The 72089-nt window shown below is 39.4% G+C and overlaps 1 protein-coding gene and 1 long non-coding RNA gene across 6 annotated transcripts; both read right to left on the bottom strand.

Annotated features, from left to right (window-relative positions):
- Positions 1-34593: 34593 nt before the first annotated feature.
- LOC117279164 (uncharacterized) lies at positions 34594-40430 on the bottom strand. 2 transcript variants are annotated; one of them, XR_011409378.1, is made up of 4 exons: positions 40101-40430; positions 39654-39714; positions 38534-38645; positions 34594-34932 (listed from the first exon to the last, which is right to left on the bottom strand). It is a non-coding gene; the product is annotated as an uncharacterized lncRNA (long non-coding RNA). The 2 variants fall into 2 exon arrangements; XR_004509577.2 differs by lacking the exon at positions 39654-39714 and having other exon boundaries at positions 40101-40425.
- A 12677-nt stretch (positions 40431-53107) lies between these two features.
- LOC104106086 (uncharacterized) lies at positions 53108-58541 on the bottom strand. 4 transcript variants are annotated; one of them, XM_070181728.1, is made up of 7 exons: positions 58368-58541; positions 55433-55486; positions 55023-55350; positions 54678-54922; positions 53627-53719; positions 53410-53526; positions 53108-53306 (listed from the first exon to the last, which is right to left on the bottom strand). In XM_070181728.1, exons 4-7 carry the CDS (start codon positions 54876-54878, stop codon positions 53163-53165), a joined length of 555 nt encoding a protein of 184 aa, XP_070037829.1. In that variant the 5' UTR covers positions 54879-54922; positions 55023-55350; positions 55433-55486; positions 58368-58541; the 3' UTR covers positions 53108-53162. The 4 variants fall into 4 exon arrangements, with proteins under 4 accessions (XP_070037829.1, XP_070037828.1, XP_070037831.1 ...); XM_070181727.1 differs by having other exon boundaries at positions 54678-54916; positions 58368-58539; XM_070181730.1 differs by having other exon boundaries at positions 53418-53526; positions 54678-54916; positions 58368-58539.
- Positions 58542-72089: the final 13548 nt, after the last annotated feature.

Below are 72089 nucleotides of genomic sequence, written 5' to 3'. Positions count from 1 at the left end.
AAGCTGAAACTAAACTGATAATATAATAACTGAAAGTAACTAGGAGTCAAAGATGATCTGGAGATATACTTACCTGCTGATACTGACTCAACTCTCTCAATATAGTAAGTAAAATAGTTTTCCGACCCAATAAGGCTTGGAACATGTAACTGCTCTGTCATAGTAGGCTCGCTCATAGGCGTTCGACCACACTAGGCTTTGTATCTCGGCCATTCTCGGCTCTCTCATAGGCGCTCGGCCATAGTAGGCTCGGTATATAACTTACCATCTGATCAGAGGTTGCCCAATAAGGGCCTGCCCACCGATTATAGCTCGGTGGTGGTGAAAATACTGTAGTACTGCCCAATAGGGGCCTGACCACCTATAATGCTCGATTATGGTGAAAGTACTGTAATATTGTATATATATATATTTTTTTTTTATATATATATATATACACCCTCTTCTCTCTTTAATGGAAGGAAATAATACTTAACTGAATATAAAGTCCTGATAAGGGAGAATTCTGTAACTTATGAGACTAGGATAATGTACATAAATTCAGGAACACGAACTTCTCTTTATGTCTTGTTATCAAACCAGTATAGTTACGAGATCATGCGAAAATGAAGGAAAGGTTTAGCCTTAACATACCTTATCACAATCATTCCAATCACCAAGTTGAACTTGCCTCTTCGCACCTTAATCTACAATGATAATAATACTATCATTAAGTTACGAAGGGTACAACTATCGCACAATGAACGACAAGCTTATTTTGTATTAAAACGGGCAGCATCTCCCGTATAACCCTTACTCTCTCCAAATTCAAGATAATACCAACAACACAAGAATACAACAATAACAACATATATACATTATTTTTCAACCTTATATACACCACAAAATACTACGAAACAGTCCAAAACACACCAATCTCTTCATACACAAAACGACCACCGTAGTAGTTAGTGCCAAACATCCCGAAAATGTTACGACGAATGACCAGCCCACCACCCTGAATTTATGTATCAAAACACGCAGTCCAAAAGCAATACGAAACAGTCCACAAAATAGTCCGCTACTAGTGAATAACTCGAACTCACGGCTTCCAATCACCGTCCCGTGAATTCTTACAATTATAGAACAACTTTCCATACATATCTAGCAGAAAAAATGGATGAAAGAGAGCAGTAAACTTACCTTAATTGTTGAATAACCCAGCTCTTATGTTGGTTCTTCAAACTCTAGGTTTTACCTCCAACTAGATCTTGAAAAGGAGAAAAAATCAATTAGGGTTCGTGTGCAATTTTTGGGAGGATTTTTGTAGGACCTTATGTCTGGTTATTATGCCCCATTATCAGTGTAATATATGAAGGTAATAGGCCTTTAAAATGTCTCTTTGGACGACCCGAACTGGCCCATTTTTGGACATATATAATCCTCTCATTTAAGCAAGTAGGTGACACACCTACTTGTCACCTAGGAGTCTGCGCAGTCTCGCAAAAATATATATATATCTCTACTCTGATGTCATATTGACAAATGATTTAATGCGTTAGCAAATAGACTCATATATATTCAATTTGATGGTGGAACACCCTACCACTCTAAGTATATTAGGAGACAATCGCAGTTACATTTGACCCCAAATTGCAGTAAAACTTATAAACGTAACTTGTGATGACTTCCATCGACTTTTGTTCCACAACTCCCTTGACCTCAAAACATAACACACGACTATCATACAACTAACATAACTCATAACATAACCTTCTTATAATGTTAAGAACCCTAGTCTCACCCCAAAGGTACAGGTTTTAATATTCCTAACTTGTCGACTTTCGACGAAACATTATTTTCTTCAATTTCTTAGCTTCTGAACCTTCCAACCCTCTTTATACTTATTGTTCATGATCTTCAATATTTGTAACCTCTTAGGTAACATGATAAATTACTTTATATACTTCCAAAGATGATCTCATTTTTTGTCTTACATTAGTTTGCTTACGACGCACTTTTAATACGAAAAATCTGTAGTGTAACATCATTCCCCCGTTAGGAACATTCGTCCTCGAATGTCTACTCTTAGAGACTTGGGAAAATTTGGCCAGAGTCTACTCCGTACTCTAGACTAAAACCAACCTGCACGCAGCCAGAAAACATACTATACATGCCACACATGGCCAATGTGTATAAATAGCAACACTTGGCCTCACACAACCGTCAATTATAAATACTGAAAGTCAAAAATAAGAGCTTACCTGATGGCCTACTGGCCTGAATAGAGTTGTGCTGATGTATCCCATCTCGCGCCATATCTTCAGTTTGAAATAGGTGGGGATATTTAGACTCCATTTCATCCTCCGCTTCCCACGCCATCTCTTCCACGTTCTTGCTTCTCCATAAAACTTTCATGGAGGAAACATCCTTATTTCGTTATTTGCAGATTTGTTGGTCTAGGATGGCAACCGGAACTTCCTCATACGATAAGTCCTCTGTGATCTATACAACATCAGTGGGCACCACTCTGGTTGGATCCCCAATGCACTTCCATAACATAGATACGTGAAAAATCGGATGGACAGGCTCTAATTCCGAGGGAAAATCTAACTCATAAGCTACTCGACCTACTCTTCCAATAATCCTATAAGGCCCAATATACTGTGGGCTAAGCTTGCCTTTCTTGTCAAACCTCATCACGCCCTTCATAGGCGAAACCTTTAAGAATACCCAGTCATCAACCCCAAACTCTAAGTCTCGTCGCCGCATGTCATAATATGACTTCTGACGACTCTGAGATGTCAACAGTCACTCCTGGATAAGATTTACTTTCTCTACAGCCTGCTGAACCAGGTCTGGCCCATGTAACCCAGATTCTCCAACATCAAACCACCCTATAGGAGATCTGAACTTACGCCCATACAAAGCCTCGTACGGAGCCATCTGGATACTGGAGTTGTAACTGTTATTATATGCAAACTCGATAAGAGGTAGATGTTCATCCCAACTTCTTTTAAAATCCAACACATATGCTTATAACATATCCTCGAGCATCTGAATTGTGCGCTCGGCTTATCCATCAGTCTGTAGATGAAAAGTTGTGCTGAGATTCACCTGAGTCCCTAGACCTCTAGAAATGTGCTGTAAATTGGGCCATACGGTCCGATATAATAGATACTAGTACGCCGTATAGCCGCACTATCTCCTTAATATATAACTTCGCATAATCTTTGGCTGTATATGTAGATCTGACTGGTAGGAAATGGGCTGATTTAGTGAGCCTATTGACTATCACCCATATAGAATTGAACTTACGATGAGAACGAGGCAAACCCGTGACAAAGTCCATGTTTATCACCTCCCATAGTCTGCATTAGCCCTCCGGGCTTCTGGTGCTCTACCTTCACCTGGTGGCAACTAGGACACTAGGCGACAAATGCAACAATATTCTTCATCATATCGTTCCACCAGTACACATCCTTAATGTCATGGTACATCTTCGTCGACCCAGGATGAATGGAGTACCACGAATAATGTGCCTCTGACATTATCATGTCTTGTAGCCCTACTACATCTGGGACACACAAACGACCCATGTATCTAAGAACCCCATCTTCCATGAGATCTAACAATGACTTCTTCTATTGTGGAACTCGCTCTCTTAAGTCGACCAGCTCTGGGTCCTCGTACTACATTTCCTTGACTTCAGCTATGAGAGATGATTTTGCAGTGTTTTGGAGTACAACTCCACCATCGTCAGAATCTACTAACCGAACCCCCAAACAAGCGAATTGATGAATCTCTCTAGCTAATTCTATTTTCTCAGCCTCTACATGTGCTAAGCTACCCATAGATCGGCGACTTAAGGCATCTGCTACAACATTAGTTTTCCCTGGATGGTAGAGAATGTTAACGTCATAATCTTTCAATAACTCTAGCCATCGCCTCTATCACAAATTCAACTCTTTTTGCTTGAAGATATATTGCAGGCTTTTATGATCTGTAAATACATCAACATGAACACCATATAAATAATGCCACCATATCTTAAGTGCATGGACAACCAAAGCTAACTCGAGGCCGTGGGTCATATAATTCCTCTTGTGCTTCCTCAACTGCCTTGAAACATACACAATTACCTTCCCATGTTGCATCAGGACACATCCTAACCCGACACCTGAGGCATCACAATACACGGCATAACCCTCAAGACTCTCTGGAAGTGTTAGAACTGGTGGTGAGGTCAACATGTTTTTAAGCTCTTGGAAACTCCGCTCGCAAGACTCTGTCCACTGAAACTTAGTTGCTTTCTGCATCAACTTCGTCAATGGTGCAGAAAGGGAAGAAAAACACTCTACGAACCTCTGGTAGTATCCTGCTAAGCCTAGAAAGCTACGAACCTCTGCCAGAGTGGGAGGTCTAGGCCAAGATTCATGACCTCAATCTTCTGAATGTCTACCTTTATACCTTCATCAGATACACTATGCCCCAAGAATGCTGCAGATTTCAACCAAAACTCACATTTAGAAAACTTAGCATATAACTTACGATCACAAAGGATTTGGAGTACCTATCGCAGGTGGTCCGCATGCTCCTGCTCTGAACGTGAATAAACCAGAATATCATCAATAAATACTATCATGAACAGATCTAAAAATGGACGGAATAGGATATTCATCAAGTCCATAAATAAGGCGGGTGTATTTGTCAACCTGAAGGACATGACAAGGAACTCGAAGTGGCCATATTGGGTCCTAAAGGCCGTCTTCGGAATATCTTTCTCCCAAACTCTGACCTGGTCCTACGCCGACCTCAAATCTATCTTTGAAAAGCATCTAGCCCCCCTACAACTGATCAAACAAGTCATCGATCCTTGGAAGTGGATATTTATTCAGTTATTCTTAATAGTTACCTTGTTCAGATGCCTATAATCGATACACATCCTCAGCGAGCCATCTTTCTTCCGCACAAACAGTACTGGTGCACCTCAAGGTGAGGTATTGGGTCTGATAGAACCTTTCTCTAGCAAATCTTTTAACTGCTCCTTCAATTCGGCAGGTGCCATTCTATACGGAGGGATGGATATTGGCTGAGTTCTCGAAAGCAAATCAATGCTTCAATTTTTAGCTCTAAAGGAATACCTGGAAGCTCATCTGGAAACACATCTGGGTACTCTTTGACTACTGGAATAGACTGAAGTGTAGGTATCTCAGCATCTGCATCTCTAACTCGCATAATATGATAAATGCACCCTTTTGCGATCATTTTCCTCGCCTTCAGATAGGAAAGAAACCCACATCTAGGTGTCGCTGTATTACATACCCATTCAAGGACTGGCTCACCCAGAAAATAAAATCTGGTTGCCTTTGCTCGGCAATCAACTGTGGCATAGCAAGCTGCCAACCAGTCCATGCCCATGATAGCATCAAAATCTATCATCTCTAGCTCAACTAGGTCGGCTGAGGTCTGACGACTAAAAACTATCACCGTACAACCTCGATAAACTCGTCTAGCAAAAATCGGTTCTCCGAGTAGTGTAGATACCGCAAAAGGATCACTTAGTATATCAGGCACTATACCAAACTTCCCTGCGACAAATGGGGTAATATACGATAAAGTAGATCCTGGATCTATCAAGGCATAAGCATCGTGAGAGCAAATGGTCAATATACCTGTCACAATGTCTAGTGAAGACTCCTGGTCCTGTCGACCCGCTAAAGCATAGATACGGTTCTGATTACCACCTGAACTAGAACATTTACTCTGCCTCGACCTCTACCAGCCGAAGACTGAGACTCACACCCTAAAGGATGCACGGACATATATGATCCTACTATTGAACTTGTTGGTTGTGCCATACCCCCCAGAATCTTTATTTGGGCAATCTCGTATCATATGCCTCGGACGCCCACATGTATAACAAGCGTCGAAACCTGCTCGGCATTAGCCCAAGTGTCTCTACCACAGATGTCACACCGCAGTGAGAATGACCATGTCTATCCTGCACATCACTGTCACTAGAAACCCGATACCCGTGAGCTCTCACTTGGTCCTGACTGAGTATAGAGGTCATACTTGTAACCCTGTAACTAAGGCGGTGGAGGCCTAGGTGGTTGTCCAAAGTACTGGGGCCTATAACTACCCTAAGACTGCTCTTGAGACCTGGCAAATATCATCCTCTTACGCTGCCCTTGTTCAGTCCTCTCTGTACCCTACTGCTGATGCCTACCCTTTTCTATATTCTGGGCGAATTCCTGAATCCGGGAGATATCCATACTATCCTGCAATGCAGTAGTGGAACATGCCTCGGTCAACTTTGGGGCCAACCCTACTATAAACCTTTGGATCCTGTCTCGTATAGTAGCAACTATTGATGGAGCATATCTAGACAATGAGTCAAAATGGAGACTATACTATCGAACACTCACATTGCCCTGCTTGAGGGCTAGAAACTGATCGACTCGAGCCTGTCGGATCTCCCGCGGTAAGTACTGCTCAAGGAAGGCATCTAAAAAATTCTCCCAAATAGCTGGAGGTGCATCACGTCCCCTGGACCTCTCCCATCCCTTGTACCAAAGGACGGCTATATCTCGGAGCTGCCAGCTCAACTGCCTCTTTCTCCGTGGCATGCATAACCCGAAAAATCTTGTGAAGTTGATCTATGAAATCCTGTGGGTCCTCCCTCCGATCTGTCCCCGTGAACTCTGGGAGACTCAAAGCAATAAACTCCCAGACCCCACAGAAGATCCTGCACTAGCTGATACCCTAGCCTCTTGCTGGGTAGGTACCAACTGTGTCAACAAATGCACCGCACTCCTCAAGTCCTGATCTGATGGAAGTGGAGGGGGAACTGAAGGTGCGGTATCCCTAGGAATCTCCTCAGGTGGTGGAGGAGCCGGTAATGGCTGGGTAGGGGTCTCGCCCTGGGTCTCAGACTGGGCCCCATCTACCGGGGGTACCCTGCTGGTCCCCTCACCTACTGCTATATCTCTCCTCTGGCTAGTCGTAGTCTTCCTAGTCATCGTCATATGTGTATGCAACCACCAACATGTAAGTTTAACTCAAATTTCCTATAACTAAGTTCTATAGCACGATTTAGATTTGAAAGAAGGGTAACCAACTTCTAAATGCCTTGTAGTTCCCTGCTTATATAATGTGGTGCACAACGCATCTATAAACAAGACCCTACTAGACACGGCTTGTAGACTCCCTAGGATAGAACTAGTCTGATACCAAGTTTGTCACGCCCCGAACCTGGGGAGGGGGGGAGATACCGGCACAAGGTGCCTCACTTAACCTAGCGTACCAACTTGCGACTGAGGGACTCTGAACATACAATGTCATACTCTGGCCATGGTTCCACATTGCAAGACCATTTGTGAAACAAAAAATAAAACTGAACGGAAACTAGCTTTTACTAAACCTCAATATAAAGCTAGGCCGACAAGGCCGTCATAACTACTACAGCCGACAAATCAACAAAATATACATACAAGGCCTACAAGCCCAACATACTGCACTAACTAACAGGATATGTCTATATGCCTCTATTGATGGATGTACTGTGGTCGGAACAGATCCCCGACCTACCCATAATATATATACATATATACATAATGTGTACTCAAAACCCTAGACCCGGCAACTCCAAAGGACGTGGAGCTTACCGATCAAGCGGATCATGAACAACACCTACAGAGGAGGTCTACCAGGCTGTCTATCCGAACCTGTATGCATGAAATGCAGCGTCCCCAGGAAAGGGACATCAATACGAAATAATGTACCGAGTATGTAAGGCAATAGAATAACTGAAAGCTGAAACTAAACTGATTAATTGAAAGTGACTGGGAGTCAAAGATGATCTAGAGATATACTTACCTGTTGATACTGACTCAACTCTCTCAATATAGCAAGTAAAATAGTTGTCCAGCCCTATAAGGCTCCGAACGTGTAACTGCTCTGCCGTAGTAGGCTCGCTCATAGGCGCTCGGCCATACTAGGCTCTGTATCTCGGCCATTTTAGGCTCGCTCATAGGTGCTCGGCCACAGTAGGCTCGGTATATAACTTACCATCTGATCAGAGGTTTCCCAATAAGGGTCTGCCCACCGATTATAGCTCGGTGGTGGTGAAAATACTGTAGTACTGCCCAATAGGGGCCTGCCCACCGATTATAGCCTGATGGTGGTGAAAATACTGTAATACTCTGTATATATATATATATATATATATATATATATATATATATATATATATATATACCCTCTTCTCTCTTGACCAGAAGGAAATAATACTTAACTGAATATAAAGCCCCGATAAGGGAGAATTCTATAACTTATGAGACTAGGATAATGTACATAAATTCAGGAACACGAACTTCTTTTTATCCCTTGTTATCAAACCAGTGTAGTTATGAGATCATGCCAAAATGAAGGAAATGTTTAGCCTTAACATACCTTATCACAATCTTTCCAATCACCAAGTTGAACTCGCCTCTTCGCACCTTAATCTACAACAACGATAATAATACTACCATTAAGTTACAAAAGGTACAACTATCGCATAATGAACGATAAGTTTATTTTGTATTAAAACGGGCAGCATATCCCCTATAATCCTTACTCCCTCCAAATTCAAAATAACACCAATAACACAAGAACACAAAAATAACAACATATATACATTATTTTTCAACCTTATATATACCACAAAATACTACAAAACAGCCCAAAGCACCCCAATCTCTCCATACAAAAAATGACCACCGTAGTAGTGTCAAACATCCCGAAAATGTTACGACAAACGACCAGCCCACCACCCTGAATTTATGTGGTGTTTCTCCATACCCTTTCTCCTCCAAAAATCCATAAAACAGTTGAAAAACATGCAGTCCAACAACAACACGAAACAGTCTACAAAACAGTCTGCTACAAGTGAATAACTCGAACTCACGGCTTCCAATCACCGTCCCGTGAGTTCTTACAATTATGGAACGACTTCCCATACATCGCCAACAGAAAAAATGGATGAAAGAGAGCAGTAAACGTACCTTATTTGTTGAATAACTCAGTTCCTATATTGGTTCTTCAAACTCTAGATTTTAACCTCCAATTAGAACTTGAAAAGGAGAGAAAATCAATTAGGGTTTGTGTGCAATATTTGGGAGGATTTTTGCAGGATCTTATGTCTGGTTATTATGCCCTATTATCAGTGTAATATATGAAGGAAATAGGCCTTTAAAATTTCTCTTTGTACGACCCAAACTGGCCCATTTTCGGACATATATAATCCATTCATTTAAGCAAGTAGGTGACACACCTACTTGTTACCTAGCAGTCTGCGCAGTCTGGAAAAAATGTATATATCTCTCTACTCCGATGTCGTATTGACAAACAGTTTAATGCGTTAGAAAATAGACTCATGGTTATTTAATTTTATGGGTGTAACACCCTGTAACTCTAAGTATATTGGGAGACAATTGCAGTTACATTTAACCCTTAATTGCAGTAAAACTTATGAACGTAACTTGTGATGACTTCCATCGACTTTTGTTCCACAACTCGCTTGTCCTCAAAACATAACACACGACTATCATACAACTAACATAAATCATAAAATAACCTTCTTATCATGTTAAGAACCCTAGTCTCACCCCAAAGGTATGGGTTATAACATTCCTAACTTGTCGACTTTCGACGAAACATTATTTTCTTCAATTCCTTAGCTTCTGAACCTTCCAGCCCTCTTTATACTTGTTGTTCGTGATCTTCAATATTTGTAACCTCAGAGGTAACATGATAACTTACTTTATATAATTCCAAAGATGATCTCATTTTTGGTCTTACATTAGTTTGCTTACGACACACTTTTACATACGAAAATATGGGGTGTAATACGTTTGCGAAGGGTGGCCTCATTGTTCATCGCGTTCGCGAGGTATGTGCCGCGAATGCATAGCTTATATTCTCTGGGCAGTGAAGTTGTATTTCACAATCGCGAAGCTTGTCCCGTGATCGTGAAGAGGAACCCTTGGTCAGACTATATAGTACTCTATTTCGAGGGTTTTTATTTTTTTATTTCATTTTTGATTTAGAGAGCTCGGCTTTGGGTGATTGTGGAGGAAATTTTCACGATCTAGATTGGGGTAAGTATTCTTGACCCGGATATGATTATATTTCGTGATTCCATCTTTATTTTTATCATTTAATTAGTGATTTGAATTGCAGAAATTGGAGATTTTAGTAAAAACTTTTCTAAGTGAACAATGATGATTTTAAGGTCGATTTGAGGTTGGAATTGGATGATTTTTGTATGGCTGAACTCGTATCAGAATGTGTTATAACAGTTTTGTATGTTAAGAACCCTAGTCTCACCCCAAAGGTACGGATTATAACATTCCTAACTTGTCGATGATGATTTTTGTACATTAATACCCCTAGTCTAAGTGAACAATGATGATTTTTATATGTTAAGAACCCTAGTCTCACCAAAAGGTACGGGTTATAACATTCCTAACTTGTCGACTTTCGACGAAACATTATTTTCTTTAATTTCTTAGCTTCTGAACCTTCAATCCCTCTTTATACTTGTTACAAATATCTTCAATATTTGTAACCTCCGAGGTAACATGATAACTTACTTTTTATACTTCCAAAGATGATCTCATTTTTAGTCTTACATTAGTTTGCTTACGACACACTTTTACATACAAAAATATGGGGTGTAACACGTTCGCGAAGGGTGGGCTCATTGTTCATCGCGTTCGCGAGGTATGTGCCGCGAATGCGTAGCTTATATTCTCTGGGTAGTGAAGTTATGCTTCGCGATCGCAAAGCTTGTCCCGTGATCGCGAAGGGGAACCCTTGGTAAGACTATATAGTACTCTATTTCGAGGGTTTTTTTTTTTTATTTCATTTTTTATTTAGAGAGCTCGGCTTTAGGCAATTATGGAGGGAATTTTCTCAATCTAGATTGGGATAAGTATTCTTGACCCGGATATGATTATATTTCGTGATTCCATCTTTATTTTTATCATTTAATTAGTGATTTGAATTGCAGAAATTGGAGATTTTAGTAAAAACTTTTCTAAGTGAACAATGATGATTTTAAGGTCAATTTGAGGTTGGAATTGGATGATTTTTGTATGGCTGAACTCGTATCAAAATGGGTTATAACAGTTTTGTATGTTAAGAACCCTAGTCTCACCCCAAAGGTACGGATTATAACATTCCTAACTGGTCGATGATGATTTTTGTACGTTAATACCCCTAGTCTAAGTGAACAATGATGATTTTTATATGTTAAGAACCTTAGTCTCACCCAAAGGTTCGGGTTATAACATTCCTAACTTGTCGACTTTCGTCGAAACATTATTTTCTTCAATTCCTTAGCTTCTTAACCTTCCAGTCCTCTTTATACTTGTTACAAATATCTTCAATATTTGTAACCTCCGAGGTAACATGATAACTTACTTTATATACTTCCAAAGATGATCTCATTTTTGGTCTTACATTAGTTTGCTTACGACACACTTTTACATACGAAAATATGGGGTGTAACACGTTCGCGAAGGGTGGCCTCATTGTTCATCGCGTTCGCGAGGTATGTGCCGCGAATGCATAGCTTATATTCTCTGGGCAGTGAAGTTGTGCTTCGCGATCGCGAAGCTTGTCCCGTGATCGCGAAGAGGAACCCTTGGTAAGACTATATAGTACTCTATTTCGAGGGTTTTTATTTTTTTATTTCATTTTTTATTTAGAGAGCTCGGCTTTAGGCAATTATGGAGGGAATTTTCACAATCTAGATTGGGGTAAGTATTCTTGACCCGGATATGATTATATTTCGTGATTCCATCTTTATTTTTATCATTTAATTAGTGATTTGAATTGCAGAAATTGGAGATTTTAGTAAAAACTTTTCTAAGTGAACAATGATGATTTTAAGGTCAATTTGAGGTTGGAATTGGATGATTTTTGTATGGCTGAACTCGTATCAAAATGGGCTATAACAGTTTTGTATGCTAAGAACCCTAGTCTCACCCCAAAGGTACGGATTATAACATTCCTAACTTGTCGATGATGATTTTTGTACGTTAATACCCCTAGTCTAAGTGAACAATGATGATTTTTATATGTTAAGAACCCTAGTCTCACCCAAAGGTTCGGGTTATAACATTCCTAACTTGTCGACTTTCGTCGAAACATTATTTTCTTCAATTCCTTAGCTTCTTAACCTTCCAGTCCTCTTTATACTTGTTACAAATATCTTCAATATTTGTAACCTCCGAGGTAACATGATAACTTACTTTATATACTTCCAAAGATTATCTCATTTTTGGTCTTACATTAGTTTGCTTACGACACACTTTTACATACGAAAATATGGGGTGTAACACGTTCGCGAAGGGTGGCCTCATTGTTCATCGCGTTCGCGAGGTATGTGCCGCGAATGCGTAGCTTAAATTCTCTGGGCAGTGAAGTTATGCTTCGCGATCGCGAAGCTTGTCCCGTGATCGCGAAGAGGAACCCTTGATTAGACTATATAGTACTCTATTTCGAGGGTTTTTATTTTTTTATTTCATTTTTTATTTAGAGAGCTCAGCTTTGGGCGATTTTGGAGAAAATTTTCACGATCTGGATTGGGGTAAGTATTCTTGACCCGGATATGATTATATTTCGTGATTCCATCTTTATTTTTATCATTTAATTAGTGATTTGAATTGCATAAATTGGAGATTTTAGTAAAAACCTTTCTAAGTGAACGATGATGATTTGAAGGTCGATTTGAGGTTGGAATTGGATGATTTTTGTATGGCTGAACTCGTATCAGAATGGGTTATAACAGTTTTGTATGTTAAGAACCCTAGTCTCATCCCAAATATACGGGTTATAACATTCCTAACTTGTCGATGATGATTTTTGTATGTTAAGAACCCTAGTCTAAGTGAACAATGATGATTTTTGTATGTTAAGAACCCTAGTCTCACCCAAAGGTACGGGTTATAACATTCCTCACTTGTCGACTTTCGACGAAATATTATTTTCTTCAATTCCTTAGCTTCTGAACCTTCCCGCCCTCTTTATACTTGTTACAAATATCTTCAATATTTGTAACCTCCGAGGTAACACGATAACGTACTTTATATACTTCCAAAGTTGTCCAGCCTTTGATGTTGTTGTAGTATTTCGACCATCAGCAGTAGTAACAGCTGAATTGTTTAGTTTATGTTGTTGCTGCTGCACAATAGATGTAGGTGTTACTGCATTTTGGCTTGTAGTACCACATGGAGAATTTCTGGGAATGAATGTTGGATCATTCAAGTTGAGCTTGCTTTTGCTACTGGAAATCGAATATGTTTTTGGCAGTGTTGGTGAGCCTACTGAAAGCACATCTTCATCTTCACTCTCTTGAACAACATAATCAGTAGATTCCCCAGCTTCCACATCCCCCCAGTCCTCTTCTTCATCTTCCTCACCTTGGTCAGCCCAAGTTTTGGATTTACTAACCATCTCTCTCAAATTGTCTTGTACCATTTCATTGTTATTTCCAGTGGACATCATCAACTACCCAGACTCGCTTCCCTACTCACCAAAAGACTCAGCTGACCATGAAGGAACTTCAAACACATATGTGTTCAACGTGACCAATGGTTGTTTAACCATAGTAGTATACAACATCATTGCATTCTGGGCATGTTTGATAATTTGTTCCATGTGAGGACATGAGAAATGCAATGTCGGAGTATTGGAGCTGTGTGCTTGATTGCCCGTTAGCTCCTCCACAACTGGAACAATGTCTTTTGATGCATTTACCGAAACACCAGAATTCTGCTGGTTTTTTGCACTGCCTGAAGACCTTTCTTGCCAATTTTTTGAACTTGCTCTTATCTCCTTCTGTTGCAAAATGCCCACAGCATCTTCTTGCTCATTGTTCAAAGTTTCAAACGTGTTTGAGCATCTTATTTTCTTTGAATCATCACATCGTGTAGCTGCCGAACTTGCTGCAACAATCTGCTTTCTATTCCCTGAAGATTTTACTGTGCTAGGTGATGTGTGAGATCGATTAACCACTGTCCAATCTCGACCTTTAAGTTGTTTCACAGGCTGGGATATTGATTCTACTGTGTCAGTTGCCCCCATATCAACAAAATTCCCAGTAGCAGCTTCCAAACCATCTGTTCGTACACTAGGATCATCAAGTTCCAAACCATCAGTTCTTGCACCAGCCTCATGAGCAGCAGATACTTTAATCAGTGCACCTGCTTCAATAACTTTTGCTTCCTTAGTAACCTGAACCACCTTCTTAAGCCCTGCTGATTTCTCCACTGGTTCAATAGGTGCAACAGCTCGATCACCAGTTGCTTTCAATGCAGCAGTAGCCTCCAAATTTGCACCTACACCAGTTGGTTCAATTATAACTCCTTCCCATGCTTTGTGCTCTGTTCGTGCACCCCCTGTAACCTTTGCCGAATGTTGATCCAACCCAAGACCTCTATCAGTCTGCAAGTCATAAGACATCCTTGTAAGAGCTACTGCAACTAGGACTGAACCATTAGAGCTTCCATCAGCAACTCGATCACCCACAGTATTACGACCCTTGCACACATCACTGCATGTTGTAATGCTGAATCCACAGCTGTTATCTTTTCTTGAAAATAGGTGACACAAGGATCATTAGCAGGGACCTTTTCAATTGGAATTGCAGCAGCTGGAACACCAATATCAACACATGGAATAATCATAGTCTGGTTTGCACCAACAGTTGCACCTCGAACAGTTACAACACCAGTAACAATTGGTATATGTTGAGCCTTAATTGTATTCAATCCTCGACCTTTAGCATGTGATGTTTATATCGAAACCACTTCTTTGGCATCAGTTAACTGCTTCAATGTTTTAGCATCTAATAGTTGCCTCCCATCACCTTGATATTTTTCAAGATCCATGCACATTAGTTCTGCATCTTCCTATTATTTTGCATCATTGTTTCTAACAATTAACCGACGACATTCATCTTTGGCATGCCCTTGATGCTTACAAAACGTGCAGTATGGCGAAAAATTATCATATACAAATCTTTGGACATGCTCAATAATCTTTTTAGTTTTTTCATCCACAAATTGAACCTTCAAGTGTTGCGGAAGCTTTCCCAGGAGATCAAATTCCACCTTAACCCTTGCAGTGCTAGGCCTAGATTTTTCTTGTGTCGCTTTATCGATTACAATTGGTCTGCCCACTACATATGCAATAGACAGCAGCGGTTTCTTTGCAAACAACATAGGAGGCAGACTAGGTAATGAAATCCACACAAAGGCTTTTTAAATCTCCTCCTTAGGATTAAAACCTAAAGTCCATGGAAATATTCTAAACTGAAGTTCTCTGCTATTGATCGTTACATAGTTAACAGCCCTAGTAGCAACAATAACATAGTCATCATACCTATCAAACCTAACCAGAACATGTCTTCTTGCAAGCCATCCAACAAGGCAATGCCCATGAGTTCCAAATTGAACAGGCAGCAACTTACAAATTTGTTGCATATCATATTGCTCCTGTGAAAATTTGACAATCAAGGCTTGATGTAATCCTTCCTCCTTTGAAAAGTGGTTTATCTCCTCCATTGTAAATTTAATCGTAGCTTCTCCATGGTCGAAAGTCACAGGTTTGAGTTCGAGTTTTGCCAGAATTTCTCCAGATTGTTTTGTATGTAGTTGCTCTGCATATGAACAGTTTAGAATATTGGTTTTGTTTGTGTTTCCCGTAACCATATGCTGTGGAGAGAGCTACTCGTCCATGGTAGCCTTGAGATGGCTCAAATCGGCATTCTTTGAACTCACAAATCCGGTGGTGAAATCACTTGATTTTTGTCGAGGAGGTAGTTCTTGATGTGGAGAACAAACCCCATGGCTTCGATTTGCAAAATCTAAACAAGAATCATGCTGGAAAATTCCAGAAGCTTCATTGCGATTTCGAGCTACAGTAATCGCATCACCAAAATGGAGATGTGAAGCATCTGGGTTTGAATTTGAAGGAGTGCCCAGTTGGGGTTTGTACGCCATTGGACTGCGCATATGTTGGGACTGGTCCAGTGGCTTTTCACCACCGGACGACGGCATAGTGGACGTTGCTGCGCTGCTGGTTACTGTTCACCGAAATCGCATGAGAGAGAAGAGAGCATAGTCGTCTCCAGTGACAATCCAGTTTTTTATTATTTTTTTGGTCAGACTATATAGTACTCTATTTCGAGGGTTTTTATTTTTTTATTTCTTTTTTGATTTAGAGAGCTCGGCTTTGGGCAATTTTGGAGGGAATTTTCACGATCTGGATTGGGGTAAGTATTCTTGACCCGGACATGGTTATATTTCGTGATTCCATCTTTATTTTTATCATTTAATTAGTGATTTGAATTGCAGAAATTGGAGATTTTAGTAAAAACTTTTCTAAGTGAACAATGATGGTTTGAAGGTCAATTTGAGGTTGGAATTGGATGATTTTTATATGGCTGAACTCGTATCAGAATGGGTGATCGGATTTTGGGAGTTTTGTTGGGTTATGAGGTGTGGGTCCGGGGTTGACTTTTTGGGTTGACCTTTTGGTTTTCATTAAAGATCGAAGCTTTTTTATCCGGAATTATTTCTTATGGTTTTTATTTATGATATTAAGTTATTTTGGCTAGATTCGAGCCGTCCGGTGGTTATTTGATATGGGAAGGGCTTCTAAGAGTATTGATTTAGCTTCTTTGAGGTAAGTATCTTGCCTAACTTCGTGCGGAGGCACTACGCCTTAGGATAGGGTTGATTGCACTATTTGAAGTATGTGAAAGACGTGTACATGAGGACACGAGTGTATACACGGCCTTATATGTGAAAATTAACCATTTTAGACTCTTAGGTTACTTGTAAGCATTTAATGGAAGTTGTTATTAATTGTTCTATCTTTCGTTGTCAAGTTTATTCTTACATGCTTTAATTGAAATTGTTATTTCATGTTCTAGTTTCCATTGTCGAGGTTTCCCTTATATGCATTTATTGGAAGTTGTTGTTACATGCTATTCTTTCCATTGTTGAGTTATTCTCATGCATTTAGTCGTACTTGCTAATTCATGCTACCTCTTTTATTGTTAAGCTTATGTTATGCACTAGAATTTGAAGATGCCATTTCACGGAAATACCTTTCCTTGTTGAGTTATTTCTCGTTCATTTTGTTGTTCCTTGAGATTCTTGTACACATTGTGGTTGAGCCATGGAAAATGGGTTATGGTAACATTAGTTTTGTTGCTTTTGGCATTGTTGTGGCCTATGGGCACATGTGGTGCGAGTTGATTTGTCGTGTTATGCAGAGCAAAAGGGTGGCATTTCATTGTTGTTGATTGTGCGGAGTGATACATGTGGCTATTGATATATTGTCTGGGCGGAGTGATAAGGGTGGTTATTGATATATATTTTCTATTGCGGAGTGATATAGGTGGCTATTGATATATATTGTCTAGGCAGAGTGATACGGGTGGCTATTGATATATTGTCTGAACAGAGAGATACAGGTGGATACTGTGTTTATTGTTTGGCAGAGCAATACGATTGGCTAATGTGGTATTGTCAGTGAGGGTAGGATAAGGGTGGCTATGTCGGGGATAATATGTGATGGACTAGGGGCATATTATTGATGATATTCATGTGATGGTGTGATTTTTCCTTATGTGTATCATGCACATTACGTGATTTGTTGTGTTATTTCCAATGGGCTACTCATTGTCTTTGATATTACTTGTTAAGTTGGGCTGTAATAGTACCCTTGACATTCATTGATCATGCACAAATATTCTTGTATATCTTCTTTCATTGTTATATTGAGCTTGTGACCATGCTGGGCAGATTGTGATATTGAGCCTGTGGCCACACCGGGCGAACTGTGATAGCGAGCCAGTGACCATGTCGGGTGGCTTGAGATATTGGCACGTGAGTTGTCCGTGTAGTTGTGATTGATAATGTGGGCATGGGGTGCCATGTGTATATGAGTTGTGATTTGGGGGTTGTGGCTTGTGGTTATGAGGAGTGGTACCTCATATTAAATTTTGTTGTGAACCTTGTGTTAGAACGAGTTGATTATTTGGTTGTCAGTTGTTTTCCTTAATTGGTTTCACTAGTACTTTAACTGTGTTCGGATTACTTTACTATTTTACTACATGTTAATTCCTTGATGCTTTAGCCTCATACTGATATACTGTACAGGTTACTATGTCTTGTAGGTGTCTTGACTTGTACCGCGTCACTACTCCGCCGAGATTAGTCTTGATACTTACTGGGTATCGATTTGTGGTGTACTCATGCTACGCTTATGCACATTTTTGTGCAGATCCAGGTGTTGGAGGTTGTGGACCTAGGCAATGTTAGCTTCCTGATCGTGAGGATTCAAAGTAGAGCTGCTCGATCTTCGCAGTCCCTTGAAGTCCTATCCTTACATTATTACTGTCAATTCTCTATCCGAACAATATTGTATCTTGAGTTATTTTTATGTATTCAGTAGAGTTCGTGATTCTATACTACCTAGTATTGGGAGGATTGTTGTGATTATTATTGCGTAGGCATGTATCACCTTTATTTCAGTATTTATATTAAACTCTGCTTTAAAAATATTTTGTTAATTGGTTTAACTGTTGTATGTGACCGGCTTACCTAATTTTGGAGACTAGGTGCCATCACGATCCTTAATGTGGGACTTTAGGTCGTGACAAGTTGGTATCAAAGCTCTAGGTTCATAGTTTCTAAGAGTCACGAGCATGTCTAGTAGATTTTTGTGGATCTGTACGAAAACATTTGTACTTATCTTCGAGAGGCTACAGAACTATTAGAAAAAATTCCACTTCTTTCATTCCTATCGTGTATATTTATTGATTTTAGAGTTTGAGCCTTTGTATTTCTATTCTCTCACAAATGGTGAGGACACCCACTACCGGATCAGCCTAAGCAGACACCTGCGCCCCCTGCTAGAGCCTCCAGAGGCCAGGGCTGGGGTATAGTCTGAAAGGGGCACGTGCCGCTGCTAGAGCAGCAACTGAGGAGCCACCAGTAGCTTCTGCTGGGGGATAGGCACTAGAGGCGCATGTTGCTACCCCTGGGCTTCAGGAGACTTTAGCGCAGTTCTTGAGCATGTTTGGTAAATTAGCTCAGGTGGGATTGATCCCGGTTGCACCAGCCACTTCACAGACTGGGGGAGGAGCTCAGACTCCCGCCGCCTGTACTGCAGAGCAGTAGGCTCATGTTGGTCATACTCCGGGTATAGTATCAGTGCAGCCCGTTATCACAGTTCAGCCTGAGGTCAGGCCAGAGGCATCAGAGGAGGAACAGAAGAGGCTTGAGAGGTTCAAGAAATATGATCCTCCTACTTTCAATGGCACTGTTACTGAGGATACACAGGGTTTTCTGGAAAAGTGCCACAATATTATCTGCACCATGGGCATTGTGGAGGTGAGCGGAGTAGCCTTTACTACATTTTAGCGGCCAGGGGCGGCGTATTGGTGGTGGCAGGCTTATGAGAAGGGTAGGCTAGCTGATGCAGCGCCACTCACTTGGGCTCAATTTTCAGATATGCTTTTGAGGGAGTTTGATCTCTAGACCCTCCGGGATGTGTGGCGCACAGAGTTCGAGCAGCTGCGTTAGGGCACTATGATGGTGTCAGAGTATATCATCAGGTTCAATGAGTTATCCCGTCATGTACCTATTTTAGTTTCTACCGTTAGATAGAGAGAGTCCACAGATCTATCGAGGGACTTTGTTATCGTCTTAAGTTCAGCATGCCTCGAGAGTTGGAGACCGATACTCCATTTCAGTAGGTTATGGAGATTGCCAGGATATTAGAGAGTGTGTAGGGTTAGGAGAGTGAGGATAGGGAGGCCAATAGGCCTCGAGGTCCTGGAGGATTTAGTGGATTTTACTCTTCATTTCTGACCCATCATGGCGGAGGCTCTGTCAGCGGGCCAGTCCAGTCCGCACTTCAGACTACTCGTGGTGCTCCAACTAGTCAAGGACCTTAGGTTACTCATATGGGGCAGTCATGTTTTAGTGCACCTCCTACACAGAGTTCCTACAATAGTTATTCTATTTATCCAGCATAGACTCAGAACCAGCAACCATGCCCACAGAGGGGTTGTTATGAGTATAGCAATACTAGGCACATCATGGGAGATTGCTCCATACTCCAGAGGGGTGGACTTTATCAAAGCACTCAGGCTATGGGCTCCACTCTAGTTGCAACTCCCTGGTAGGGCGGAGGATGATGCACCAGATGATATCGCTACAGGTATGGTTTCAATTTGTCATAGAGGAGCATCCGTCTTATTTTGATCTGGTCCTATTTATCGATATGCGTCCTCCTATCTTGCTTCATACGTGGATGTGTTTCGTGAACCTTATACTCTGTTTATATGTTTGCACCTATTATGAGATTCTACTATGGTAGATCGTGTCTGTCGTTCTAGATTGTTTACCATTGAGAGTTATGAGACTAGGGTGAACTTTCTATTATATAATACTATAGGTTTTCATGTGATTTTTAGATGGTTTGGCTACGACTTGTGATTTGGGTGCTCTACCGGTATGGGAAGTACGTTACATGTTGTGATTTTGTTCCGCAGAATTGAGTTAGTGAAAGGTTTTCGGTTTGTGTGATGTCTATTCTACTTGTGATTCAGAGCTGAGGATGGGATTCTTGTGTTTTCGTGTGGATTGGTATGTTTGGACAGGGCTACGTGCCCCAATGGAATTATATTAGGATGAGATCCTTGTGATTAGATTATATGTTTTGTTTCTCCCTTGTGGAATGGATTCATAGTATGATACCGATGGGGAGTTGTACCTATTGGACTTGTTCGATAGTTCTCTCATATGTTTCTCGTTCCATATTCAGTCATATTCGAGTTATGCTTGTTGAGTTTAGATTGCGAGGTATATGCCCAGGTGGCTATTGAGCCAGTGATCACGCCTGGTGGATTGTGATAGCGAGCTTGTGACCATGCCGAGCGGATTGAGACATTGGCACATGAGTGGTCCGTGCGGTTGTGATTGATAATGTGGGCATGGGGTGACATGCGTATATGAGTTGTGATTTGGGGGTTGTGGCTTGTGGTTATGAGGAGCGGTACCTCGGAGTAAATTTTGTCGTGAACCTTGTGTTAGAACGGGTTGATTATTTGGTTATCATTTGTTTTCCTTGATTGGTTTCACTAGTACTTTAATCATGTTTGGATTACTTTACTGTTTTACTACATGTTAATTCCTTGATGCTATTTACTATTTCTTGTTTCCATTATTAGCCTCATACTGATATACTGTACAGGTTATTATGTCTAGTAGGTGTCTTGACTTGTACCTCATCACTACTCCACCGAGGTTAGTCTGGATACTTATTGGGTACCGATTGTGGTGTACTCATGCTACGCTTCTGTACATTTTGTGCAAATCCAGGTGTTGGAGGCTGTGGACCTAGGCAGTGTTAGCTTCCTGATCACGAGAATTCAAGGTAGAGCTGCTCGATCGTCGTAGTCCCTTGGAGTCCTATCCTTACATTATTAGTGTCAATTCTCTATCCGAATAGTATTGTATCTTGAGGTTTTTTTATGTATTCAGTAGAGTTCTTGACTCTGTACTACTTAGTCTTGGGAGGATTGTTGTGATTATTTCCGCGTAGGCTTGTATCACCTTTATTTCAGTATTTATATTAAACTTGGCTTTAAAAATATTATGTTTATTGGTTTAATTGCTGTAAGTGATCGGCTTACCTAGTTTTGGAGACTAGGTGTCATCACGATCCTTAAGGTGGGACTTTGGGTTGTGAAACAAATGACCAATGCCAATCCAGACTCCTCTTCACATCTGCAAACCCACTTCTCATAGGTGAGTCTCCTCTTCACTCTGCAGGTGCGATGCACCAGCACTAGACCTGCCAAAACAATATCAAAATGGTCTTACCCATCCGAAACATATCCAAGCCTTCTGGGACCCATCCAATCATACCAACTAGTCCAAATACCTAACCCCAACTTATTCCAAGGCTATAAACATCACAATAACATCCAAAATCATGAACCATGTATCAAAACTCAAGTTGCATAACTCTTAGGTTCAAGAACTTCCGAACTTAAAACCAAGCGTATGATTCAAGTCTAACCAATCCGAATTATATCCAAACTTTTCACACAAGTTCCAAATGACAAAATGAACTTATTCCAAGGCTTGGAACTACAATCCAAATTTGATATCATTAAAATCAACTCTTGGTCAAACTTATGTACTTTCTAAACCTTCAAATTGCAACTTTCGGCAAGTAGAGCCAAAACATCCTAGGAACCTCCTAATACAAATACAGACATACACCTATGTCCAAAATCACTATATGAACCTATTGGAACCATCACATTGTCAATCCGAGGTCATCTACTCAAAAGTCAAACCTTGATTAACTCTTACAACTTAAGCTTCCAAAACTAAAACTACCTTGATTAACCTTTACAACTTAAGCTTCCAAAAGTGAAACTAAGTGTTCAAATTACTCTCAAACCTTCATGAAGCCCAACTAACCAATCCCGTAACTCAAAATATGAAAAACACACATATGGGAAGAATCAAACAGGGAAAACGAGGCTCAAATACACAAAATGATCGACTGGGTCGTTACATTCTCCTCCTTTTAAGCAGATGTTCATCCTCGAACGAGTTTAGAATCATACTTGGAATGCCAAAATGATAAGGATATCTACTCCGCATATTATGCTTGGTCTCCAAAGTCGCCTCCTCGACCGGTTGACCTCTCTAATGAACCTCACTGATGCAATACCTTTCGACCCCGGCTTTCGAACCTGCCTATCCGAAATGTCCACTGACTTTTTTTCATAAGCTTGATACTTATCCAACTGCACCAAGCTGAAATCCAGCATATGTGACTGATCTTATTGATACTTCCAAAGCATAGAAACATGAAATACTGGATGAACGCCCGACAAAATGGATGGCACGACAAGTTTGTAAGTCGTCTCACTAATTCTCTTCAAGATAATGGACCGATATACCGAGGACTCAACTTTCCCTTCCTCCCGAATCTCATCACAGCCTTCATAGGAAAATCTCTAAGAGGAACCTTCTCACCCTCCATAAATACCACATTACAAACCTTCCTATCAACAAAACTCTTCTGCCTGGACATCGTTGTATGAAACCTCTCCTGAATCAAATTCACCTTCTCCAAAGCATCACGAACCAAATCTATGCCCAATAACCTAGCCTCACTAGGCTCAAACCGACCAAATAGAGAACGGCATCGCCTCCCATATAATGCCTCATATGGAGTCATATGGATACTAGAGTGGTAGCTTTTGTTGTAAGCAAACTTCGCTAAAGGTAGAAAATGATCCCATTGACCCTCGAAATCAATAACACAGGCCCTCAACATATCCTCCAAGATTTGAATGGTCCGCTCAGACTGCCCATCCATCTGAAGGTGAATTATAGTACTCAACTCAACCTGCGTACCCAGCTCATGCTGAATAGCTCTCCAGAAGTACAATGTAAACGGAATCCCACGATCTAAAATTATAGAAACATGTACACCATGGAAGCGAACAATCTCTCTTATGTAGATCTGAGCCAACTTATCTGAAGTGTTTGAAGTCACAATCGGAATGAAATGCGGCGCCTTGGTCAACTGATCCACAATAACCCAAACAACATCAAACTTCCTCAAGATCCATGGCAACCCTACCACAAAGTCCATAGTAATTCGCTCCCACTTCCACTACGGTATGTCAATATTCTGAAGCAAACCACCCGGTCTTTGATGCTCATAATTGACATGCTGAAAATTCAAAACCTGTGAAACATGCCCGATAATGTCCTTCTTCATCCTTATCCGCCAATAATGCTGCTTCAAGTCACAATACATCTTTGTAGCACTTAGGTGAATAGAATACATTGAACTGTGAGCCTCCTCAAGAATCAACTCTCTCATGCCATAAACATTAGATATACAAATCCGAACTTGAAGTCGCAATACACCATCATCAGCAATATCCACCTCCTTAGCACCACCTCATTGCACCGTGTAATTTAGGACAAGCAAATGGGGATCATCATATTAATGAGCCTTAATGCGCTCAAACAAGGAAGACTGTGCAACAACACAAGCAACAACTATAGTAGGCTCAGAAATATCCAATCTCACCAATCTATTGGCCAATTCCTGAACATCCATAGCTAAGTGCTTCTCCACAGCTGGAACAAATGCCAAACTCCCCATACTCTCTGCATTTCTACTCAAGGCGTCTGCTACCACACTATCCTTCCTCGGATGATACATAATAGAGATATCATAATCTTTAATAACTCCAACCATCTCCGTTGCGTCAAATTCAAATCCTTCTATTTGAACAAATTCTAGAGACTCTGGTGATCAGTGTAAACCTCACAAGACATGCCATTTAAGTAATGCCTCCAAATCTTGAGCGCGTGCACAATAGTTGCCAACTCCAAATCATGGACCAGATACTTATTCTCATAGGGCTTCAACTGGCATGGTGCATAGGAAATCACCTTACCATCCTTCATAAACACACAACCAAGATCAACACGCAAAGCATCGCAATAAATAGTATACATTCCTGACCTTGAGGGCAATGTTAACATTGGAGCCGTACTCAGAGTAGTCTTGAGCTTTCTATAGCTCTTCTCATACTTGTCCGACCATTTAAATAAAGAACCCTTCTTTGTTAATTTAGTCAATGGAGCTGCTATAGATGAAAATCCTTCCACAAACCGACGATAGTAACCAGCCAAACCTAAGAAACTTCTGATCTCCGTAGCAATAGAAGGTTTGTGCTAACTATGAACTGTCTCAATCTTCTTCGGATCCACCTTGATCCCATCACTGGACACCACATGGCACAAGAATGCCAATAAATCCAACCAAAACTTGCACTTAGAGAACTTTTTCTTCTCTCTTAAAATCTAAAGAACAATCAATGAACACAATAACAAAGGAATCCAAATAAGGTCGGAACACATTTTTCATCAAATGCATGAAAGTTGATGGGGCATTGGTCAAAAGAGATCACCATGAACTCGTAGTGGCTATAGCGGGTCTTGAAAGCTGTCTTAGGAATGTCCGAAGCCCTGATCATCAATTGATGATAACCCGATCTCAAGTCAATCTTTGACAGCACGCTAGCACCCTGAAGTTGATCAAACAAATCATCAATGCTAGATAGTGGATACTTGTTCTTGATGGTAACCTTGTTCAATTACCCGTAGTCAATACAGATTCTCATGAAACCATCCTTCTTATTCACAAATAATACCGGTGCACCCAATGGTGAAACACTCAGCTTGATGGAACCTTTATCCAATAGCTCCTGCAACTTTTCCTTTTGTTCCCTCAACTCTATGGTGCCATGCGATACAATGAAATAGATATGGATCGAGCACCCAACACCAAATCAATACCAAATTCAATATACCTATTAGGTGGCATGCCCGGTAGGTCTGCAAGAAACACATCTAAAAACTCTCTCACTACTGGAACTGACTCAACAATAGGAGTATCTACACTAACATCTCTCATAAAGGCCAGATACGCCAAACAAACCTTCTCAACCATCCGTTAAGCCTTCAGAAAAGAAATCACTCTACTAGGAGTATGACCAATAGAACCACTCCATTCCAACCTTGGGAACCCATCATCGCCAATGTCACAATCTTAGCATGACAATCGAGAATAGCATGGTATGGAGATAGCCAATCCATACCCAAAATCACCTCAATATCAACCATATTGAGCAATAAAAGATCAATCAGACTCTCATAATCCCTAATCATAACCACACAAGACCGATACACATAATATACCATAATAGAATCAGCAACAGGTGTAGATACATGAACAAGGATATCAAGGGAACCACGAGACATATCTGAATAAGGAGAAAAATATGATGGCAGATAAGAATAAGTAGAACCAGAGTCAAATAATACTGAGGCATCCCTGTGGCATACTGAAACAATACATGTGATCATGATATCTGAAGGAACTACCTGCGGTCTAGCCAAGAATTCCATTTAACTGACTTCCCCTCTTGGAAGACCTCAATCCGATTGAGCTCCACCCCTAGCTGGTTATGCAAATGGTGTAGTTGCTAGCACTGGTACCATAAGTTACGTGCCCTGATGTGGTACAATGCTCAGAAGCCTATGATAAACCCTCTTGAGATGACTCAAGTCCCCATACTCAAAATAACCCCTCCTTTGGCGAGGCTGCTAGCTCTGTGACTGACCCTAAGAACCTGAATATCCACCCATAAAACCCTGAGCAGATAGAGCAGTGTATGAACTCTATACTGGTAGTGGCTAAAAGATGATTGGCTTAGGCAAGAACTATATGAACTGTGGCTGAATGACGAACCAAGAGAAACTTGAGCGAGCCTGAAAATACATCCTCTACTATGATGTTCTTGGCCTCCAAATGAGGCATCGCAAAACCACTCAAACCACAGGGCCTCTTGGCCTCCCTCTCCTCTCACTCCAACCTACGAACACGCTCTAAGCGCTTGTCAATCTCGATCACCTAGTGAAAGCTAGTATTGGTCTCGGACTCTTGGGCTATACCATATCGGAAACCGTAGTCGAGGCCCTCAATGAATCTCCTGACTCTCTTCCGCTCATTAGTGACCAAAAACACTACGTGACGAGCTAACTCCATGAACCTCGTCTCGTACTGGGTCACAGTCAAGCACTCCTAACGTAGATGCTCAAACTCACTGAGTAACTCATCTCTTCGAGTCTGTGGTATGAACTTCTCCAAGAAGAGAAGTGAAAACTGAGACCAAGTAAGTGGTGTTGCACCAGCTGCCTACTCAACTCATAAGTATGCCACCACCTATATGCTGGTCCTGCCAACTAAAAAGTAGTAAAGTCAACCCTATTTGAGTCCACTAGGCCCAAAATGTGTTGAATCTGATAACACTGATCAAGAAAACCCTGTCCATCCTCAGTAGGCTCTCTATTGAATTAAGGAGGATGAAGTCTCTAAAATCTCTCCAGCCTCTTCTGCTCCTCAGCACTCAAGGATGGTCTAATCTCGGGCTAAACTGCAACGACTGGATGCATAGGCAAAAACCCTGGTGTCTGATAACCACGAGCAAACCGATCTAGTGTATGTACGGTGGGAGTCTGAGCCCATCCCCCAGCATTAGAGGTAGCTGGAGCAGCATGGATGATACCCGCTTGAGCCAAACTTGTATACACGCTCAAAATTTGAGCCAAAGTTTCGTGAAGTCCAGGTGTACAATAGGTCCCTCTGGAGACTGAGTTGGTCCCACCAGCTCAACAAAATTAGGAATCTGCTCTTAGCTATTGGTGGCTCCACTATGGCTGCTCTAGCAGGGCCTCTAACCGTGGTGCGTGCTTCACCCCTGCCTCTGCCTTGGCCCCGACCTCTCGTGGCGCTGACATAGTGTACTAGTGCCTTCTTAGCTGTACCATAAGAACGTGTCCTCACCATCTTTGAGATAATAGAAGAGAAACTACTCAAACTTCAGGATAAGCAAATCCGCACGATAAAGAATTAAAGAAAGAGAAGTTTTCCTAATAGTCTAGTAGCCTCTCGAAGATAAGTACAGACATCTTCGTACCAATCCGCAAGACTCTACTAGACTTGCTCATGACTCGTGAGACCTAAGCAACCTAGTACTCGGATACCAACTTGTCATGACCCAAAACCACCACCGATTGTGATAGTGCTTAACCCCACTTTCTAGGCAAGCCAATCTTAAATTATAGCGAAACATGATACCAAATTATAGAATAAGTAAGTTTGAAAGACAAATAACCATATATAATATCAAATCATTACACAACACCCCAGAATTAGTAACTCTGAGTCATGAGCTCTATAGTACGAATACAAGTCTAAAATACAGAAATACTGTCTGAAACAACAACAACAACAACAGTATAGGAAAATTGGAAGCGACGATAGGGACTACGATCTCTACCTCGGCCTCCACAACACAACAAACAACTAAGCTCATAAAACTTGGCTGGGTCCAACTCCGGAATCTGCACAATTAGGTGCAGAGTATAGTGTTGATACCCAATTTTTCCCTCATATTTTTATATGCTTTTAAAATATCATTCTTGCATCATCACCAATATTTTCTATAATATTTCATAATTTTTGAAGCTTTAAAATTGATTTTCTTGCATTTAAATTACTTGAATATGTATTAATTACCCCTTTAAACTATTTTTTGATGACTTAATTTATTATCTGCATCCACATATATGTTTCATAATATTTGTACTTCATTTCATATAATTATATTTTTATTTTCAGGCGATTTAAATAATTTTGCAATAATAGCCTATATACTATGCATAATTATAATTATTACATTATTCATGCTAAAATAGTATTTTTATATTTTTATAATGTTAAGTTATTATTTTCAATCATTTTATTGTATAAGTAATATTTTATTATTTGTTAATTATTTTTTATTTAAATAATTTCTTGTATTTAATTTGTAGCCCAAATTTGGAGCCAATTTTGGACCAATTTAATGGTCCAAACACCCACACCTTAGCCCAATAATCCCCAAAGCCCAATCCAAACGAACCCTGCAACTAGGAGTGGCAAACAGGAGGGTCGGGTTGGATATGGTTCGGGTCGAAAACGAGTAATGAAAAAACGGATAATTTATCCGACCTGACCCATATTTAATACGGATAAAAAATGGGTTAACCGACGGATAATATGGATAACCATATTATCCATGACTTCTTGAATATGAATACTTTTAGGAGAATACCTAGCCTCCCAAACTTGAGGAATCCCCAATTTGAGGCTTTACAAATGTGAAAGTTAAACCCATTAGTTATTCACTGGTTACCCATTGGTTATCCATTTTCTAAATGAATAATATGGTTCCTATCCATATTTGACCCATTTTTAAAAAGTTTATTATCCAACCCATTTTTTAGTGGATAATATGGGTGGTTAACTGTGTTCTTTTAACCATTTTGCCACCCATACCTGCAACTGACCTGGGCGCGACCCATTTAACGACCCGCCCCGCCTATTCCGTAATGTTGGTCTTGATCTCTCAAGATCAACGGCCCAAGATCACCCCACCCCTTTTAATTAACTAAACCCCTAAAACCCTAAAGACCACTATTCTCAAACCAGCCGCCTCTATACTCTCTCAAACCTTCTCCTCTCTTCTGCAAACCCTAGCCTCCCCACTCAAATCCCAGTCCCAATCCAATAATCACATGGAAATCTTCCATGATTCCTTTCCTTTCTTGCACACACAGAGACGCTTACCATATCTTAAACGTTACAAGCATTTGGTACTCGATTATTCATGGAAATTGAATCACTGGTGTTCGTTCAACTCCGATTCTGTATTATCTTCATGTTTCTGACCTGATACACTCACTACCAGGCCCTATGTGTCTAATTCAGTGAGATGTTTTACTTTTTTTATTTTTCGTTTCAAACTAGAGTTTGCCTGATTCTTCTTAAATTGATTCTAATCGATTTGCATGCTATTCTTTCCTTTTAATGTTTATTGACTATTTTTCCTTATTTGTGTGTTTAATTTTGCTACTATATAAACCCCTCCCCAATTTCCCCTTTGGAGAGACGGGAATCACCTTAGGAACTATTCTCTCACTTTAACTTATTCTATATTATTCTGAAATTGAGCTCTTGTTCGGTTGAAAGCCAAGGCCACCGGATTTTGTTCACCTTCTTCCAGTGCACGCACTGCTCGGAGTCCATTTCGAGGCTCCTTTGAACTCTGAAGCACTGGGGAGTTGAGATTTTTACTGGTTTTCAATAATCACAGCTATACCTTTGATTTTTGAGTTCTTTATCATTTGTTTAGTTTGTCTGCAACTGGTTAGTGCCCAATACTCTCGCACTTCTACATCTTTCTGTTCGTGTTTGTGTGATGTGCATTAGTACTATTTGGATTTCCATGCATTAATTTTAATGTTATGCCCCTTCGTATACAATTCTGTTTATTTTAGTACTACTCTCTAGTTCCACTAGCTTCAATTCATGCAAGTCATGATCTTAACTCATATGTGGATAGTTAAGTTGATTCATGATGTTCGTACTTGACACCTGAGTGATGGTTGTTGAACTTTGTACTAAAACCCTTAGGAAACTATGTTCCTGCTCAAAATTGCTCTTTTCATGTTGAATCATGTATGCATAATGGACTATTTCTCTGCAATGCAGATGACAATGCTATCTGAATACTTAGCCTAATAAGCTAGCCTGAATGCATGCCCATTATGTGTGTCCAACCTGAACGATTTCTAATCATTATGTCTAGGAGTAGTTGGTTACTTATACATGTTGCTTATTCTATGTTTGGTTTCTTACCTTTTTTTATACTATTATGATAATCAACTCATGCCCAGAATATGTTCTAATTCCTGTTGAGATATCCATACCCAACTTTATCTTTCTGGAGTTCTACTGTTAGCTATGACTTGTTCCCATGCTATATGTAACCCTATTATGTGCTTTTGTTTGACTTGCTCAATTTTGTGTTCTTCATTATTAGTTGAGACCTTTAGAGTAAATCGCATAACCAGCATTTTCTCCTATATATGGCCAACTAGTACAAGGTTTAATGTTTGTCTGTCCTATTGATGTGAAGTTGACATGTTTTTGTTTATTATAAGTCTTTCTGTTATTGTAACTGATACTTAGCATGTTAAAGTTTTCTCATTCTCAACTAAGTGACTGATCGATCATGAACCTGTTCTGTTATGTTGTTTTCACTAGGCCTTCATGTTAAAACTTTCATGTGGAGGCTATGCTCTACTTGTTCTTGTCTATGACTCTATTAGATTTCATGTTTAAATCTCGTGTCTAAAGTTCTTTTAGGCTAATCCTGAATCATTTTACTTTTGAAACACCTTGGAATAGTTCACTATCTTGTGATCCTTTAGCTTTGTTTCTGAGAATACAAGCATGAACCTTCCTTGTAAACTTGTCAGTATTTCTTGTGATATTGTCTATGTGCTCTCGCTAGAACTATTGACTAGTTATAGTTTTAAGAGTTAAGTAATTAATTCCACGAGCAGTTTGTCACCTGTATGGTTAAGTTTGGAATCCATTTGTCTAAGTAAGTCATTTGGTGGGCCTGGTGTTGGGCCATATGTGTTGTTGGACCTGGGCATTTGATTCAGGAAGATTCTACTGTCCTTATGAGCCTGAGATTTGGGTTTGTTGGTTGGTGAGGCTGCTGAAGGCCCAGAAATTCACTGGGTTATTTTATAGCGGGCATGTACTATTTGAGGGGGGCTGCACTTATTTCATCCTGTATTTTTGTCATCTTTGAGTTTGTATAATTCCATTTTGGTCCTGTAACTTGTAATAACGAATAATTGGGGTGTTAGTGAAATTGGGGAATGGATGTACTTTGTTCTTGCATAAAGGGTAGAGAACATGCATATAGGGTCTACATGCTTTATTTGCTATCTTGTTAACTTGCTCTACTTCCGCACGCTAGTATAAATATTGTCTATAGGAAATCACACACTTCACTCAACTTGCCTCATACCTGACATTATTCAAAGCATGAATGTTTGACTAAATATTTTACCTGCTCTCATGTCTACTTCTGTTGTTTTATTATACTGCCGCCTAGATAGCATGCATATATGAATAAGTATGATAAAAGCGAGTTCAAATACCGCCTATTAGAAATCTAGCCTATAGGATACTATTATTCACCTGGAAAGCATGTCTATAGAATCAAACGCTGGTAATTCCGAGTTTTAATAGCTTTCACTGCCCATTGCGCAAACAACTTAGAAATCATGCCTATAGGATAGTGTCACTCACCTAAGACGCCTAAAATCAGTGCTAATAATCCCGAGTTCGCGAATAGTTTACTGCATCCTCGCCTAAGTCATTTAGAACAATAATGATGAATATACGATACTGGAATTCAGAATCACCTAGAAACCATGCCTATAGGATTTTAAGTCTTGATTCTGAAACTGTGTACTGCCTAAACTGCCCGCGTGCATTTGTTGTTTATGTGTGGAGGCTAACTTGGGACTTTAATTGTCTTTATGTGAAGTCCTATCTGTTTTGAATGTCGCTTAGTTTTATTATTTTTAAGCAACATAGGAGAAGTCTAGAACTATCCAAATAGTAGGTCCAAAGCCTCCTAGACCATAGGTATGGGATGAGTAGTGCACGCATAGGATACAATTTAGAACTGAATTAGAGCGCCTTTAAGTAACAACTTCAACATAGTAATTGGGTAACAGGAGATGATAGCACTACTAGAAATAAGGCCTATGACAACCCTTCTAAAACCGTTGTAGTAAATACACTAACCGACCCTATAGAGCTACTGGGACGGTTTAGGACTCGATCCACTACAAAAAAATAACGTTTAGCGACGGACGTATTCCATCACTAAACATGTTCAATTCGTCGCTAAACTGCTTTAGCGACGAATTAGCGAAGGATTTAAGTTGGTCTCTAAAATGCTCGTAGCTAAGCTCATAGCGACGAAAAATACAAAACCGTCGGAGATCTAGCGACGGATTACCGACGCAGTATATCCATAGTAAAGTTTAGCAACCAAAAACACTGTCGCTATTTTGGGTTGTTTCGTCGCTATTTTGACTAATTTTGTCGCTACAATTCATAACAAAATTTGTCGTTTGTTCTTATTAGCAACGAAATAATCCGTCGCTAGTTTTTCCTGCTTTTAGCGATAAAAATCTTTTGTCGTCAATCCGTCGCAAGATTTAATTTAATGCATTAATTTTAGCTACTAAAAATATCTGTCGCTAATTGTTTTTTAAATTTATTTATTTATTTATTATTTTAAATGTACCATGTTCAAGCATATTACATAAATGTGATTAAATACACTTAATTAAAAGTGATTGATATTAATATAAATTACATTCAACAAGGTCCAAAATATATAGCATAATGCATATAATTATATCGTTAAATACAAAACATCCACAAGCACCAACAATAAAGTCTAAACAAAATAGGCTAACTATGCGAGGCTGGAGAGTCACGGTCATCATCAGAACCCAATGCATGAACCTCATCAATGTTAGCAGCAGTAGAAGAGGTAGGAACTGTAGGTGCCACATCTGATGGGTGGTTGGTAAAATCAATATTTGGCTGATGTGAGGGTAAAGAAACTAATTCGCATACCCGCTCAACCATTACAGGAACTATATGATCTGTCAGTACAGGAATCAATCGTGTCACTAACTCATCTAGATTCCCTATCGGTGTTGATTGAGCATTTGAAGGTGTTGCTGAGGATGTTGCATTAGATCCAAAAGAGTCACGAAGATTCGGCCCGTAGTAGCATTTTGCTTGAGATCCAAGACCATATACTCTTCTTTTCTTTTCTTCTCCCGCAGCTTCGTAATATGCTTTACACCGATCAATATCAGATTCACTATATATTTTTTGCTGTAATATTTCTTGATAGTTTTCTTATAGAAGAGTTAATAATTAATGAAATTGAAACATTAAATAATATTGAGTATTCAATTTATAAAATGAAAAAAGATATGAAAGTAAAGTCAATAAAATTATTTAAAAAGTTGACTTACATGTGCGATTCGAGATTTCTCACCAATAAAAGATTTTTCATCATTACCATGTATATGGACGTTCAAATGTATCTCACTTGGTGTTGGATCTCGACCTTTTTTAACAGCCTTTACAAAATATATTCAATTCAAAAGATTGGCAAAAAGACGTTTGTATAAAAATGAGATTGAAAAATAACATAGAGAAAAGGAAGTAACTTAAGTAGAACAGAGAAACTAAAAACTAAACAAGTTCTCAAATAATAATTTCAAGCTCAGAATATTAAAAACAGAACAAGAGACAATCCGCAACTCACAACTTACCGAACTTAAAAAAGATTTACAAATTCGAATTAGTGCAAACTTAAGTGAGATTTTCAGATATTTTATATACACTTACAAGTCTCTTGCGATGCTCCCCAATACTGATAGAGCCACTCGTGTGAGTCCAGTGGCACCTCCGCTCCCACCACCACAACGATGTTTTGCATTTATTTCTGACTTTTCAACACACTTAGGATCTTTCCAAAGTCTCATCCAACTTTTCTACACATCATTTGGAATAGATTTCCGTTGCACCTCATTTGTTTTTAGTTTGCTAATGAAATCACTGTATCTTTTTACTTCCCTATGCCCCCATTGGTTTCACACAGCAGTATCAATTGAAGAATCCCAGTAAAATACCTTCTGAAATAATTTTGTAAAGTAATAACATTAATAAGTTACATATAAAAGTTAATATACTTTCTAAATTTAATTGTGATGGATTATACCTTGAATTCTCCAAAATAAAATCTTTTTTGTCTCAACTGAGACGCTTTTCCAGTTGATTCCATTAGGATCAAGTTCATGCTTGAAGGAATTAGTTATAAAGGTTCTAACCTGAACAAATTAGAAGACAGTATTTCAAAGTATACCATATATCAATATAACAATAAATAAAAAATAATAGTACAAGCATGGACTAACCCTATGGGAGAATTAGTAAGAAGCGTATGCGGCCCACGGGTACTGCTACATTCAACTTCGCATATTAGGTTGCTTTGAGAAGATGTACCCTCGCCTATTGTGTTGCTCTGATTAGGTATAATTGGAGATGGTTCCAAATTAATGGGTGGGTTACTACCATGGCCTGATATTTGAACTTGGTTGATGTGATCTGCTCCACCGGAGGAACAGGTGTCACCTTGTTGAGGACTAGTTGTGGGAATGGGAACAGTAGGCATGTTTTCACGAGTAGCACAATTACCCCTAACTAAAGATTTGCTTATACGGCCTGCACTATCTCGACCTCTCCCTCGAGGCATATCTACAAAATATATAAAACAAATAAAGAAGGATATGATACAATGCATATCTAATTGTATTATTCATCTAAAGTTTATTAGCAAACAATAGGTTTTAATCACATTCTTTCTATGCAAAGTCAATCTATATTATTACAAGTAGTTTATGGCTACAATCACGCTCTAGATTATCCATGTTCCTATTTAATATTGAAATAAATAAATTATAGGTAAAGTGAATGCTTTCAGTACGGTATATAAAGAATAAAAGTACTGATCGACTAAGTGTACTCCTTACAAATTTGAACAATTTAAAAGATATCAACATACAACTACACTAAGATCACTCCTAATTTGAATCAATTCCCTTAACTTATACAATAAATACAGCGACAACGATTCACAGTTCCATCTTTTCACAAGATAATCATTCCCTTGCCAGTAATTGATCGGATATCCTATACAAAAAAAATTCAACTCTATTATTTCTAGTCTTTTGATTGTAATCTGGGAAGAGTTATTACTGTGATGACCCAAAAGGGTCATCTTATGTTTTAGAACTCGAATTTATATTTTTAAGCCTTAAAAATCTCATTTTTACCCTCCTCGATTTGCGTGCATAGTCCTGACAGATTTTCGAAAAGCTTTTATGTTGAAAACTGATGAAAATAAGAATTTTTGCCTTAAAAGTTGATTTTAGTTGACTTCGGTCAACATTTTTGGTAAATGGGTCTGGATCCGTGCTTTAATGGTCCCGGTAGGTCCGTATCGAATTATGGGACCTGGGCGTATGCCCGGAATCGAATTTGGAGGTCCCTAGCTCAAGTTATAAATTTTTGATGAAAATAAAAAGTCTGAAAATTAATTGTTTTAAAGAGTTGATTGATGTTTGGCATTGTTAGTACCGGGTCCATATATTAGTTCCAGAGCCCGGTATAGGTTCATTATGATATTTAAGACATGTCTGTGAAATTTGGTGAGAAATGGAGTTGATTTGACGTGATTCGGACGTCCAGTTGAGAAATTAGAAGTTTTAAAGTGTTCTTGAGAATTTCATTTGATTTGGTACTAAATTTAGAGTTCTAGGTGTTATTTTGGCGAGTCGATCGCGCGAGCAAGTTTGTATGATATTTTTGGACTTGTGTGCATATTTGGGTTGGAGCCCCGAGAGCTTGGGTGAGTTTCGGATAGGCCACGGGATGTTTTGGACTTGGGAAAAATTTAGTTTCTACAGATTCTGGTGTCTGTCATATTCTTCTTCGCGTTCGCGAAGGTCCTCTCGCAAACGCGAAGAGTAATCTGATAAGGCTGAGACTTCTTCTTCGCGAACGCGAAGGCCTTGTCACGAACGCGAAGTGATGGGAAATTTACCCTTCGCGAACGTGACAGGCTCAACGCGAACGCGAAGCATGTGGGGACCTGGGGGGGTGGTCGTTCCTTCAGCGCGAACGCGAGACATTCCTCGCGAACGCGAAGGCCAGAGGGGAGTGATCATAGCGAACGTGAGCTGGGCCTCGCGATTGCGAAGGCTTGGCAGCCAGTACTTTTCGCTAACGCGACAGTGCTCTCGCGAATGCGATGAACACTGTCGCCCAGCACTTAACAGAATCCAAAACGGGATTTTTGTCAAAAAACTCATTTTTCTCAAAAACCAAACGGTGAGGAGCGATTTTTCAAGAGTCATTCCTTCCCCAAATTGTTGGTAAGTGATTCTAAATAATTTTCTTTCAATTACCCATTACATTTCTTGAATTTTCAACCTAAAATCTAGAGTTTTCATGGTTAGGGTAGAAAATAGGGATTTCGGGATTTGGGGATTTAGACCTCAATTTAAGGTCTGATTCCAAAACTAATTACAGATTCGGGCTCGGGGGTGAATGGGTAAAAGGATTTTGGTCCGAACCTCGAGTTTTGACCAAGCGGGCCCGGGGTCGTTTTTTGACTTTTTGGAGAAAAATTTGGGAAATTTAATTTATGCAATATAATTGATTCCTTTAGCAATATTTGATATTATTGAGTCATTTTTTAATAGATACGAGTGGTTTGGAGGTGAATTCCAAAGGAAAAGCTGTGATTGAGAATTAAGTGGCCTTCAGAGCGAGGTAAGTGTTGTGTCTAACCCTGACTTAAGGAAATTAGGAACCTTAGATTATTTGCTAAGTGAAATTTATGTGAGCGGCGTATATGTGAGGTGACGAGTACCTATGTGCCGCCAATTTACATGTTTTTCCATGTTTCTCTATTTTTTCTGATATTGTCTCATTCCTATGCCAAATTGCTACGTGTTATACTAGTGTTGTTTAAATTATCGTTCTTATCATGTTTACGGAATTTTCTGGTGATAATTGAGTTTTTATTTCAAAGTTAAGATTGATATTATGGAACCAAATATTGAAGTAAGGTTTGTACTTGTTATTCTATCTCCATATTGTTATTTATGCATTACATTATGGTAAGGGAGAGTGTTAATGTACGAAGGGTGATGTCGTGCCGTATTGTGAGTATTAATGCACGAAGGGTGATGCCATGACATATTATGAGTGTTAATGCATGAAGGGTGATGCCGTGCCATATTGTAAGTGTTAATGCACGAAGGGTGATGCCGTGCCATATTGTGAGTGTTAATGCACGAAGGGTGATGTCGTGCCATGATATGAGAGTAAAAGCACGAAGGGTGATGCCATGCCATTTTTATTAATTTTATGGTGAGATTGAGAGAAAAAGCACGAAGGGTGATGCCGTGCATTCTTCTTTACTGTATTCACTATTCCTGTTGATTCATGGTATATTGACTGCTCCGGTGATCATTCTATTATAGTTCTTTATCTTGTATTCCCCTCAGTATGTCTCCCCTCCCGACATTTCATGTTTAGTTCTTCATTCCTGTTATTTGCGTATACACTGTTAAATTGTACAGGTTGATTGTAGGTGCCTTGCCTTAGCCTCATCACTACTTCGTCGAGGTTAGGCTCGACACTTACCAGTACATGGGGTTGGGTGTACTGATGTTGCACTCTGCACTTTCTGTGCAGATTTTGATACCGGCTCAGGTTATTCGAGATTTGCTATTGGTCCGCTGTCCGGAGACTCAAGGTAGATCTGTCGGTGTTCACAAACCTTGAAGTCCCCGTCTATCTTTTTATGTCCTACTGTTTTCTTTCATTCACACAGTTGTATTTCTTTCAGACTATTACTTGTAGTAAGTTCTAGAATGCTCGTGAATTATGACTCCAGATTCGGGTGGTAGTAGTTAATACAGATTTATGATATTCTGCACTTGTTATATTTCATCGTAGTTAATTATTGCTAATTACTGAACGAAAATAAGGAATTGGTAAATGATTCTCTAACGTTGGCTTGCCTAGTAAATGAAATGTTAGGCGCAATCACGGTCCCGTCGGTGGAAAATTTCGGGTCGTGACAATTACAATGATACTTCGATAGATTAAAGAATTCAGAGCTCTGAGAACTTTACGAGGAACCAGACAAACTATTGCAATTCATTTCTATGTAAGCTATCATCATGCTGCATCTAGTGCAGAAACTGAGTAACATCAATTAGAAGAAATTGCCCAAAACAACAAAGATCTCATAAAACTTCTATTAAACAAGATAAATGATCACCTTTGCAAATATGAATCTATCTTTTCCAGAACGGACACTATAGCAAAAAAGTTAACCTATTCAACTATCACATGGCAAGACATCTCCATTTCTTTCAAAAGTCCTTTTTAAACTGAAACATAAGGAAGAAAAAGTGTTAGAATCCCAAAATGATGGCAACTTGTCTTATTCTTTTTTGCAACTCATTTAAAAGCAAAAATTAAATAAGTAAAGGCAAAGTCATGGCTACATTACCACTTATAAGTGTTAGGAATGTTAGCATCCATCTTGCGGTGACATAAAACATACCAGGAAGGGATAAAACAGAGCAATACTTTTACAATATCATAACTATAGTCGACAAAGATCCTTAACAATTTAACAACTCTAGTCCATAGAGTATCTCAAGAAAAATAAGCTAATTTGTTAAGAGTTTATTTTTACAGTATCACTATTGTGGTACTGGAAAGGCCTCGTGGAAATGGATAAGATAATTTTCTTTCATTCTAACAGATGAGGAGACAAGTAAAATCTAACATCATTGATTCTAAATGGTAAAAAGAATATCTGATCAAGAATTTTTCATACACTCTAAGGTTACAATAATTCTTTAACAATAGTTACTAGTATAATACACAAAGAATCTCACGAATGGATAAGCTAATTTGCTTTCTTCAACCAATGAGGAGCTAATCAAGTATAAAATCATTAACTACAACAAGTAAAACCAGATGTGATAAAGAATTTTTATACATTCTGATGTTACCAAAATTCTTACACAATATATATAACTCACAATATCTACACCAATTTTAACAGCATTATAGGGGCATCCAATTATAAAAAGGTGTACCAATTATAAAAATGTGTACCAATTCTCTTTAATAACAACAAACTGAACCTTTCAAATTTTTATAAATTTGATGTCAAAAATTCAAGGCTAAATGATGTCTCAAAACATCATTTCAGGCCTATAGACAAGGTTGGTGAAAAATATTGGTCTAACTGAAATGTAACAATAAATTTAACAAACCCAAATAATTAAATTCAACTGACCTTATGGAACTATTCAACGTCTGCACATTCTTTAATAACACCAAAAGCAACTAAAGAGAAAAGAGGAAAATTTGATAAAGCCTACTTTCACAAAAGGAGTGAAAATTGAAATAGGCCGCACGAATAATAGATTGAACAATGCCAATCTGTAATGAAACAACCACAACAATATATATCAAAACACATGCATTTAAACCCTAGAACACACACAGCGTAATTCCCAACGGTAGAGGCTATCATTCTAAACATCAAATATTCAACAACAGAAGTAATTAAAAAGAAACGGGATGAAATTAAAAATATATAAAAAATAAATCACTGAACGAATTATTTAGAAATATTCGGATAAGATTGATAGTTGGTGAAGAAAAATATATAGGAGTAACAAAAATAACAAAAGCTGGTGATACCAGAATTACCATGGTGGCAGAAAAAAAAAAAATATATATATATATATATATATATATATATATATATATATATATATATATATAAATTAATATGGAGATAGAGAGAGATGAGTTAGGATTACCTCAAGACAGTGGCCGGCGATGGTGGAAGAGAAGGGAAAGTGCGGCAATGGTATATGAGCCTTAGATTCACACCCAATTTGTTGGATTGGAAGCAAGAATCTCACATTGTTGAAGATGGGAGCAAGTGGGTGAGTTTGATAGAGAGAGAGAATGTGAGTCTGTAAGCAGATTTGTGCCCTAGATAAACTTTAATTTTAAAAAGGAATAGCGATGGAAATAGCTACGGCAATAATTTTGTTGCTAATAATAACTTGGGCAAAATTATTTTTAAGAATTGAGCGACGGAATTTCCGTCACAATTAAATTTTGGAATATTTTGATAAGCAAAATAAACATAGCGACAAAGTTTTTGTCATTAAATCCGTCGCTATATTTTAATATTTTTTGTCGCCCCACTTTTGTCGCTAATTTTGTAGGTAAATAAAGGCGCCAATTTTTAGCGACAGATGTAAATTTTTTCCGCTAATCCATCGCTATATTTGGTATTAAATCTTTTGTAGCTTATTTGACGATAAACAACAAAATTCGTCGCTAATCCGTCACTAAACGCTATTTTCTTGGTACTGTTCCCGGATTCAGTGTTACCATAGGTCTATTAGAACGGTTATATGGAACGGTTACAAAACCGTCCCCATATATAGCTATTGTAACAGTTATAAAACCGTTACATCAATCTGTGGAACGGTTTTGTTCTGTTGGGACAGTTATAAACCGTTCAGATATATTTGTGCCAGCGATATTTTAAGGCTATCACAACGGTTTTTATAATATATTGTAACGGTTTGTTGATCTATTGCAACAATTATCTATAGTCTATTGCAACAGTTATTAGGGGCTCCTATTATTGTTTGCTAGGTATCACGACCCGGAATTTCCACCGTCGGGACCGTGATGGCGCGTAATATTTCACTTGCTAGGCAAGCCAACGTTAGAGAATCAACAAACCAATCCTTTTTTCATTCAGTAATTAACAAAAATTAGATACGATGAAATCTAGTGAGTGCGGAATAGTATAAAAACGGGCTTAATTACTACCACCCGGATCTGGAGTCATAATTCACGAGCATTCTAGAATTTACTACAAGTAATAATCTGAGAGAAATACAACTGTTTGAATGAAAGAAACAGTAAAACAGAAAAGATATACGTGGACTTCAAGGTCTGTAAACGCTGACAGATCTACCTTGAGTCTCCGGATAGCGGGTCCAACAGCAAAAATCTCGATCAACCCAAGCCGCTACCAAAATCTGCACAGAAAGTGTAGAGTGCAGTATCAGTATAATCGACCCCATGTACTGGTAAGTGTCGATCCTAACCTCGACGAAGTAGTGACGAGGCTAAGGCAAGGCACCTACAAATCAACCTGTACAATTTAACAATGTATATACAAATAACAGTAATGAAGAGCTAGACATGAAATATCGGGAGGGGGAAACATGATGGGGGAAATACGAGATAAAGAACTACAATAGAATAATAACTGGAACAACCAAAATACTATGAATCAACAGGAACACGAATACAGTAAAGGAAAAATGCATGGCATCACCCTTCGTGCTTTTACTCTCAACCTCACCATAAAATCAATAGAAACGGGACGGCATCACCCTTCGTGCATTAACTCTCATATCATGGCACAGCATTACCCTTCGTACATGAACACTCACAATATGGAACGGCATCACCCTTCGTGCTTTTACACTCACAATATGGCACGACATCACCCTTCCTGCATTAACACTCTCCTTTACCATAATACAATGAACAATTAACAACAGGGAGATAGAATAACAAGTTCAAGCCTTACTTCAATATTTAGTTCCACAACATCAATCTCAACTTTGAAATAAATATTCAATTATCACTAGAAGATCCGTAAACATGATAAGAACGATTAATTTAACAACATTAGTCTAAACACATAGCAATGAGGCATGGGAAAGAGACAATATAAGAAAAATGGAAGAAACAGGGAAAACAGGTAAATTGGCGGCGCATAAGTACTTGTCACCTCACATATACGCCGCTCACATGAATTGCACATAGCAATTAATCTGAGTATCCTAATTTCCTCAAGTCAGGATTAACCAAGACACTTACCTCGCTTCGAAGGCCACTTAATACTCAATCACAGCTTTTTCCTCTAGAACCCACCTCCAAACCACTCGTATCTATTCAAAAACAACTCAATAATATCAAATATTGCTAAAGGAATCAATTACATTGCATAAATTTGGATTTCCCAAATTTTCCTCCAAAAAGTCAAAAATCGACCCCGGGCCCGCTTGGTCAAAACCCAAGGTTTGGACCAAAATCTATTTACCCATTCACCCCCAAGCCCGGACATATAATTGGTTTTGGAATCCGACCTCAATTTGAGGTCTAAATCCCCAAATTTTCAAAATCCCTAGTTTCTACGCAAATCGCCTAATCCTACCATGAAACCCTAGATTTTAGGTTGATAATTCATGACATGTAATGGGTAATTGAAAGAAAATAGTTTAGAATCACTTACCAACACTTTGGGGAAGAAAATGACTCTTGAAAATCGCCTCTAACCCGTTTGTTTTTATGAAAAGTTGGAAAAATGGCTTAATCCCGTTCTTGATTCTGTTTTAAGTGTTGGGCGACAGTGTTCATCGTGTTCGCGAGGACACTGTCGCGTTCGCGAAGAGCAGAGCTGCTAAGCCTATGCGTTCGCGAGTCCCCCTTCACCTTCGCGAAGGCTACTCCCTCTGGCTTTCGCGTTCGCGAGACCTTGCTCGCGTTCGCGATGAAGGAAGACTGACCCCGTCTGGTGCCTAACACTACGTATTCACGATGAGCCGGTCGCGTTCGCAAAGGGTAAAGCCCCCATCGCTTCGCGTTCATGACCAGGCCTTCGCATTCGTAAACAAGAACATTCAGCCATCCCAATTTCTACTTCGCATTCGCGAGAGTGCCTTCGCGAACGCGAAGAAGGAAACCAGAAGGCACTGAAACTGCAGAAATTAGATTTTTCCTAAGTCCAAAACAACCCGTAGCCAATCTGAAACTCACCCAAGCCCTCGGGGCTCCAAACCAAACATGCATACAAGTCTAAAAATATCATATGAACTTGCTCGCGCGATCAAATCGCCAAATTAACACCTAAAACTACGAATTTAGCACCAAATCAAATAAAATTCTCAAGAACACTTTAAAATTTCTATCTTCACAACCGGACGTCCGAATCACGTCAAACCAACTCCGTTTCTCACCAAATTTCACAGATAAGACATAAATATTATATCGGACCTATACCGGGCTCCGGAACAAAAATACGGACTCGGTATCAACAAGGCCAAACATCAACCAATTCTTAAAAACAATTAAATTTTCAAACTTTTAATTTTCATCAAAAATTCATAACTCGAGCTAGGGACCTCTAAATCCAATTCCGGGCATACGCCCAGGTCTCATAATTCGATACGAACCCACCGGGACCGTCAAAATACGGATTCGGGCATGTTTACCAAAAATATTGGCCGAAGTCAACTCAACTGAAGTTTTAAGGCAAAAATTCTTGTTTTTATCAGTTTTTAACATATAAGCCTTCCGGGCCAATACCCGGACTGCGCACGCAAATTGAGGAGGGTAAAATGAGATTTTTAAGGTTTAAGAGCGCAGAATCGAGTTCTAAAACATAAGATGACCTTTTGGGTCATCACATTCTCCACTTCTAAAACAACTGTTCGTCGTCGAACGGACATAGAAAAGTACCTGGGCTTGTGAAAAGGTGGGGATATCTACTCCGCATATCGGACTCGGACTCCCAAGTGGCTGCCTCAAAAGGCTGACCTCTCTACTGCACTCGAACTGAAGGGTAACTCTTTGATCTCAACCAGCGAACTTGCAGGGCTAGAATAGCTACCGACTCCTCCTCGTAAGTCAAATCCTTATCCAACTGGATAGAGCTGTAATCTAACACATGGTATGGATCGTCGTTATACTTTCGAGGCATGGACACATGGAATACCGGATGAACAACTGCTAAACTAGGTGGCAATGCAAGCCTGTAAGCCACCTCTCTCACTCTCTCCAGAATCTCAAAAGGTCCGATATACCTAGGGCTCAACTTGCCCTTCTTTCCAAACCTCATTACACCCTTCATGGGTGATACCCGAAGCAATACTCTCTCCTCGACCATGAATGCAACATCATGAACCCTGCGGTCAGCATAACTCTTATGCCTGGACTGAGCTATGCGAAGTCTATCCTGAATAATCTTGACCTTATCCAAGGCATCACGTACTAAGTTTGTGCCCAACAACTGAGCCTCCCCCGGCTTGAACCACCCAACTGGAGACCGGCACCGCCTACCATATAGTGCCTCGTAGGGAGCCATATGAATGCTTAACTGATAGTTGTTGTTGTAGGCGAACTCTGCAAGGGGAAAGAACTGATCCCACGATTCTCCGATTTCTATAACATATGCGCGGAGCATATCCTCCAGGATCTGAATAGTACGCTCGGACTGCCCGTCCGTCTGAGGATGGAATGTTGTGCTCAACTCAACCCGCGTACCCAACTCACGTTGTACTGCTCTCCAGAAGTACGGGTGAACTGCGTACCTTGATCAGAAATAATGGACACGGGCACACCGTGAAGACGATTGATCTCGCGAATGTAAATCTTTGCCAACCGCTCCAAGGAATAGGTAACTGCCACAGAAATAAAATGCACTGACTTAGTCAGCCTGTCCACAATGATCCAAACTGCATCGAACTTCCTCTAAGTCCGTGGGAGTCCAACAATAAAATCCATAGTGATACGCTCCCACTTCCACTCAGGAATCTCTATCTTCTAAAGTAAACCACCAGGTCTCTGATGCCCGTAATTTACTTGCTGGCAATTTAGACACCGAGCTACATATGCAACTATGTCTTTCTTCATCCTCCTCCACCAATAATGCTGCCGCAAGTCCTGATACATCTTGGCGGCATCTGGATAAATAGAATACCGGGAACTGTGGGCCTCCTCAAGAATCAACTTATGAAGTCCATCCACATTAGGCACACAAATACGACCATGCATCCTCAAAACTCCGTCATATCCAATAGTAACTTGCTTGGCACCACCATGTCGCACTGTATCTATAAGGACAAGTAAATAAGGATCGTCACCCTGCCGATCTCTGATGCGCTCAAACAAAGAAGACCGAGCAACTGTATAAGCTAGAACACGGCTGGGCTCAGAAACATCCAACCTCACGAACTGGTTGGCCAGGGCCTGAACATCCAATGCAAGTGGTCTCTCACCAACTGGAATATAAGCAAGGCTACCCATACTAGTTGGCTTTCTACTCAAAGCATCGGTCACCGCATTGGCCTTCCCGGGATGATACAATATGGTGATATCATAGTCTTTTAATAGCTCCAACCACCTCATCTGCCTCAAATCGATCTCCTTCTGATTGAACAAATACAACAAGCTCCGATGATCCGTGAATAACTCACATGGCACGCCGTAAAGATAGTGCCTCCAAATCTTCAACGTGTGAACAATGGCTGCCAGCTCTAGATCATGCATAGGGTAATTTTTCTCGTGAACCTTCAGCTGTCGCGAATCATATACAATAACCTTGCCATCCTACATCAATACTACAACCATACCAACACGAGATGCATCACAATATACTGTATAAGATCCTGAACATGAGGGTAACACCAATACCGGTGCCGTAGTCAAAGCTGTCTTGAGCTTCTGGAAACTCGCCTCACACTCGTCTGACCACCTAAACGGGGCACCCTTCTGGGTCAACCTGGCCAACGGGGCTGCTAGGGATGAAAACCCCTCCACAAACCGACGGTAATAACGTGCCAATTCCAAGAAACTACGGATCTCTGTAGCTGATGTGGGTCTAGGCCAGTTCTGAACTGCCTCAATCTTCTTAGGATCCACCTGAATACCCTCTGCTAATACAACGTGACCCAAGAAAGCAACTGAACTCAACCAAAACTCACATTTTGAGAATTTAGCATATAACTGGCTGTCTCTCAGAGTCTGAAGAACGATCCGAAGGTGCTGCTCATGCTCCTCTCGGCTGTGGGAGTAGATCAAGATATCATCAATAAACACAATCACAAAGGAATCTAACTAGGTCTTGAACACCCGGTTCATCAAATCCATAAATGTTGTTGGGGCATTGGTCAGCCCAAATGACATCACTAGAAACTCATAATGCCCATACCGAGTTCGTAAAGCTGTCTTAGGAACATAGGATGCCCTAATCCTCAACTGATGGTAGCCAAATCTCAAATCAATCTTCGAAAACACCTTGGCACCCTGAAGCTAATCAAATAAATCATCAATCCTCGGCAATGGATACTTGTTCTTAATGGTGACTTTGTTCAACTGCCGATAATCTACACACATCCTCATCGATCCATCTTTCTTCTTCACAAACAACACAGGTGCACCCCAGGGCGAGACACTAGGTCTAATGAAGCCCTTATCAAGAAAATCTTGCAACTGTTTCTTCAATTCTTTCAACTCTGGCGGGGCCATGCAGTATAGCGGAATGGAAATGGGCTGAGTGCCCGGGGCCAAAGCAATACAGAAATCAATATCCCTGTCGGGTGGCATCCCTGGCAGGTCTGCAGGAAACACCTCTGGAAACTCACGAACAACTGGCACTGAATCCATGGAAGGAACCTCCGCACTAGAATCGCGGACATAAGCCAGATAAGCTAGACACCCGTTCTCGACCATATGCCGAGCCTTCACATAAGAGATAACCCTGCTGGTAGAATGGCCAAGAGTCCTTTTCCACTCTAATCTAGGCAACCCCTGCAAGGCTAAGGTCACCGTCTTGGCGTGACAATCTAATATATCATGATAAGGTGACAGTCAATCCATACCCAGTATGACATCAAAATCAACCATATCGAGAAATAGAAGATGTACACGAGTCTCAAGACTCCAAATAGTGACCACACACGAATGATAAACATGATCTACAACAATAGCATCTCCCACTGGTGTGGACACATACACAGGGGCACTCAAGGAATCACGTGGCACAACCAAATATGAAGCAAAATAGGATGACACATAGGAGTAAGTAGACCCCGGATCAAATAGAGCTGAAGCATCTCTACTGCAAACTGAAACAGTACATGTGATAACAGCATCATATGACTCAGCCCCAGGCCTGGCTAGGAAAGCATAACACCGGGGCTGGGCCCCACCACTCTGAACTATGTCCCTGGGACGGCCTCTAACTGGATGGTCTCCACCTCTAACGGCCTGACCTCCACCTCTAACAATCTGGCCTATACCTCTAGCTGTCTGAACCCTGCCTCTAGCTGGCTGAGCAGGTGGTGCAACCACCTGGCGCCGGAACCATGGCATGAGAACTCTGATACTGTGAGTTGCCCGTTGCCCGAGGGCAAAATCTAGCAATGTGCCTCGAATCACCACAAGTATAAAATGCCATCGGCTGCTGTGACTGCTGACCCTGAAACTGACCCTGTCGACCTGAGTAACCACCCTGATAACTCTGGAGTGGAGGTGCACTAATAGGAGCTGGTGGTGCACTATAGGCTAGCTGGTCAGAATAATGCATGTGAGGGCCACGACCACCTGAGGCACCGTGGGATGCCTGGAGTACTGAATAAAACGGCCTGGGAGGATGGCCTCTACCAAAAGTACCCCTGCCTCTAGATGAGGCACCGCTGAACTCACCGGAATAATGAGATCTCTTGTCAGACCCCTGACTTCCCTGAGCAAGAACCATCTCTACTCGTCTGGCAACATTAGCTTCCGCCTGAAAAGAAAGCTCATTCCCAGTCTCCTTAGCCATCTGCAATCTGATAGGCTGAGCAAGTCCATCAATAAACCTCCTCACCCTCTCTCTCTCTCTCTCTCTCTCTTGGTGGAAGCAGAAGAATAGCATGATGGGCTAAATCCACAAAACGGGTCTCATACTGAGTAACTGTCATACTGCCCTGCTGGAGACGCTCAAACTGACGGCGACGCTCCTCTCTCAATGTGATAGGCAGAAACTTCTCTAGGAAGAGCTTAGAGAATGGGTCCCAAGTAAGAGCAGGCGACCCAGCTGGTATGGTCAACAAATAATCTCTCCACCATTTCTTGGCGGAACCAGTCATCTGAAATGCAGCAAAATCGACCCCATTGGTCTCCACAATACCCATGTTCCGTAGAACCTCATGACAGTTGTCAAGATACTCCTGGGGATCCTCTGAAGTAGCACCACTGAAGTGAACTGGGAAGAGCTTGGTAAAACCTGTCCAATCTCCACAAATCCTTAGAAGACATAGCTGGCCCATCTCCGGCCTGTACCGCAACAACCAGCTGAACTACTCCAACTGGCTGAGCTGTTGGAGCTTGATACTGGGGAGCTATCTGCTCCGGAGCAGGAGTATTGGGAGTCTCGGCTCCTCCTCTAGCCTGCGAGACTGTTGGTGCCATGGGAAATGCACCAGTCTGTAAAACACTCTCCATAAGGCCCACCAAACGGACCAAGGCATCCTGAAGTACTAGGGTGGTAATGAACCCCTCCAGAACCTGAGCTGATCCGGTAGGAACAGTCTGGGCTGGAACCTCCTCGCCAAGCTCTATCTGAGGCTCCACTATTGGGGCTGCTGCTCGGGCACTGGGCTGAGCCCTGCCCCTACCTCGGCCTCTGGCACGGCCTTAGCCTCAACCTCTTCCCCGCGTAGGAGCAGCCACTGAAGGCTCTGGATTCTACTCAGATGAGGAAGCGGTACGTGTTCTCGCCATCTGCGAGAGAATAAGAGTAGAAGAGTTCAATCAGTATTGCAAAACAAAATCGCATGACAGAGAAGAATAGAAGTGAAATTTGTTCCTAAACTTCATAGCCTCTGGAAGATAAGCACAGACGTCTCCGTACCGATCCTCCATACTCTACTAAGCTTGCTCGTGAATCGTGAGACCTAGGCAACCTAGTGCTCTGATACCAACTTATCACGACCCGGAATTCTCACCATCGGGACCGTTATGGCGCCTAACATTTCACTTGCTAGTCAAGCCAACATTAGAGAATCATTAAACCAATCCTTGTTCCATTCAGTAATTAACAACAATTAGCTACGATGAAATCTAGTGAGTGCGGAATAGTATAAAAACGAGCTTAATTAATACCACCCGGATCTGGAGTCACAATTCACGAGCATTCTAGAATTTACTATAAGTAATAGTCTGAGAGAAATACAACTATTTGAATGAAAGAAATAGTAAAACAGAAAAAATGGACGGGGACTTCAAGGTCTGTGAACACCAACAGATCTACCTTGAGTCTCCAGATAGCGAGTCCAACAGCAAAAATCTCGATCAACTCGAGCCGGTACCAAAATCTACATAGAAAGTGCAGAGTGCAGTATCAGTACAACCGACCCCATGTACTGGTAAGTGTCGATCCTAACGTCGACGAAGTAGTGACGATGCTAAGGCAAGGCACCTACAAATCAACATATACAATTTAACAGTGTATATACAACTAACAGTAATGAAGAGCTAGACAGGAAATATCGGGAGGGGAAAACATGCTGGGGGAAATACGATATAAAGAACCACAGCAGAATGATAACGGGAACAACCAATATACTATGAATCACCAGGAATACGAATATAGTAAAGAAAAAATGCATGGCATCACTCTTCGTGCTTTTACTCTCAACTTCACCATAAAATCAATAGAAACGGCATGGCATCACCCTTCGTGCATTAACTCTCATATCATGGCACGGCATCACCCTTCGTGCATTAACACTCACAATATGGCACGACATCACCCTTCGTGCTTTTACATTCACAGTATGGCACAACATCACCCTTCGTGCATTAACACTCTCCCTTACCATAATACAATGAACAATTAACAACAGGGAGATAGAATAACAAGTACAAGCCTTACTTCAACATTTGGTTCCACAACATCAATCTCAACTTCGAAATAAATACTCAATTATTACCAGAAGACCCGTAAACATGATAAGAACGATTAATTAAATAATATTAGTCTAAACACGTAGCAATTAGGCATGGGAAAGAGACAATATAAGAAAAATGGGAGAAACAAAGAAAACAGATAAATTGGCGGCGCATAAGTACTCGTCACCTCACATATACGCCGCTCACATGAAATTCACATAGCAATTAATCTGAGGTTCCTAATTTTCTCAAGTCAGGGTTAACTAAGGCACTTACCTCGCTCTGAAGGCCACTTAATACTCAATCACAGCTTTTATTTCTAGAACCCACATCCAAATCACTCGTATCTATTCAAAAATGACTCAATAATATCAAATATTGCTAAAGGAATCAATTATATTGCATAAATTTAGATTTCCCAAATTTTCCTTCAAAAAGTCAAAAATTGACCCCGGGCCTGCTTGGTCAAAACCCCGAGGTTCGGACCAAAATTCATTAACCCATTCACCCCCGAGCCCGTACATATAATTGGTTTTGGAATCCGACCTGAATTTGAGGTCTAAATCCCCAAATTTTTGAAATCTCTAGTTTCTACCCAAATCCCCTAATTCCACCATGAAACTCTATATTTTAGGTTGATAATTCATGAAATGTAATGGGTAATTGAAACAAAAATGGTTTAGAATCACTTGCCAACAATTTGGGGAAGACAATGACTCTTTAAAATCGCCTCTAGCCCGTTTGTTTTTATGAAAAGTTGGAAAAATGGATTAATCCCGTTCTTGATTCTGTTTTAAGTGTTGGGCGATAGTGTTCATCGTGTTTGCGAGGACACTGTCGCGTTCGCGAAGAGCAGAGCTGCTAAGCCTATGCGTTCGTGAGTCCCCCTTCGCATTCGCGAAGGCTACTCCCCCCTGGCCTTCACATTCGCGAGACCTTGCTCGCGTTCGCGATGAAGGAAGACTGACCCCCCTGGTGCCTAACACTACGCGGTTGCGATGAACCGGTCGCATTCGCGAAGGGTAAAGCGCCCATCGCTTCGCGTTCGCGACCAGGCCTTCACGTTCGCGAAGAAGAACATTCAGCCATCCCAGTTTTTGCTTCGCATTCGCGAGAGTGCCTTCGCGAACGCGAAGAAGGAAACCAAAAGGCACTGAAACTGCCGAAATTAGATTTTTCCCAAGTCCAAAACATCCCGTAGCCTATCCGAAACTCACCCGAGCCCTCGGGGCTCCAAACAAAATATGCACACAAGTCTGAAAATATCATATGAACTTACTCGCGCGATCAAATCGCCAAAATAACACCTAAAACTACGAATTTAGCACCAAATCAAATAAAATTCTCAAGAACACTTTAAAATTTCTATCTTCACAATTGAGCGTCCAAATCACGTCAAACCAACTCTGTTTCTCACCAAATTTTATAGATAAGTCATAAATATTATATTGGACCTATACCAGGCTCCGGAACAAAAATACGTACTCGGTATCAACAAGGCCAAACATCAACCAATTCTTAAAAATAATTAAATTTTCAGACTTTTAATTTTCATCAAAAATTCATAACTCAAACTATGAACCTCCGAATTCGATTCCGGGCATACGCCCAGGTCCCATAATTCGATACGGACCCACCGAGACCATCAAAACACGTATTCGGGCCCGTTTATCAAAAATGTTGACCGAAGATATCTCAACTGAAGTTTTAAGGAAAAAATTCTTATTTTTATCAGTTTTTAACATATAAGCCTACCGGGCCAATACCCGGACTTTGCACGCAAATCGAGGAGGATAAAAAATAAGATTTTTAAAGCTTAAGAGCGCGGAATCAAATTCTAAAATATAAGATGACCTTTTGGGTCATCCCACTAGGTCTATTGCAACAGTTATATTGTCTATTGCAACGATTCTTCCTAGTAATTTCATATATATATTTATAGTTCCAGAATGAGGAATATTTCCCATGCAACAAAATTTTATACACCATAACTTATATAAACTACAAAATAACATTGAAATATCCAACCAACATTATCCATATACAAAAATAAATTATGAATACTTTGTTTGAACTACAATTCTAAGTTACAATAGATGAGTTTGCATACAAAAAGTTCTAAACTAAAATATCCTGGAACATAATGAGAAAGTCTAACAATGATCAACAACACTCAAGTAAGGTCTTTATCACTGCTTTCATCTGCAATCATTGTACCTACAAATGACGATCAATAAATGATTAAACAAATTTTTTTAAAGATATTTGAATCACAAAGTAATTGATTCATTATTGATGCTTTATCTAACAAATTTTAACTCTATTTATTGTCACAGTTCCTTATGTAAGAGAAACAACAAGCTAAAATACAAGCAACCCATTTGGAGAGTAAAGAGGCTAACAACAGATGAATACTTGTAATTAATTATACGGTCAATGTATATAACTTACACTGACTGTTAAAGAGCTACGGAAAACATTACTAATTGTTGTGTTAAAACAGGTAATCTATACTCTTTCTCAATAGTTAGAGTTGAATGAAACTTTTCATTTGTTACGACAGAGAGATTTCAAATTGAACATAACAGATGAAGACTTGCTCTTGTCTCTTATTATTTTCTAACTCTCCAAATTCTTAAAATTTTCAGCAGAGTTCCCTTTGTAAATACGACTATCCCAAATATTTTAACTTGCTCAAAATATAATTATGTCATACACACAAACACTCATGTCGCAACCTTATTTAAATAATTAAGTACAGCAGATAAAGTAACAACCTAAGACATCAGAAACTCACAAAATCTATTAAATTTTCAATGAGTTAATACCTGTAATGAGCTAGCCTTCTTTGTTGCTACCAGTAGATGGACGACGGATTGGTTGCAAAGCTGTTTGTTGTGAAGATGAAGCTTCTCCAGGTGAATTATCACCCAATGCCGCTAGAATAATGTTAGCATCAATATTAATTCCTGAACGTTGAAGTCCTGCAAGAACATCCGCAACAACTTGACGAATAGTTGTCTTTTGTTCCTCACTTTTTTCTTCCATTCTTTGTATTTTCTCCTCCATATTTTGCCAACAATTTGTAGAATTTGAAGAGTGTTCAAAACATCCTACTTTTCCTCTCAAAGAAGTTCTTGTAACCCCCCCCCCCCGGGTCCATACAACCTCAAATGTCCTGGATGTTCAGGTCCCATGATAGATGCAAATGCCTCTACGGACTCATTGCCATTTTCAGTTTGTTGTGCTTCAATATCCTCCATTTCAGCCTACAAAGCAAACTCAAAAATATAAAATTCATGTAAATAACAAGTAAACTAATAGAAATATACAGTTGATCTTGATATAACAATAGTTAAGTATAATTCACACAATTTTACTAGTTGTGTCTTCATCCGAGCACATGTATGATCGTCCAGTTTTTTTTTTTCTTGTAGCTACAAAGACTTCCTTTGGTGATAAAGGATCCGAAGTTTCCTTATCATTTTCCTAGTCACATGAAAGTGCGTCAGTATTCCTAATGATCTGCCATAAACTAAACATGAGCCAAAACTGAGAAAATATTTGCCATGATTTGCTAGTTACATACCAACTTAGAGCGAACTAAAGCAAAACTTCTTTTTCCAGCAGTGTGAGGATTCTTCAACTTTTTTCGGTTCTCAATATTAGTTTTGGACATTTTCTGCAGGAAGAAAGAAGCACCAAACAACAACTTAAGATAAATAGAAGAACAGTGAAATAAGAAAAAAACAACAGCAACATGGGGAGTATATGCAGCAGTGGCAATAAAGACCAGAGACAAGCAGCTAGAGTACTATATGTTACTTTTCAGAATATTTCTCTTGTTGATCAGATGCCTAAAGCTATTATCAATTTTCAACAAGAGTACTACTATATGTTTATCCATTTTCAACAAGCAGCTAGAGTATCATAGAAAGATATGGTATATCCATTTTAACAACAAGCAGATGCCTAAAATTTTTCTGTCGAAAATATTCTACATCCTATCAAACAGAACAGTAAACCAAAAAATATATCCGGAATCAGTAAAACTTTCTTTTACAGGGAACTAGAGACCATGATATAGCCGATTTCTTGAGTATTGATTTGAAATACTTTGTCATGCTCACAAAATTCCAAATCTACAAAATTATTTTTTTAATCCATGATGAAGCAGCATGCATATTAGTCTAGATCGCATTTTTAATGTAAATAATGGACGTTGGAAGAAGAACTTTAAGAAAAAGTTCAAGAAGAAGAAGACAGAAGTGGAGGAAATATCTCCGGGAGGAGGAGGAGGAAGAGGAGGAAGAGAGGAGGAGGAGGAGGAGGAGGAGGAGGAGGAGGAGGAGGAGGAAGAAGAGGAGGAAGAGGAGGAGGAAGAGGAAGAGGAAGTTAAACTGAGAAGCTGAAACATCTTCAGGGATATTTTTCATTCGAGTTTCATCATTTTGATAGGCGTCAAAGTGATCTTTTTTCAATCCACTCTTGTGCTTTCTCCAGGCAGCTTGGACTGTTTCCAAAGTCTATTTTTTTCAGCTTCAGGAATATCATATTTATCCTACAATTGGTGTCAAATCTGTTAATGCAGAAAATATGAAAGATTTTCAACTAAAAATTGAAAATGAAGAACTTCGTACCTTGGTATATTCCCATATATCCTCTTTTGTGTCCATCTTCCTCCAATCCAAAATATCAAGAGGACATAGAGTTGTATTCCTTGCCAGTGTGCCGAGGAAGCTTCCAAACTCTAGCACAACTGCTTCAGTAGGACCAACAGGTTGATTTACGTAGTTATGTAAAATTAATTTACGCTCTTGTCGTCCATGTACACTTTTCATCTTTGTTCAACCTCTTTTTCTCCTTTGAATGGAAGGGCCTACAACTATACAAACCAAAGAAAACCACCAAATTACTATTGTTGATACATTGTTTATGACTGAAATAGGATGTAAACATTTTAGATAAAGTCTATACGTTCTTACCTTGTTCTTCACATTGTTCATCTGTGATAGGAATTGTCGAATCCAACTGAACGTGTTCCTCTACTTGTTCCTCTACTACTTGTGTTGCAGGAGTGGTTGATCTAGTTTATACATTGGGTGCTACTCCTGGATATTAGGGTATTAGCTGATTCTCTTCAATGATATTCGGACGCTCTTTGTTAGATGGACGTGCAGGAACAATATATTTTTGGCTAAACGAACTCCTTATTTGGTTTGCCAAAGATGCCATTGTTCCAGCTTTTATGTATGTCGCGTTTGTCTTTATTTTGGCTTTTGAAGGTCTTTCTTGATTCATGTTTATCAGAACCTGATAAAGAATATAAATAAAATTAGCTCTAACAGGTATTATATAAAAGACGACAGTTGAATTCAAAGGATCAGACTATTACCTGTACCTCCACAGTAGACCTCTTTTTATGAGTTTCCTCTTTTCTTATTCAACTCTGTTAAAGATAAATATGATAGCATCAAAGAAGAGCAACTTAGGAGTTATTCTATATTAAGTGTAGCTATTGAATTATGATTTCAACTGATTTTATTAGCTATAGACTAGTTCCACTAGCATAACATCAAGAGATCCCCAAAACCACAAGAATAATTAAGACTGCAACCACTATCTGCCCAATAGTCTCAGCAGTATGATCATACTTCAAATTATAAATTTATACTTTTTGATATTGAACAGAATATGTAGATGAGAATCGATTAGTGCACTCTTCGCAAGGGCATAATATTTCACCACATTTCTATAATGCCAAAAATAATTAGCCAAAAACAATTAGCGCACTCTTTGCAAGGGCATAATATTTTATTTTCTTGGGAAGCTCATTCAAACGCCTTATCTAGAAATTCATTCACTCCCCGTATGTACTCGTCAGTTGACCTTCGAAGGCCTATCCACCTTTTATCTCCATTATCCATTAAATTGGTTTTATCCTACATAACACGAAAACAACCAGTAAAATTGGATTTTATACTTTTAATATGAAAAATCAGATAAAAAGAAAGAATAGGAATTTGAGAGGATTATTATAAAGGGTCCGTAGATCTTTTAGAAGTCAAGAATAATTCTACTTTTGACCCTCTGATGAGCAATGTGCGTTACTTCTATAAACTACTAGAAAAACTATTTTGAGTTTGAATTTTATCTTCAGCTTTTATCTACTTAGATTAGATTATGAATGATAGCTTACAAACATTAAGCAAACTAGAGTAAAGACACAAATGCAGTTTCGAATGGAGGCATCCTGGGAATGTGAAAAATATCTACAGATTCAATATGCATTATAAATTTAAGGATCTAATTACTCTATTTGCATCTAGGTCTATCTTGTTTCAACAATGACAGTAGCTCATGTGATCTTAAGGGGACCTCTTTGTTAGCCACTGCATGATCAATGCCTCTGCATTTGAAATTTGAATTTCAAACATTATTTTATCTCAAGAAAGAGAATCAGGACCAGCAATGAACATCGTAAGTAAAACGTGAAAGCTGAACGTAACTCAATTTGTAAAAGGAAACAAATATTTGAAATAGATCTTTGCATGTTTTTCAAATTAAGCCTTCTGTTTTACTATTTGCATCTTCACTTACCTATTTCTTTTACATTCACAGAGACAATTTCAATAAAACATACTTAGCACATAATATCACCTTTTCCATTATGAGAAAGTTATTGCATGTTAATACTACAACAGAGTCCAAAAATAAAACTAATAGGTCCTTAAACTTCAGCAGACTCCACAAGATTCTCTCTGGGGTTTTTCCACTCTTCCAATTTTCAGCTTTGGTCCAAATATTTCAGATCGTGACCCTGCTATTCCAGAATACAGAGTACATACAAACATGCATCTGAATTAATTTTGCTATATTACAATGCTTCAATTGGTTAATCAGACTTATTATTCCCTAATCACGTTATTTCTATGATGCTCAATTCAGGATTATGTTATTTAAATACCCAAGTCACACATCAATCAAATGCAATTCTTTTACATTCTTAAGAAATTACTTATCCAGATGTAGATTAAAGGGTTAGGCAAATTTCATTATTAAACCAAATATTTTGCTTCTAGCACCGTAATATATGAAACTTAAAGCATGGTCCTCGACACTTTAAACAAGAGACTCTTAGGACATTGGGATGCTTAACGCATGAGGAATAAACCTAGCATAAATTTATATCTAGACAAACACGGAGTGCAGGCAACCCGATTTACATGCATTAATTCATATCTCATTTTCTAATAGGACCTATGTATTCAAGCAAGTTTTAGCAGGATGACCAATCCACAGAAAGCAGTAAAGGCATGATTCAAACAGAGAAGTTTCACGCAAGTAAGTTAGCAATTTTCATAAAGAATGAGGAAACTGACCTGGGAGCTTTCAGGATTAATATAGCATTCCAGCAGCATAAATATTTAAATCAACTACTCTACATACGACTACCACACAAGAAACTAAGAAATGGCATCGAACGCTACTACTTTACACATAACTAATGCATAGGGAGCTAAAAACGGTATCGACGAGAAACTAACCAATTTGCGAAGCTCCGAATTAATAAGAAACAAGAAATCCAAATACCGATAAACGAACAGAGCTTGGGCAGCAGTAAATAAGCCAAACAAACTTCAGAATACTCGGTGATAAAAATTTTGAACGGCAGCAACAAGAAACCAATACTCGAATCTTCACGCTCCGAGATCTCAATAACCTCTAAAGATTCCGAGCAATATACTCGTATTGAGTGAAATAAAAGAGACCCAACTTTGTCGTGGCTTAAAACTAGCAAAGCAGTAGCTGAAACGCATTGAATATAATATATCCTAGTAATATTATAACAGTGGTGAAGAGCAATGGTCCAAAAGCCATCCCCATTGCCTTAACAGTAGTAGTATTTATAGCTAAAAATTATTAACACTCTAAGTTAAAAGGACATAAATTAAGGCTAAAAATTAGTATTTTACAGAATCAATTAGCAGAAATTGGAGGCCACAACTTTTGAGAAGTAAAATAATATTTTTATCAAAAATATTATCAGAAAAAGAAAGCAGCGAAAAAACATCGAACAAGGGGAAATCTCATGGATTTTAACAAATAAATCAAAATCTAACAAATAAATCCCCCAATTTTGCAAACTAAAAATCACAAAATATATCATATAATACAAAAAAAATAGAAGCAAAATAATGGGTTTATCAGAAATATTTTCAAAGAAAGAAAATAGAAGGAGCAACGAAATAATTTTTCAGACTAGGGAAGAAGAAAGCGAAAATCAAACAGTAGCAAACATCGAACAGGGTAAAAAACCGATAGCCTACCTCGGAGATTGCGGTATGTTAGCCGATAATGGTCGTCCTTCACCGGAAGTTGTCGTCCTTCGCCGGAGCTGGTCAACAGAGTTCGTCGATGTGTTCTAGGTTGAGGAACAGAGAGAGATGATAAAACACTGTGTTTGAGATTTTGGGAGTCGCTGAAACAAAACAGACGATGTGTTATAGGTTGAGGACCTTGTTTTATATTTTAGAGTTATTAAAATATTAGTGGAGTCATCTATTTTTTTATTAATAAATACCTGGGAGGGAAAGTAAGGAGGGAAAACTAAACCGTCTCGATAGGCTTTTATTTTACAAAACCGTTCCCGCAAACAACCCTATTGTATCGCATTTACAAACGTCTCCATATCTTTACTTATGGCAGTTACTACACTACTGGAATAGTTATTCTTCAGAAGTGTTCTAGAAACCTTTGACTCTATTGAAACGGTTAAAACCATTCCAAAATATGATCTACTGTAACAGTTACAAAACCGTTACCCAAAAATCATTCCAATAATTTTGTTTTCTAGTAGTGCAGTCTGTGCCCGCTAAATAATATGAGCAACCTCTACCTTAAGGGAGTTGCGAAGTATTATTTATGTTGCACGGGGTGATCCTTTATGCTAAAAAACTTAGGACCCCCCTTTTATTTATATACTTGTTATTTACACTTAGTCATTTAATATAGACCAATGTAGTTATATCCATGTAATCATTAAGATTCGTACCGATTCTCATGCGTTATAGTAAGACTCTTCGACTTCTAAATTTCCCTTTGTCTATTTGATCATCTAGCCTAATGGCATAATTCACATAGTTTAAAGTTCGGCCGGGATCCACAGTTGTATCTCGAAGAATGCCTAACACTTTCTCTTCGAAGTAACTTGAGCCCTTACCCGGTCTTTGGTGACGTAGACTAATCAAACAGAGTTATTTGCGGATAGGTGCCCTAACACACCTTAAAAATTATTAGGTGGTGACTCTTCTCTTTTAATACCTTCCTTAAAAGAGTTTTCACATGTCGAAACCCGCTTTTGCGAGAAAACGGGGTGCGACAGCATGGTGACTCTGCTAGGGATACACTTAGGCTCTTACCATGACGAACTTGATTTATGTGGATTACTTTTCTTATTTATTTTAAACTACTATGACATGCACATCCCTTTCCTTATTCACCTTTATTTGTTTTAAACTGTTATGACATGCAAATCCCTTCCCTTATTCTCCTTTATTTGCTATGATATATATGACCTCTCTCCATCTCTTTCATCTTGCCTAAGACTGCTATATTATGAATCTCCCATCCCTATTTCCATGTATGCTTTATTACGTTCTTGCACGTTTTCATGAGCTAAACTGACTTCTCTCTTTTGTCTTTCTTTTCTTTCCTCTTCTTTTCATATTCAACTTTGCTATGTTATTTACTGCTTTTACATACTTTTATTATGCAAATACTTGGAAATATTTTATTATTCCTTCATAAAACATGCTCCACATCATACTCCACTCGTATCAATAATCAACATAGCGGCACTTGATAAGTGTCCGCGCTTTCCTGAAATTACCCTTTTTAAATCGAAAAGGCTTATTCGCGATAGACTAATCGATCAGCGGTGCAGTAGATGGTCCCGTGCCTTTCCCTCTCAAGTTGTCCACTTGGGAGTACCAGTGTAGAACCTTTTAGAAATCCCACTCCAATTTTAAATGGACATGCATCATGCTAAACCTAGTACGGGATGAAGCGTTATTGACCGTTACACCCCATATTTTCGTACGTAAAAATATGCCATAAGTGAATTGATGAAAACTTGGGAATGAGATGTTACATCCCGCATTTTTGTATGTTAAAGTTTCGACGTAAGATAATCGACGTAAGTCCGGGAATGAGATTATTTTGAGATTATTTTGGGATTATAAGCATTATGCTATTTCAAACACGTGATGAGTAAATTCGTGAAGGAAAGAAGGTAAGAAAATAGAAGAAAATGAGTTTCGTCGAAGTTTGGCAATTTGGGATAAAACACGATCCAAGCTATAATACCCCATATTTATGGACTAGTGCCATACAAGGTACCATATGACCATAATAGTATGATATATAAGGGTGTATTAAAAATAAGTAGTATTTTAAGTAATTTTAGATAATTCTTAATTATATGGAAAATTGGTTATAATTGGATAATGGGAGATTACCTAGTTAATTAAGGAATTATTGGGTGATTAATTAAGCACATTTGGTTAAGCATTACACTTCAAGGTGGCAGCAAATTAAGGCCAAGTTGATGACTCATTAGTCATTTAGATAGGTGGCATTAAGGGGTCGTTGGGCAATCTATCAAAATAACACATGGAAACTACACTTTGCCATTAAAAAAAACGTAGAAGGAATTTCAAGTTAGTCATCTTTACAAAAGATATTCAATTGATATCAAATTCATTATTGGAGGAGATGTTGGAAGCTCACATAAGACTTCATGTTACAGTAGCAACGGCTATTCTTAGATTAGTAAAGCAATTCATACGAAATTACATTGCATAATAACAACGGGATTTTTGGGATTCTAAGGGAGTACGGTACAACCTTTTCCAAGAATATCGTATGGAGTTTTCCCTACTCTAGGTATGTTAAGGCTATCCCTTCTTTCCTTTTGGCATGATCTATACGATACGAACGAAACGAGAAAATGCACAATTTCCATAAATGACTATATTCATAGAAATATTAGGGTGTCTATATTCTTGATTCCCCATGTGAATTATTATTATATCTTCTGTTCATGGGTCTCAGAAAAATACGTATTTGATAAAATTTATCCGACAGACATATTATTTTTATGACGTTCCGAGAAAATATTATTAACGTATTTCTTATGCATTTCATGCATGTATACATATATATTGACCCATGACCAGATGGCGTTATATACACGTATATATGTATATTATATGTATATGGAATATGGGAAAAGGATATGGCGTTATACACGCACCACCACCTGATCAGCTAGTATACGTTGATGATTTGCCGACAGTGGCTGAAATGATATGATGGGATTCCCTCAGAGGCTTGATGATGCTATGAACGCATATACCTATGCATGGTATGATATTTATACGCATATGCATGACATTATAAAAATAAAATGACTCACAGAGATATGCACATGTACATGTCGAGTCTTTTACTCCATGTTTCTCTCATGCCTATTATTTACTGATTTTCATTCCTTACATACTCGGTACATTATTTGTACTGACTTCCCTTTTGCCTGGGGATGCTGCGTTCCATGCCCACAGGTTTCGATAGACAGGTCGAGAGTCCTCCAAGTAGGCGATCAGCTCAGCAAAAGATATTGGTGCACTCCATTTGCTCCGGAATTGCTGGTTTGGTCAGTATGATTTAGATGTGTATGATTTGGTATGGTGGGGCTCTCTCCCGACCTTTATGACAATTATGTACTCTTAGAAGCTTGTAGACATATGTCATGTACGTGAAAGATTGTACGGCCTTATCGACCTATGTTTTGAGTTTATAAATGATCATGTTGTCCTATTAGGCCCGTATGTCACGTGTATATGATGAAGTAATAAGAAAGATATGTTACATTGGTACTCAGTTGAGTAAGGTAACGGGTGCCCGTCACGGCTCATCAGTTTGGGTCGTGACAAAAGTGGTATCAGAGCAGTTCTGTCCTAGGGAGTCTACAAGCCGTGTCTAGTAGAGTCTTGTTTATGGGTGTGTCGTGCACCACACTTATAAGCAGGAGGCTACAGGGCATTTAAGACTGTCACTCTTTCTTCTTACTCTAGATCGTGTGGTAGAGCTCCGTTGTAAGAATTTAATTTCCTAAACTCTATCTTATTCATAATACGACGATACCTACATCCAGAAAGATAGTTGGTAGAGATATAGCCGTGGAAGAGTTGAGTTAGAGAAACTCGAGTTTTCATCATTCCTATGATGGATAAATGTGAGGTCTTCAGCAGAACATGTGTGTACCTTACGTGTAAGCTTCTTGATAAGGAGTCTTAAGGCAAGAATATCTATCCACCTTTATGGTTAAAGACAATGAGAGATTCAGAAGATAAATACAAGTTTTAAGAAGTAAAAGAAGCAAGATGAAAAAGGGTACGAGGTATCCAGTTAATAAAGATTATCATTATTTACCATTCAGGAAGGGAGATATAAGAATTTTGAGTTACCTTCAACAGTGACAGATGTATGTACAATCGGCCACACCGATCTCAGTTATGCCCTATGGGAGCTAACAGACATAGTTCAAGAGAAGGACGAGTTATCAGGATCCGGTTGGGGATCGAGTAACCCAAAATAGTGGATGGATTGGTAGAGTTAGTTGAAGTTTCCAAAGGATAGAGCAAACACGGTAATGGATCTCCTTGTGAGACACCTCGACGGTGCACCCTAAAATAGTACAGCTAGATATGAGTACTACAAAGATAAGCACTGAAAGCCTGGAAGGGATAAATATTACCTTAGCGTGGCTCCCATCCCTGGTAGAAAGAGAATGTTAGGCAATTCAAGGAGACAATGGATGGAGCAAGAGGGGCTAAAAGCAAAAGAATGTTTTGTTCGAGTTTTTATAATAAAGTGATAGACAGAAATGTTAACAGGAAAATAAGAAGAGAGCTAATGGAGCAGTATGAGTAAAATATGGTACATGGATGACAACGGTAGATCAAAACAATAATAGTATTATAGAGTCTATAGTCAAGTGAAGGAAAAAACGAGAGGTGACAGGCCTTGAGACAACAAAAGAGTATAGGCCATAAATTCATATCCTCACTTCGAAAAATAAGTTCGTGACTCCAACGCAACTACCGGAAGGAAAAGTTAGACCCCAGAGTAACAGAAATCAGTATGGACTGGTGAACAAGATAAACTAAACATGAATTAGGGACTGAGTGATTTGATAATAGTCGGCATCATAGGAGATTCAGGGATTGCGTTCTGGCAATAATAGAATGGACGGCAGAAGAATAACCCTTAAAGATCATTCAGGAAGACGCTTCCCTAAAGCAAGCAATGTGAGCAAAGTTAAGTGTAAGGGACTGTGTGTGCCAGTTACACTAGGTGTCTCCCTCGTGAGTAAGGAATTTTGTTATCCTTGGTACAGAAGGATTACCGCAAGGCAAGTAAGAGTCATCGATGATGTGAAAAGACGCCAAAGATAAAGAGGTAAAACATCTATGGGTAGATCGTCGTAGCGCTAAATCTTAAGTACTCCCCTAAAGGGGAGAATATGGAGTTATGTGGCATTAGGTCAGAATTAAGTGGTTCTAGTAACTATGGAAATGGTAAAGGAAAAATGTGATAAGAATGAGAAAGGGATAAGGTTGCACTTATTCAAGTCCTACAGATACGCTATGATTCCAGAACATTATGCAAACACGACGTCAAGGAGAGGAGGTAAGGGTTCCTGCCTGAGATGTTATTGATAGATAAAGAGCCAGTACAGGACGTAAGTTAAGATAAAGGAAATGACCAATGAAAGATTACGCAGAATATTGATTTGAGAATGAGCCAATGAGTAGTTAGTAGTTGATTCAGGAAGAGCTTAGTTATGGCTAGACAAGAGGATACAGACAAATCAATAGATCGTGCAAGATAAACAGAGTGAACCCCAACATGGGAAATTCAGTCTCGCAGATATGACATCATGACCTTGAGAAATATTCGGATAGGAATTGGGATAGTTAAAGATACCGTAGGAGTGTTAAGGAAAGACAGTCAAAACTTCAGTTCGGGAGCAACTGTACAAGCATATAAGTATGGAGGTAAGTAACTAAGGAATTTTATATGTGAGTACGAACATCAAAAAAATTCCGTCGAGTATACGATGTAATAAGCTCGTAGCCTTGCAAGAATCAGAGGGTCCTCCCTAAGTACTACAATGAAAGACTAGCGGAGGAGATAAGGAAAAAGGCTTTAACCAAGCACAGTCACCTAAAGAGGAAATGGTCATGTAACAACAGTCTCACAACAACATTGTATGCACTCCATCAGCAGGTGGAACCTATCGTGGCTAATGAACGGGAAGAAGAATATATATATATATATATATATATATATATATATATATATATATATATATATATATATATATATATATATATACAAAATCAAAAGGTGATATTCAAGATCATATGGGTTGTATGGAATTCCAATATATGTGGGCACTAAAATAAGCTAAGTATGCACGCAACAAGGAGGCAAAACGACCAGGAAAAGCAATTGCTTGCATTTAAAGAAAGTTGAGAAGGAATGAAAGGAATTATTCGATCAATGATCCAGAGATAATTACATAATGAATCTACCTAAGATTTTGGAGTATTATCCATGCGTCATATGTGTTGACAATCATACAGCCGTAGAAGATTCCGGTATAGGTTAAAAGAAAGAATTGAGCCCAGGTTATAGACAAAAGATTGAATTGTTATAAGATTGTATCATGGATATTCCATAGCGTCCATGAAGGGCTAAAGTAATAACTACTACCATGAGCCGCAGATCGGAAGATAGCTTAAGCTTACATACAGGTTGATCAGAAGAAAGCGGAAACTAAAGAGTTACAACAACAAAGTAAATCAGGAGTCTGATTATTGGACCTAGAAAATTATAGAAATTGCGCTTGAGAACATAGTAGAATCACTCTTAATATCAGAGGTGCAAGAGAGATAATGCAACAACCATATTCTATAATGGCTTTATAAGGAAGCCAGATAGAAGAAATACCAACCTTATAAGAAGTCGGTATGAAGCTCTCACCGGATTGTATATGCACCAGAGGTGCAAGTATTATAATAGAGCTTCAAGTTATGGACATGAATTATAACTATGTGGAAGGGAGGTTATGAAAGAAATAGAAGATACGATGCGAGATTTTAAGGTAAGTAAGGTAAAGGTGAACAACGTACAAGATACTCAAAGGCAGAAGATCGTGAATAGTCCATGCTTCGAATAGAAGGCTAGAAGCACTAGGATTCAATATCCAAGAACGATAGCAGCGTCGTCAGTGGCATACCTTCCAGCCTATGGTTTCTAAGTACCGAGAGATCTAGTCAAGAGAGTAAAAAAGAGTTAGAGACGATGTGATGTCTCGCTTAATGTTCCAGAATAACATAAGGGAATCGATGGTGCAAGCAAGTTGAAAGAAGGTTGTGAATAGTATAAATAGATACAACGACAAGGTTTTATGACAGGAGTAAGGATGAGAAAGGGCGAGTAAGAAGGTGACGAGAATGGGTCAATTCTCGGGATTAAGCCCATGAAAACAAGAAGAGCTGATGGTTTCTCTAAGTTATAGAAGACTCAGTATAGCTTGAATGAACTCAAAGGAGTTTAAGACTAGTAGCATTTAGAAGAGATGGAATGCTGCCCTGGTAGTGAAATGAAGGTGTAATTGTGATAGAAAAAAGATAACGATTGGACCTTCGACTGAATAATGATTTGAAGCAGGAAAAAAGAGATAAGGAGAAAAGATTTCGCGAACGGAAATCACTTCAAATATTCCTCGACGCAACGTAAGCCCTAATGGCAAGGTTTTACGTAAGAAGTTTCAAATTATCAGTGGTATATTGTAGATCAATATTGAGGCAAATCATAATGGATAGACAAAAGTCACAAAGTATAAGCTGAGATTAGGTCGTCATTCGTAAGATGAACAGTAATGAGGAAGCATTAAAGGACTTAGATTTATACATATGGGATAAGCAACAAAAGTAAGCTGAAATTTGGTAGCAGACCTCTGCAACGATAAATCGAAGTAAGAATTATGGTATAGTATGGCTTAAAGCTAATGACGCCCAGACGGACAGCTTGACATAATTTTGTATATGTTCATAAAGTGAAGCCTAGAGATTGGCTAAAAGCTGGAGGAAAGAGAAGAGAAAAGTTGAATAGGCGCACTTACAAAGTAAGAGTCATACAGGCTGCATGATAGAAGGTAGCAACAGTTACGAGATTGAAAAGATTCCGACTACAAGTCGTGGTATGAGAAAGAGTCCTAAAGGGGGGAATGCCTTGGCCTTTGGGATTCATTCACAGAATAATTGCCTAGATGGCAAGAGGAGTGCTAAAGTAATCAGAAGGCATAAGTCATGAAAATAATAAGTGCATCTGTCAACATTCGAGGACGAATGTTCCAACGGGGGGAATAATGTAACACCTCATATTTTCGTACGTAAAAATATGCCATAAGTGAATTGATGAAAACTCGGGAATGAGATGTTACATCCCGCATTTTCGAATGTTAAAGATTCGACGTAAGATAATCGACGTAATTCCGGGAATGAGATTATTTTGAGATTATTTTGGGATTATAAGCATTATGCTATTTCAAACACGTGATAAGTAAATTCGTGAAGGAAAGAAGGTAAGCAAATAGAAGGAAATGAATTTCGTTGAAGTTTGGCAATTTGGAATAAAATACGGTCCAAGCTATAATACCCCATATTTATGGACTAGTGCCATACAAGGTACCATATGACCATAATAGTATGATGTATAAGGGTGTATTAAAAATAAGTAGTATTTTAAGTAATTTAACATAATTCTTAATTATATGGGAAATTAGTTATTATTAGGTAATGGGAGATTACCTAGTTAATTAAAGAATTATTGGGTGATTAATTAAGCACATTTGGATAAGCATTACACTTCAAGGTGGCAGCAAATTAAGGCCAAGTTGATGACTCATTAGTCATTAGGATAGGTGGAATTAAGGGGTCGTTGGGCAATCTATCAAGATAACACATGGAAACTACACTTTGCCATTAAAAAAAACGTAGAAGGAATTTCAAGTTAGTCATCTTTACAAATGATATTCAATTTATATCAAATACATTTTTGGAGGAGATGTTGGAAGCTCACATAAGACTTCATGTTACAGTAGCAGCGACTATTCTTAGATTAGTAAAGCAATTCATACGGAATTTCACTGCGTAATAACAACGGGATTTTTGCGATTCTAAAGGAGTACGGTGCAACCTTTTCCAAGAATATCGTATGAATTTTTTCCTAATCCAGGTATGTTAAGTCTATCCCTTCTTTCCTTTTGGCATGTTCTATACGACACGAACAAAACGAGGAAATGCACAATTTCCATAAATGACTCTATTCATAGAAATATTAGGGGTGACTATATTCTTGATTCCCCATGTGAATTATTATTATATCTTCTGTTCATGGGTCTCAGAAAAATACGTATTTGATAACATTTATCCGACAGACATATTATTTTTATGACAGTCCGAGAAAATATTATTAACGTATTTCTTATGCATTTCATGCATTTATACATATACATTGACCCATGACCAGATGGCGTTATATACGCGTATATATGTATATTATATGTATATGGAATATGGGAAAAGGTTATGGCATTATATACGCACCACCACCTGATCAGCTAGTATACGTTGATGATTTGCCGATAGTGGCTGAAATGATATGATGGGATGCCCTCAGAGGCTTGATGATGCTATGAACGCATATACCTATGCATGGTATGACATTTATATGCATATGCATGACATTATAAAAATGAAATGACTCACAGAGCTATGCACACGTACATGTAGAGTCTTTTACTCCATGATTCTCTCATGTCTATTATTTACTGATTTTCATTCCTTACTTACTCGATACATTATTTGTATTGACGTCCCTTTTGCCTGGGGATGCTGCATTTTATGCCCGCAGGTCCCGATAGACAGGTCGAGAGTCCTCCAAGTAGGCGATCAGCTCAGCAGAAGATATTGGTGCACTCCATTTGCTCCGGAGTTGCTGGTTTGGCCAGTATGATTTAGATGTGTATGGTTTGGTATGGCGGGGCTCTGTCCCGACCTTTATGACAATTATGTACTCTTAGAGGCTTGTAGACATATGTCGTGTACGTGAAAGATTGTACGGCCTTGTCGGCCTATGTTTTGAGTTTATAAATGATCATGTTGGCCTATTAGGCCCGTATGTCACGTGTATATGATAAAGTAATAAGAAAGATACGTTACGTTGGTACTCGGTTGAGTAAGGTACCGAGTGCTCGTCGCAGCCCATCGATTTGGGTCGTGACATTGACGTAACAACCCGCTTAGATAAACCTTGTCCAAAGTCCGACGGGATTTCCATCACCCCAAAGGACACTATCATGTTATGTGTATTACTTGGAGAAAATGTGCCAACATGTTGATCATTACTGTGTAAGTAGCCGAATCTGAAGGGGGGAAAGGATTAACTTTATTTGTTTTCTGAAATAAAGCACGAAATCCCCAGGTTTGGTATGGTTCAGAACATCCCGCCTTTGCTACTTGACTGGTGTAAAGACCCCCGGTCTTGTGACAAGAATCATGTGAGGAGAGTACTTGGTGTCCTGCCATCTTTGCTGAACATTCAACCAAATAGGGAATTGATCGAGGCAACTGCCATATTCTGGGATGAGAAACGAGCTATTTTTTTGATTTGGCAATATAGAAATGACTCCTCTCCTAGAAAAATAGGGGGTTTTGCCAATTTACCATGGGATAGTCAGGGACTGCTAGTACCAGAGAATTCCACTCCCTGCGGTTATCTGAAAATGTTGGGTTTTAAGAAGAATGATGAACAGCTCTGTCTAAAGTAATCATACATCCCTTTTGAGTTTCTTTACAAGCGTTATGGGCATAGCAAGTCATATCGTCTTCATCATGATGAACTAGCCATTACTTCTTTGGGATGGGTGCATCACCAGGTTTATGTTTTCATTGTCTGTTTTCTGGGGTTGTTGATCTTTCAGATGAAAGGAGGAATAATTCATACTCGCTTCGCTATGGTCGCCAGGACCTTAATAGATGGTATGAAAGGACAAACTTATACTATCATTCCAATTATCTTAGTTGAGATGTACCGTGCTCTAAATCGGTGCAAGCATAGGTTTGGACACTTTGAGGGTTGCAATCTATTGCTACAAGTTTGGTTGCTAGAACACTTTCAGAGGGGTGAGTATCATCAACAGCTTATGTGAAGGCCACTAAATGACTACATAGCCAACCATCACCCAAAGAAAATGACGGTTATTCCAAACAGGTTTGCAAAGCCTGGAAATGTTGTAAGTTGGGTGTGTTTCTTCAGTAATCTGATAGACGAGTAAGTGCATTGGATGTTTGAATAGCTTCCTAGTAGTGAGTTCATCATCAGATCAAAAGAAACGACTTACTTGGTACTGATCGCGCTGCGAGGCATCTATCCTTACGCTCCTATAAGGGTAATGAGGCAAGCTGGAAGAAAACAAGCCATACCTCGGGGTTCCAACATGGTCCAGTACAAGGCAGATTTCAAGGGAGATGCCATCCCATTTAAGTTTGAAGCGCAACATATGTGGAACCAAAAGATCATTGTGGAAGGGGAAACTATTTGAGCCAGATAGGTATCACGCCAGTCATATGTACTACTATTTATCATGGCAGACTACGTAGCTGGGGACGTCAAACTAGGAGTCAATATGAAGGATAGGATCATAGATGAAGTGGCTGAGGCACAGGTGAAGTACAAGAGGCTATGCAAAAGGGTATTCGAGGCCGAAGCTAAATATCTGGAGCAGCACAAAATGAACATGGAGGCGATAAGGGAATGGAAAGAGATTGCCACTAAGTCAACGGAAAGATTGGAATACCTGGAACAAGGACTGATGGAGCTATAAGGGAAGATGAGAAAGAGGCTTTCGGATTGTCAAGACATGGACGACGATGGAGGAGGAAAGCTGGAAAAAGCTTACTTATTGCTAGATATGCGCGATCTGGGAAACATGATTGATGGGGTCAAAAGGGCCAAACATGGAGAAGGTCCTTCAGGGACCAAGTATATTAGGAGCTGATGTTCTTTACTACTTTCTAGGTTAGATTAGATTTCGATGTAATAAGGCTAAATGCCATTAGTAACTTTATTATATTATTGTCGATTTAGTAAAAGATTGATTTGGCTCACTTTCGCATTAATGAAATGAAGCAAACGTTGGCACCAATTTTCTCCAAGTCTATGTGTCACTTAGGCCTACCTCAGGCACAATGCGGTCCCCAAATTAGGACGCGAATTATTTCATGACTTTGTAAAACATGTTTAAATATTGCAAATGCTCTTTTATTTCACCTTACTGACTTGGTTACCTTTTGCTTTTTCTTTCTTTCTTTCTGATTACTCCCATTCCCAAAGGTTGGTTCGTGCATACTGGCATTGTCATCATACCACACTAGATCCAGAGGTCCTCCACCTAGCGACCCGAAAAGAAAAAGCAAGGGCAAAGGAAAAATGGATGATTTAAGTGGTATCCGGAAAGACAATGTTGTTGTGGCTGAAAATGTTGAAACTTCAGATGGTAGAAGTACTCCGGGGCAGAACGAGCTGGTCTTACATTTGGAGCACAAAATCCTAGAACTACAGGGCGAGCTTGAGCAGGTCCGAAATCTGGCAAACCTTTCCCTTACTCTCAATGTTCCCGACATCAACCAGCAATATCCTACTACCCAAAACCAAACACCAACACAAAACACACAAAACCAGAACCAACCACCCACGGCTCCAAATCCTCCCGTACCACACCAGTATCATAATCCCGCACCTCCCCAGAACCTTATCCCACCACTAGTGAAAAAACCCTCAATAACATCACCATCATCCAACTCAATACTCGCAAACCACTACATATCACACTCCCCAAAATGCACCACAACCTACTCTCGATCCCCAAAACTCGACCAATGATCACCCATATACTCAAGTTCCAGGAACTCATCAAAGCAATCTGATATATGTAGAAACCTTACCCCATACCCCACAGCAAACCCTATACATGCCTGAACCGACTGAGAAGCACCTACTCATTAGAAACCTGGCGGAGGAACTCAAGAAACTCACAGGGAGGGTCCCGAGTGTTGAAGGTGGGAAACGGGTTGAAGGTCTGAATTATGAAGATCTGTGTATTCAGCCAAATGTGGAACTGCCAGAGGGTTACAAACCTCCAAGTTCGAAATGTTCGGTGGCACTGGTGATCCGAAGGTGCATCTAAGAACATATTGTGATAAGTTTGTAGGAGTGGGTAAGAATGAACAAATCCGCATGAAACTGTTCATGTGAAGCCTTACAGGAGACGCTTTGTCTTGGTATATCAGTCAACAACCCAAAGACGTGGGATAATTGGGTAAGTATGGCATCAAATTTCATGGACAGATTCAGGTTCAACACGAAAACACGCCAGGCATGTTTTACATTCAAATCCTCAAGAAGAACCAGACAGAAACCTTCTGCGAGTATGCTACTTGTTGGAGATCAGAGGCCGCAAAGGTAAGGCCAGCACTTGAAGAAGAACAAATGAACAAGTTCTTTGTTAGAGCACAAGATCCGCAATATTATGAACGGTTGATGGTCATCAAAAATCACAAGTTCTCAGACATCATCAAGTTAGGGGAAATAATAGAAGAAGGAACCAAGAGTGGGATGGTAACTAATTTCGAGGCGGTGCAGGCCACGAATAAAGCTTTGTAATTAGGAGGTATTTCAAAGAAGAAAGAAGTGGGTTTCGTGATGATAGCCCAGGGCCCTAAGTCTCCCCTCACATACCAAACACCTCCATCCACGTAACAACCCTCAACCCTAAAATACCAATACCCTGCCACCACCTACCATACCTATAACACTCAATCTGCATATTACCATTCACCTCCACCTGCCCGCCA

This window comes from Nicotiana tomentosiformis, chromosome 7 (genome assembly GCF_000390325.3).
Source record: "Nicotiana tomentosiformis chromosome 7, ASM39032v3, whole genome shotgun sequence".
Lineage (NCBI taxonomy): Eukaryota > Viridiplantae > Streptophyta > Magnoliopsida > Solanales > Solanaceae > Nicotiana > Nicotiana tomentosiformis.
Note: the sequence above shows the minus strand (reverse complement) of the source record. Positions and strands in the feature narration are given on the sequence as shown.

Excerpts from the sequence above, each read along its gene's own strand:
- LOC104106086 (XM_070181728.1), bottom strand. The coding sequence starts at position 54,878 with ATGAAAAGTGTACATGGACGACAAGAGCGTAAATTAATTTTACATAAC. Across the intron at positions 53,527-53,626 it reads CTTTAGTTCGCTCTAAGTTG|GAAAATGATAAGGAAACTTC; the intron begins GTATGTAACTAG and ends TCATGTGACTAG. Across the intron at positions 53,307-53,409 it reads AAGACACAACTAGTAAAATT|GCTGAAATGGAGGATATTGA; the intron begins GTGTGAATTATA and ends TTTGCTTTGTAG.